The 72,089-nt window shown below is 40.5% G+C and overlaps 1 protein-coding gene and 1 pseudogene across 1 annotated transcript; both read left to right on the top strand.

Moving 5' to 3' along the window:
• The first annotated feature begins 34,255 nt into the window (after positions 1 to 34,255).
• LOC147440443 (uncharacterized) lies at positions 34,256 to 37,286 on the top strand. The gene has a single exon (XM_086530179.1). The coding sequence runs from the start codon at positions 34,842 to 34,844 to the stop codon at positions 36,939 to 36,941; it is 2,100 nt and encodes a 699-aa protein (XP_086386305.1). The 5' UTR covers positions 34,256 to 34,841; the 3' UTR covers positions 36,942 to 37,286.
• A 9,176-nt stretch (positions 37,287 to 46,462) lies between these two features.
• LOC147440442 (uncharacterized) lies at positions 46,463 to 59,705 on the top strand (annotated as a pseudogene).
• Positions 59,706 to 72,089: the final 12,384 nt, after the last annotated feature.

Genomic DNA, 72,089 nt, shown 5'->3' with positions numbered 1-72,089 from the left:
TTTTTTATTTTAAAACTTATCACCATGTCTTAATATAATATTAATTTTGGAAAAACAATGGCTTTCTTCACCTCATAATTGACCTAAGGTATGAATATAACCTATAACTCTTGTTTTTAGCTTTAACATAATTGTAACAAGCTATTGAAAAATAAGACACTTTAATGTCTAGGGACCATTGAGCATCCAATTACAAAACTAGTGTTAAAAATCTATAAACTCTCTCAATTTTGATGGGCAAGGGTATCTACTATCAGAGGAAGGAGAGAGAGTCTGTGAGAGAGAGAGAGAGAGAGAGAGAGAGGAATTTTTTTAACACCCAATGAATGTTGTGCCAAAGAGAGAGAGCGAGAGAATGTTTAAGGGTGTATATTGAACAAAAATGAGATATTTGAGTTCTACATAAAAAGTCTTCAACAATTGAATACCTATGGGAGAGAGAGAGAGAGAGAGAGAGAGAGAGAGAGAGAGAGAGAGAGAAGGAGAACAAGAAAAAGAGAATTTTATTGCCATAGGACCAATCCCAAAATATATACTTGGCAACTTGAGCGAGAATAAATGCATTCTTGTTTTATCTTCTGATTCTCTCTCTCTCTCTCTCTCTCTCTCTCTCTCTCTCTCTCTCTCTCTGTCTCTCTGTCAAGTCTTGATAAGAGGAGAATTTGAAATGTTGTAGGAACGATCCATTGAGATCTCAAAAATCTATTTGATGTTCTCAATTTCAAGACTTGATCTCATTGGATTGCTCCTACAATGTTTTAAATTCTCCTCTCATCAAGAAGAGAGAGAGAGAGAGAGACCATCTATACACCCCTTTAAAGAGTATGAGAAAAAAAGAGTGCTTACATGTCCATGTGTCGACCTAGGGCCATCCCCTTAATCGCAGTGCCAATGGGAGATTGATACGAAGCGAGCTTTTGGAGCAAGTTTTTTTTTTCATTCTCTCTCCCTCCCTCCCTCTCTCTCTCTCTCTCTCTCTCTCTCTCTCTCTCTCACACACACAACCGTTTTAAACCTAGTAGACAACATTTCTCTCTTTTGATCATAACTTCTTCATTTGAACTCCGATTTGTGCGCTCTATAGCTTCAATAAAAGAGCACAATGCTCTGTACACATTGAGGTAAAAAGAGAAAGTTTTTGAGAAGTGGATTTTTTTTTTTTTTTTGCAATAGCATTTCTACAGTGTAGAGGTTTGATAAAGCTGACTCTCATCTATTATTTTACATACAATGTCTTCCGACACTCGCAAGGGTTCTCCTCCTTCAACAAGGTCAAGAACCGTTTTAGAAAATGATCCAAAATCTTGATCTAAGGATGAAGGTAGAAACACAACCACTCCACCAATAACGTTGGATACCATGATTATGGCATACTTGGTATCATTGCAAGAGATGATAAATAAGCAAGGTGAAGACTTACATTCACTCGCAATGGAGAATGACACACTAAGAGTTCTTACTGTTGAGAATGAGCATCTCAAGAGCACACTTGAGATAAAAACAACACATTTTATTAAAACAACACGTTTTGATAAAATATTTATAAAAACTGATGTCGATATCCCGCTTTTAAGAAGAAAAAAAAAAGAGAATAATTTAACTCACATCAACTAATTATTTATTTTGGAACTCACATTTCAAAAAATCACCATCATTTTAAGTTGGCTAAATACTATCTTTGGGTTTCTCAAGATACTAACCATGTTTGAGGTTAACGTACGTTCTTTTTTAAGTTGATTCAACACTACCACTCGCAATTGTGAGCATGGAAAAAAAAGGGGGTGAAATAGGAAAATGATAGGGAAGTGATTGTTTCCATTAGTAAAAGGAAGGACTCGGATGAGTGGAATAGGGCAAATTAGCATCGTATTGACTGAAAATGTGCTAATGAGAACACGGTAGTGGTTTGTCTTTAGCTAGCGCTAGGTAGCTTATTGGTGTATCAACTTTATGCATTTCTTTTGGAAGAATTTAATACATCGCACATTTGTGAGTTTCTTTTTTTTTTTGGGGGGGGGGGGGGGGGGGACGGGCGAGGCGAGGCGATAGGGAAAACGTTGGCCTCCCAAAGAAATCACTATGTAGAGGGGGGGATTTTGGGCCTATGTCCAAAATCAATGAATTTTTAACTTGACTTCAATAAATAATAATTAGTTTGATGTGAGGTGAATATTCTATCCGGCTTCTTTATACAAATTAGTACAGTCCACAAGCTTCGCCTGCCTCTCTCTCTCTCTCTCTCTCTCTCTCTCTCTCCTCGCCATGTGCCCGAAGGTTGCAAGGGACACTGCGGTTGAAGCTCTTGTTGACACGTGTCCAAGGGGAGGGATGGAATCCCTTGTATAGATGCATGATGATATTTATTTGAAGATTCTTTCAAGAATCAATTATAAAAACATTATGGGTTTGATTTAGTTCAATATCATGCACTAATTCATTGCATAATTTCTTTGATTGATTCACTTTACTATGGAATTTAAGTCAAGTCATGCACTAATAAATTTAAGTTGTGCGCATGTCTGTTGAAAGGAGAGAGAGAGAGAGAGAGAGAGATATTTCACTAATGAAAATTTATTATTTCCATTAGTGATCGCACCGACGTTTCACTTTTTGGTGAATAGTTGAAATCTTGCTACCTCTAAATGTGAAGGTTGGTTTTTGCATCAATGTCAAGTTTAAAGGCCTCCTATGAAGGACTTTGAACTTGCTCAACGCCATCAAACAGTCTTGGCATCAATAAGTTGAATCTTGTTGAAACATCTCAATTTGATACACTCCGGGATCAGATACATGTACTAATTCTAACATGCAATAAATGCATAATGTTTTGTTGTCTAGGTGTGCAAGAGGCGCGAACCCTCGATGCGACTATGATGGGTTATGTTATTGTCATTGTCTATGTGTGTGTGTGTGTGTGTGTGTGTGCATGCATGCACACGCACGCACGCTCGTGCTTGTGCTTGTGGAGATGTCCCTTGAAAAATAAAGGACCCACAGACCAAACGGCCCATGGATGTATATCGCAACAAGGTATACTTGTGTGGCAAATGAGGATGGCAACTTGGCAAAGATGCAATATTTTTTTGAGTGACAACTCCCCTATTCTGCGGCAACTTCCAAGTTACGGACCGATGGTACGGTGTAGGCAAAAACCAAGACCCTAATGGAACCTTTCTTTATCTATATGGGGCACATGGAGCAAATCTTTGGGTTGGTCCTTTGATATGCTATGTCCATCCATACACATATACACATATACGTGTCCCTGCATCTTTTGATAATACTTGTCTAGTTTGAGGACCACAGTCTACCTTGTCAAACATCATGGATGCGTTCCTTTTTCTTGTCCTAGTTTCATGCAAGATTGTGTTATCTAGGTAGTGAACGAAAGCTACAAAAATTTGCTTTGCTTGTTCAATCACTATGTGTGAGATTCCATTACGTTCTAGACATGGCGACCTAGATGGTTTAGATAAAGACAAAGAAACTCTCCAAGGTTTCTATGGTTGTATCATGCCCGTATCATGTATTTGTGTTGCATCATTAACCTAAACAAAAAATGAACACAATGAAACATATAAAACAAGAGATTCTACCATCCTTTATCCACGGCCCCATGGTTAGAGCCAGATCCCAATGCGAAACCCCTTCGAGGGCAGGTCTGTTGCGGGTGGCAACCGGAATAGGCTTGGTGGCACCCTATGTGGGGGTTTCTTTAATAATTACATGTATTTGATGATGGCAATGGTGTCTGTATTTGGTGATTGATGCCCATGGCAGTGTCTCTGCATGGGCTTTCTATGTTAACTTTTTTGGTTAGTATTGTACATACAACCCACACCAGTTCGTCTGGATATTGCCAAAAAAAAAAAACGACATAAAAGAAGCGACTATAACTTGAAAGCTGGTAAATATATTAGGGTTTCTCCTTTATAATCTCTTGTACCATTTTGATACCCTGCCTTTCCCTGTTGCACAACATAGGGTAGTACAATCCAAGTAAAGAGACGCTCAATGCGTACAATCATAAAGCATGGATTGTTGGACCAATCCTCCTTGCTAATTTTATTTGGATATAAAGTTCTGTTGAGTTTAACGCAACTCACCCTTGGGGCATACTATGCAAATCGATCGTGTGGATAGCTCAAAAGACTTGCATGCGTGAGGGCTAGGGTTCAATTTATGGTGAGCATGATGAGGTGTTGTTCAATATTGTTATTAATTGGATCACCTTGACAATGATCCTCTTCTACAATCAATCACCTAGATCAAGGCATATCTCTCTCTCTCTCTCTCTCATGCTTTTTATGTATCTTTGTTTTTTTGTGTCTCTTAGTTGTGATTTATCATATTTGAGTACTTTAACATGCACCCACTCATGATGAGAAATGGTGAATATAACAGATTCTATGAGAAGAGAATGTGTGCATGTATTGCAAATAGGAAGTGACAAGAGCCAGGAAAAGGACATAACAACATACCTCTCGTTGCAATAGTCTTTGATTTTTATGCCTACATCTTTTTTCTACCCTTAGGCTCAATTTTTCCATGTGATTTATGCAAACACTCTCACATATTCTATCGTGCAAAAGCAATGATAAGAGGTGATAGCTTGCAATGTGATACATGGCATTGATCTCTCTTGTTTCCCTCTAGCTCAATAAACTTCCAACACACAAATACATGAACGCTCTCACTCTCTCTCTCTCTCTCTCTCTCTCTCTCTCTCCCCCCCCCCCCCCCCCCGACGATAATGGATCAACTTTTCTAACTTCTCTAACCTTTCTAAAAACTCATGACCAGACCATTACAAGCTCTTTGCTACTTGTAGGGTCTAAAAGCCCACTGATTGGATGCAAATGGGTTTAAAAGGTGAAACACAATGCAAATGGCTCAACGAGTAGATACAAGGTTAGCTTAGTATAGCAAAGGTTTATGCATAGACTTATGGTATTGATTACGAGGAAACATTCACCCCATGGCCAAGATGGATGGTTTCATACCATTATTGCAATGGTTGCAGCAAGAGGATGGATTTTGCATTAGATGGATGACAAAAATGTATTCTTGTATGGTGACTTGCAAGACGAGGTGTATCTATGGAGTAACCATAGGTATATGAGGATGTGAGACATCTCAAGTATGTATGTAAGATGGGGAAGCACTTTACGGGCTGAGGCATTGGCAATTTCTTGTTGAGGATCCTACAAAGGTGATCTACCGATGATGAGTCAACCCTTTTTTGACCACTACCATGAAATCAAACTCAATAAAAATTATTAACCTGCAAACAATGCATTCAATCTTACCTCGGGGGGTTCACCATTCAGTACCCCCTATATAAAGTGCGTTCATGGGATATTTAAAAAACCCCTCTTTTAACATGTCTGAATGAATAAATGACTCTTTATTTTAAGTTTTTTTCAAAATCAAATTTAAAAACCCTTTATTTTAATGTATCTATGTTAAATTGCATAAATTTTTTACACTTTGAAACACCTCCTTTTGAACTCACGTTATACATTAACATGATTACATAGTACACCCCTCGACAATCTTACATGGTTTTTCTAAGTATAGCAATGCTTGATGGTTTACAAAGAATGTGTACTTGTTCTCCAATAATTAGTGTATGAAATTTCATTGCATAAATCATTCATAAACCTTTTGGCTCAATGGTTGTGTATTTTTTTTTGGTACTATTTAAGAATCTGCAATAAAATCCATGTTCCCTTTATCATCAAGTTGTTCTAAAGTATAGTTTCTTGTGAAATTTGATGCATCCAATATACAAATGAAAAATTCTTGTTCAGTCTAGAGCTTTCAATGTAGGTGTAGAGCAGTGTTCGGGAAAAATGTGTCTCAGCTTAGTATCGTGCCGTTTTCAATTTCAAAAATGTTGGTTGAGGGCAAGGGGAAAAGGAGAAATTTCACCTCAAAATAAAACAATATAGGGTAAAAACACAAAAAATAAACCTAATTTTCTAAAATTTCCTCTTGGAAAATTCAAAAAAAGAAATTTTGTATCTTTGGAAAATGATTTCTCCCGAGCACTAGTGTAGAGATAAGAGCAACCTTTAACTTCTTGAAAGACTCCTCACATTCATCCTTCCAAACAAAGTTACTAATGAGATCTTATAGAGGTTTTACAACTATGAAGTACATGTAGATAAATCTATGATAATATTTATTGTCGCCCATGAATGATTGAACCTTTTTATAGTTTTTGGTTTCAAAAAGTTCCACAATATTGTTAATCTTTTCTAAATCTTCATAAATACCATTCTTTGATACATTATGATAAATTTCTCTAAATTAAAGAAGCTTTTGTAAGTCTTGCACTCCTTGAACATTGCTTTAGATTATCTATACGATCTACCCTTCAAAAATAATGAACAAAGATATTATTTGTATAAATTTTAAGAAATATCCTCAATTATTCTCGAATTCATGACATAGTATTTGTTAAAAGGTTGTTAGGGTATTGATATTTCCAAATGGCATGAATTTTGTATGCTCAATTGAAAACCATCTAAAAATTTGTAGGCTAGCTTACCGACTACTCTCTTTGATACATGTACATTTATGGTAGAGGGGATAATTGTCTTGAATGGTTGCCGCATCACTTTCTTGAGATTCAAGCATTATGTTTTCCATCTATACTATATATGACGCAGCTTAAAGTTTTCAAGGAAGGAGAGACCCTCCATGTGTCACATTCTGCTTCATTTCAAAGAAAAGTTTGCAAAATAAAACTGAAGGGTTAGATTTAAAATCTAAAGTAAAGTGTAACATTGTAAGAAGTGACAGGCTTTGCAAAATGTAAAGTCAGTAGGGTAGTACACATTTCGTTTTGAAGGGAATCTCAGTAGATCCCTCTATTTTGCTTTTCCAGCTAGACGGGAAAGGGGATAGAGAGAGAAAAGGAGACAAGGATGTAGGGGGCGATGTGGCAAAAAGCTGATCTTGTGTTTTCTTTGGCGATCTCTCTCTCTCTCTCTCTCTCTCTCTCTCTCTCTCTCTCTCTTTGTGTGTGCCGTGGAAACGTTTCTCTAGGAAGCAGGGTAATTTTTTTGCTTCGCTCGTCAAGAGCAAGTGACCTCTCTCTCTCTCTCTCTCTCTCTCTCTCTCTCTCTCTCTCTCTCTCTCTCTCTGGTTTGTAAGTACTCTCGCGCGGCTTGATGCACATGGGGTGAAGACAGGGGCAAGATCTTCGTAGGTGTGGACTATGGGCTGCATCCCAGAAGAAACGTGGACAAACCTCTATTCTAGACAATTGCAGTCGTCATTCCCAAGGTAGCAAAGTCGACTGGATAGATTGTCGATGGCAGATTTAAGTGTTGAGGGTTGGCGAGGGTGCAGGGTAGGCTAAGGCATAGCAGTACAATGAACCAAGGGGCAGCAAAGGGGATAGAGGGGCGAAAGACCGAACAAAGCCATGACAAGGTCGATAGTCTTGGGAGCGACAAAGCAAAGCACTATCTGAGCGAAGAGGGAATGAGGCGATAGCAGGGTATCACTGCATCTCGGGCGTGCAGATGAAGACGAGTACCGTAGAAACACAGTCCAGGCAAAGGGCGTTTGGCTGAAGAAAAGGAGGAGGGAATCTTACAAAGATTCGTGCTTTGGAAAGTTCGACCGAGTAGGTAGTAGGTGGGTCACAAAATTGCATGTGACTTTCTACTTTGCATAGAATAAATGTTTCAGTTTAAATATACATAACAAAAAATTGGATACTTTTAGTGGACTTTATTATTTAATAACAATTTAATTTTGGAATATATATATTTGGCTTTATCTTTTCAAGGGGTTTTTTTCAAGACCAATACTGATATTTTTAAGAGATTTCTAAAAGTTTGTCTTTTTTTAAGAGATCGAGAAAAAAAAAAGCTCGCCTCATATCGACTAGGTGATGTCTTTGTATGCATGCAAATAAAGAGGTCGATCCGCGTTATTGGCTATGTGTGTGTGTGTGTGTGTGTGTGTGTGTGAGAGAGAGAGAGAGAGAGAGAGAGAGAGAGAGAGAGAGAGATCAAAGGTGTTTATATGTGTATGCACGCATGCACATGCATGAGAGAGAGAGAGAGAGAGAGAATTTTTTTTTAATGGTTGAGCTCATAGGCACCATATCTCACCAAGGACATCCTTCAAGCCCTTCCGATTTCCAAGAGATTATGTTTTCTTCACATTATTGTGTAATTTTAAAGGGATAACTAATGTTTTTCACTGGTAGAAATGGATGGAATGCCTGATAAAAACCAACCCTCACATTGGCACCCCAAATAAGGAGAGAGATTACTCAATTGACGGACCGTTTACCACTTCTCAGATATTTTGTCCTTTTTATTTTTAAGAGTTAAAATGTGGGCCATGCTTAGAAATCTAAAAATTCTCTAAATTTTAACACGCAAGGGTGCCTATTAAAAATCAATCAACCCCAGAGAGAGAGAGAGAGAGAGAGAGAGAGAGAGAGAGAGAGAGATTATAATTTTTGAGTGCCCAACTAATGATGCGGCAAAGAGAAGTTAAGAGAGAGAAAGACAAAGAAATATGTTCAAAGGTGTAGGAACAATTTAAAAAGACACTAAAAGTTGCACGAGTCTTCAATAAAAGTGAATATCTTGGGGGGGGGGGAGGAGAGAGAGAGAGAGAGAGAGAGAGAGAGAGAGAGAGAGAGAGAGAGAGAGAGACCACCCGACCAATCATAGTCCATGCAAACTAATATCCAGCCAACACGTGTGTGTGTGTGTGTGTGTGTGTGTGTGTGTGTGAGAGAGAGAGAGAGAGAGAGAGAGAGAGAGAGAGAGGTTTTGTTATGGGAGGGGATCATAGAAATTTTGAATGTCATAACTAATGTACTAGAACAATAGCAGTAGGCCTCAAGACCTATGTGGAAAATCTTTGATTCAAGCATTATACTACACACACACACACATACACATATACATACATATATTTATTTATTTACACAGACAAATACATACATTCATACGGACACACACACATAGACACATATGTATATATGTATGTGTGCATGCGTGTGTGTGTGTGTATATATATATATATATATATATATATATATATATATATATATAATATATATATATATATATATATATATATATATATAGGGAAAACTACCAAAATACCCCTCTAATTTGTGGAAATTTCCAAAATATCCCTCAATTTTGAAAAAGCCCAAAAGTACCCCAAATATTTTGTCATAAAATCCCAAATTTTCCTTCAAATCTTTCAAAATTCCCAAAATACGCTTGTTTGTGAGATTAAATTTCTCCAACGATAATTTTTTTTTGTAGCTTTGCATAAGAATGATTATTTTTTAATACAAGAAGCTAAAACTAGAATTTGAGTTGGTTATGTAGGCTTTGGAGATGAATTGCTATATTATTTTTAGGCATACTATATATATGTATGCATATATGCATGTATACATACGTATGTATACACACACACACACACACACACACACATATATACAGAGAGGGAGAGAGAAATTTATATCTATTCATAGAGTCTTGAACTCAAGCACACATTGTGTGTGTGTGTGTGTGTGTGATAGAGAGAGAGAGAGAGAGAGAGAGAGAGAGAGAGAGAGAGGTTTTGTTGTAGGGGGATCATAGAAATCTTGAATGTCATAAATTAATGTACTAGAACAATAGCAGGAGGCCTCAAGACCTATGTGACAAATTTTTGATTCAAGCATTACACACACACACATATACATAAATATATTTATTTATTTATTCATTCATTCATTTATTTACACACACAAATACATACATTCGTACGTACACACACATATATACATATGCATGTGTCTCTGTTTGTATGTATACTTATTTATTTATCTATACAAAATCTTACCTAAAGGTTCTAGGTCTAAGGACTTTTAACACTAACCTTGGGAGGCTTTAATGAACCTTAACCTAAGGTCTTTTAAAGCTCCATTATGTGCACATTGCTCCTTGGTAGACCACTCTCCATTTGGACCCTTATTGAGATGAGCTTATCTCTCCTCTTGGTCCCCTGCTGAGAATGGGTCTATCAGCACATATATGTATCCTAACTCTTGTCTCCCCATATTAAATGATTAGTTCAATATGAGAAAATCATTTGGGAGAGGTGGATATTAGATTTTATGACATTACCTCTCTCTTGAAATCATAGTCGTCCTCGACTATGAGGTAGAGAAGGTACACCTAGTCATTAGTATGTTCCTTGTAGAAGTATGTACGGTGTTATTGTATGCATACTCTAAAGAGGTAGGTAATTTTCCCATTGTGAGCATTGGTCTACTTCCGTGACGTAGGTTTATAGTAGATCTAGAATTGTATGTTTAGCAATCTCACTTTGGCCATCCGTTTGTGCGTGATAGGCCGAAGAGAAATATAACCTTGTACCTAGGTTCTCAAAGAGATCCTTCCAAAAATTACTAGTCATTCTAGGATCTCTATCTGACACTCTAGATGTTGGCAAGCCATGGTATTTGAAAATTTGAGATATGAAGAGGGTTGCCATTTGGTGTGCCTTAATAGTCTTTTTGACAAGTATAAAATGTGCTTGTTTGCTAATTGTCGACTATTGTCCATAGGATAAAATCAAAAGATAAAATCCATGGAAATGCTCTCTCATGGTGAATTAGGAATTGGCAATGGCTGGAGAAATCCAGGTTTCTTTCCTCTATCATACTTTGTCTTTTGGCATACCATGCATTTTAAAACATACTCTTGTATGTCTACTTTCATGGTGGGCCAATATAAGTAATTCTCTACTCCTCAAAGTGTAGGTTGAATCCCTCTATGCCCTGCATAAGGAGGAGCATGAGATTCATACATTACTTTCTCATGAAGTGAGTTACTAACACACAATCTATTGCCATAGAGAAGATAACCATCCTGCAAGGTAAATGGTTCCTCTTTCTTCCCTAAGGCAAGGGCTGAAATGGTATCCTTGAAATTGGGGTCAGTAGCATACTCATCTATCATAAAAGATAGATCATTGTGAGTTGCTATAAATACCGCATTCTCTCTTGGCCACCGTGATAGTGCATCGACCACTTGATTATGCTTGCGGGCAATGTGAGAAATATGAAAATTAAATTGCAAAAGAAAAGCTGCCCACCTCATTTGTTTGTTGGAGATCTTGGTTTGCATCATGAAATACTTGAGGCTTTGGTGATCCGTGCGTAGGATGAATGGAGTCCCCAAAAGATAGTGCTTCCATGAGTCTAGAGCATGTAGAACAACTAGTAGATCCTTTTCATATATACCCAATACTCACTCATCAAAATTGAGTCTTCAACTCTTGTATGCTATGGCATGCCCTTCTTGAAGAAAAACTGCTCCAAGGCAATCTTAACAAGTATCACATTGGACCCTCAGGGGGTTCACTATGTATAGAACTACCATATCACGTGCATTCAAGACATGTTTGTAAAACCCCTTATATAATGTACCCTATTCTTTTTAAATCTGTAAGTTTTTTTCAAAATTGAAAAAATAGTATCCTTCTATATATATTTTTTTGTAAGTTTTGAGAACTTTAAATACCCTTCTATTGAACTCATGTGCTAGTTTACATTTTTCTTAGGTGACCTCCTCGAGATTGGATTTCAAATGACTTTGAGAGATCTGGCAATGCAAGCACAGGTTGAGAGATAAGTTTCTCTTTGAGCTTTTCAAAAGCATCTTGCTCTTTTGTATTCCATGTATACCTAACGTTCTTTTTTGTAGTCATGTATTGGTCCTTCTATTAACAAGAATTTCTCTATCCAGCATCTATAGTATGCACACATACCAATAAAGCTTTGTAGTTTGTGTAGATTCCTTGGATTATGCCATCCTTTTATTGCCTCTAGCTTTGTGGGATCCATTTGGATGCAATCTTGAGAGATAATGTGACCTAAGTATTGAATCTCTTGTAAGAAAAATTCACTTTTCTTTTGATTTATGAAAAGTTTGTTCTCTCTTAGAACTTGAAAGATTACATGCAGATGAATTGGAGTAGCCTAATGATATCATCAAAGAATACTCTAGTATACTTGCAGTGGGGCTTAAAGATTTTCTCCATTAAGCGATTGAATGTGGCCATAGCATTTGTCAAGCCAACAGGCATAACAAGATATTCATAAAGACCAAATGTCTTACAAAAAGCTATCTTTATGATATCTTCATTGCCCACCCTTATTTGATGATATCTACTTTAATTGTCAATCCTACTAAATTAGGTAGTCCCTTTTAGTTTATCAAATAGATCTTCTACACGTGGCACAAGAAATCTATTTTTAATAGTGATTCTATTTAGTGCTCAGTAATCGACACACATATGATATGTGTCATCTATTTTTTGGACTAATTAAAGGATTGGTAAACAAAATGGTGACGAGCTAGGCCTCACCATCCCCTTTTCTACTAGTTCATGAACTTACCTCATAATCTCCTCTTGTTGAACTTGTGGAACTTGATAAGGAGCCTTATTAGGCAGTGAGCTCCCTGGTAGAACCTCTATTGCATGATCACCATCCCCTCATTTTGGAGGTAACTCTCTAGGGATACCATCAATAAAAACATCTTGGAATTATTAGGAAATTAGACAACTCTAATTCCTCTTGATTGCCACCATTTTTATCTAGTAAAACATTAGGATCATTTACAGATTCCTTAACAAAAATCATTTATGCGGAAATTGAGCTTTTCATTGACTTATCAAAAGTAGGAGTATTTACAAGGGCTGTGGTGTTACCCCACTCATTAGCATCTCTGTACATATTCTTTTTCCTGTACTTGAAATGTATCTTCTTTCAGGGAACTTCATATTGGCAGCCATGCGATTGAACCATGGTGCCCCTAAGATAACATCTTCATGTTGGAGAGGGAGATGAAAAAGTCATCTTTCTCGACATAGATTTGGACATGAAGCCTCAATTTCCCAATCAAGGGAGTAATGAAGGCGTTTTGTCCCTTGAAAGTCCCATCAGCCATCGCGCAGTGTCTCTCGTCTCGAAAGCTTGTATGCCTAATTTAGTGGCCAACTCCATTGATATAAAGTTGTGAGTTGAGCCAAGGTTGAAAAGGATAAAGGCATCATGTTCGCTCACCTTTCCCCATGTAGGAGATTCTTTGCAATGAAGATCCCCTTTTGGAATTCAATCATAGAAGCTCTAGGTGGCTCATTGCGTGTATTTGCATTCCTTTGGGGGCAAGTATGATAGCCATGTCCTTGCTCCCCGCACTTAAAGCACTTGTTGTCTTTGTAAAAATGCTCAAGCTCTTTGGGGGAGAGTCTGTTTTTACCGTTGTAGACTCCTTTCTCCTTAACTTTCTTGTGCTACCTTTAGAAGAATTTTGGGCATTGTTCTTCTCTCTAGGCTCATTTAAGTCTTTCGTTTCCATGGGCTTAAAATTCCTCTTAGCCCCTTGTTGGAAATTAATTTATGAAGTGACCATAGTATGATGTTTGACCGCTGCAAAAATTGTCCTAGGCCTTTGAGAATTGCCATATTTGGCCATGTTTTCTGATATGCAAATCCCAAAACTTGTCCACATACTTGTGGATAGACTTGTAGGGAGAGAGCTTCAAACTTTGCCATTCGATAAGAACTTTGTCTTCAGCATTGCTTGTAAGAAACTGCTTCATTGTGAAATCTCTTAGGGCTTTCCATGTCCTTGGAGCTTTGCCATTAGCTTGTAGGCTAGCCTACCATTGTCTGAAAGAATTTTTAAAATGCATAGCTACATGTCGTAGAGTAGAAGACTCCATGAAGCCCTCATCTCTCCAAACGCTGCATCAAATTGTTGGATAAAGGACAAGACTTTGTCTGTAGCACCAAAGGTGCCATCATAGGTGAGAAAATAGATATTCTTATATCTCTCCTTGAACTTCTTGAGTTTGTTGGACCTTTTCCAAGCGGCATAAGACTTTTGATGCCCTCTCCTTTTTAGCACTTTAGAGGATAAGCCGTCGCTTTCATTGAAAGAAGAGGAAGGTGATGAGGATGAAGAAGAGGGTGACCTCTTTCTCTCCTTTTTCTTCCTTTGATTCCTCTCTTCCCTCTTGGGATTATGGGGAGAGGGACTATGTGGTGATCTTTTCCTCTTAGAAGGAGTTAGAGATCTTCGTGACCCGCCATTTTCGTGGAGCTACATCTTCCAAAGGGTTTGGAGACTCACTTATTTCTCTTTTGTAGGGTTACTCCTCTTCTCTCACCGGAGAGAGCCTTCTTTTGGCAGTCTCACCAAGGGGCTTCCTAAAATACTCTCTCTTCTTGGGGAGTTTGGAGAATCCCATGTGTGCAAAGTTGTTGGACAACTTCACATTGTAGGGCGGGGTTTCCCATGGCTTGTTGTAGCCTAGTGACAAGATAATTCACAAACATAGGGGCATCATTAGCAGCACATTCATGTGCAAAATCAAAGTCATCAAGATTCATTCTACTCTCTTTATTATTGTCAACCATGCTAGCAAACTTTAGGTGTATGCTAACTTATTCTTTGGCAAATAAAAAACCTCTTGTAATAAGATAAGGACCTCTCCTCCTAAGCAAGAAAAGAGAAACCATTAGCTCTAATACCGATGTAACAAAATTAGGCTAATAACGTTGATTGTAGTGGAATTAAAATAACAGTAGTGAGCATTTCATTAAAATAACTCCTAATGAAGGTAGAGAGGAAGTTCTTGATTAATATAGCAATATAAACATTGCACCTAGTTAGCTTGCTATGGAAATTACTTGTAAAAGAGAGAGGATTAGAGAAATTGATAACAGTTGAGGACCGGATTTACTTCGAACGGGTCCCTATTATATGTTCTTCCATAAAGAGAGACTTTGTACAATACATTCTTTGTGTTCCTTGAGACCTTGTCGATGCCATGAAGATGGAAAACTTCATGCACCAAGATTATGCCCAAAACAACAATTAAGCTTACTTGCAATAACACAAACTTGTCCCTGGCCTCAATCCGAAGACCTCAAACACCTTCAAAGGTGAAGAGAGCTAGCAGGGAGTGAAGAAATTGAAGAGGAAGAAGATGTAACATACACAAAAGAAGTATTCTACTCACTCTTAGAGCATAGCTTAGCATAGTACTGGAGATTTGAGTAGATGATGAGCATGCTTTAAAGCTTGACTCTTGCTTGGATTTGCATGCCAAGACATATTGGTGGAGGCTCTCTACTTCTCAAGCTTGGAGGAGATCACTTCTTGCTTAGCACACAATGAGAGAATGTGTGTGGGCTCATGGTTGATGATGATGATATATATATATATATATATATATATATATATATATATATATATATATATATATATAGAGAGAGAGAGAGAGAGAGAGAGAGAGAGAGAGAGAGAGAGAGAGTTTCACTAGCTCAACGCCCATTGGCCCAATCTTGGGGCTAATCAATGGAAGGCCTAGGTTAAATAAAGCAAGGGGTGTAGTATTTAAAGACAAGTGTCCTTCTTTTCCCTTTGAGAGAGAGCTTGATTTATAATTGATGCTAAATTCGTAAAGGCTCTCTAGGTCAATTGGCCAATAGGAATTAAGCTTGCATAAGGTCTACTCAATTCTCATTGGACCCTTGGGTAGATTGTCCAATAGAAATAAAGTAGGTCCTAATTCTTATTGATCCTTTTTAAGGGCTTTTCCATAAAGTTTAAGCTTAATTTAATTAAGCTTAATTCTCATTGGACCTTTCCATAAACCATCCAATAGCATTCATGCTTGATTCAGGGAACCTTAGCTAGGGGCCTTCTCTGTGTCCTTTATGTCTCTTGTGAAAGGGTGACTCTTGGGGTTTGTGTGTGTGTTCTTTCCCATGCTCCTACTTGTAGGGATCGCCCCCTCCTTTGTAGGACTAGTTGTTAACTTTTGAGCTCAAGCACCTCAATCACTTAAAGTTGGGCAAAATCTTACCTAAATGTCCTCAGTCTAAGGACTTTTAACACTAACCTTGAGAGGCCTTAATGAAGCTTAACCTAAGTTCATTTAAATCTCCATTAGGTGAACATTGCTCCTTGGTAGACCTCTCTCCATTTGGACCCTTATTGAGATGAGCTTATCTCTCCTCTTGACCCTTTGCTGAGAATGGGTCTAGCAGCACATATCTGTATCCTAACTCTTCCCATTTATCTCCCCATATTAAATGATGAGTTCAATATGAAAAAATCATTTGGGATAGGTGGATATTAGAGTTTATGACAATAATCTTGTAGATATCCTTCATTGGTTTGCTCCTAAAAATAGCTAAATGAAACTAGTACTAATTCTTGAAACCAATGAAAAAAATCCTTTAGAAGAACAACCGAAAATTTGTGATCCCCTAGCAATGGGCCAAATGAGAGTATGTTGTGAGATCCAAGGAGCAAGGCAGCATTGGGATCCTCGACCCAGAAGTACGTTCAGAAGCCCACTGTGCTAAATTTTTGGTTTTAATAGCCAAACAAGACCATGTACATGCCATTATGAGAGTGGACATGATTGATAAAGTGAAGCTCTCCTCTCAACAAGGGCCCATGGAAGGAGTTAGGGATTCATGACAAAGTGCTGGAACCTCGGCGGGCAAACCTAAGGTTGAGTGGGATCACATGCGAGTTGGTCTGCAACTGTACCAAAGTTGCACGCATCGTTGGAATGGGAGGAGATTGCAAGATATTTCCAAAACTCCATAGCACATTGGTCCCGTGGCTATCTCAAAGGGGAAGTGAATTAGTAAATCCATCTTGGAGAGAGAATGCCAAGAAGATCAATCACTGCATCATCATTTTTAAGGTACTTCTTGTCCTTAGTCTTTGACTATTATTCTACTCTTTGCCATTGTTAGAAATTCTCATGAGATGTGGAGAATCTTCTAGTCACTATCGTTGATAAAATTATCAGCATTTATTGCACTAGATAGCGTGCCTTGTCTTTTATCATAAGCATGAAGGATTCTCTCATTACTTGATTGGAGGGGTGATTTGGGAATTTCCACAAATCAGAGGGGTATTTTGGTAACAAGAGAGAGAAACTTCTAGGTGGCATTGCGTGCCTCCATGCACGTGGGAAGATGTTTTTTTTTTCTAAGCTTAGTTATGATCCAAACTTATTCTTTTTCCTTTTTCCAAAACGAGGTATCTTGTGAGATTCCCCTCAATGAGACATGGTGGCTAAATCTTGGTTTTAAAGGTCAAAGAGCATATTGTCTTTGGGCTAAATTTGATTTTCACCCTTGAATTCACTTGATTTCGCATCGTTGGCATCGTTTTGAAGTTAAGAGTTTCTACAAAGCCATAAAAGAGCTCCTCTTGGGGTGATGAGTCTTATATAGAGATTTCATCTCTTATTTGTGAATATTGTATTTGTTGATCTAGCTTAGATATCTTGTCCGCTTGTTTTTATCAAGAAGCCAGCTCTCATCATGAATAATTGCTCTCATCATGAATAATTGTAGGGAAAACTACCAAAATATCCTTGAAATCTGTGGAAATTCCCAATATACCCTTGAATTTTTCAAAATTCCAAAATTACCCCTCATTAACCTCACAAACATCTCCAAGGAACTCTTCCTGGAAAGATTGATTTTAACCTTGATAGAAGAGGATGAAGCTAGAATTTTAGATGGTATTGAGGGTTCTCGTGATGAAATCGCTCAATGTTTTTATACGTAAGGGCCTCTATTTGTGAGCTCTTTGTTGAATAGTTTTGTTTGTTAAAGACACTTAAATATATATATCTATTTTCAAAAAGATTAGACTCTAAAAAAATTGGGATATTCCATCCAAAAATGATACAAATGTATATTGAAAACTTTTAAAACTTGAGGGGTATTTTGGTAATATTCCCATAATTGTACGAGGCGATAGCATTCTTCATCACAAAATTTGGTAACATCCATCATTGCCAAGGTTTGTGACCAGTTCCAAGGTTGAAAATAATTGTTAGGAAATGGCTCTAGTCAATAGCTATGTCTCCCTTTAGGGCAAAATCTTTTATTTTTTTATTTTGCCACTCTCACAATTCTGAGTTGAGAGAATTTATATTAGCCCGAAAATAGTACAAATTCTCCCAAGCACTACATGTGTCTTGAGGGGGCTAGGGTTCCATCAGAGACTTGTACATAGAGAAAGACTACCAGACGTGTTACTCCTACCCTCTTGAGTGTTCTAAACATCTCAAAGCATGCATCCATCCTTCATCTTTGTCAACTACCCCTCTTCTCGCTCCTGCCATTTGAATGAGCTCAATGCTTAACTGCACAATATCATCAAAGAGAGCTACTTCAAGCTTGCCCTCAAAGCCTCGAAGGTTCTTGGACTTCCATACTTGGTTCAGTTAGATTAATTTGATCATTTGCGTGCATACCAAAATGACATGGATTTGGATACCACTCTCTCCCAAGATCAAGTCATTCGTAGAAAAGATTATCTTCCAAGTCCTTATAACCCACTTACACACCTTGGCGACTACTCCCCGTGAAGTAGGGCACTTATTGAATATATGAAGGGAGTCTTTCGAGACTGACTTGCAGTGTGAATAAGTGCCAGAGCCGAACCCTTTAGCTTGCACCTCAATCCCAGTGGAAAAATATCCCAAGAGTACCTTCCAGATGAATACCTTTATGTAGTCTGGTCCTTTAGTCTCCCAAATGGTAGTAGCCCTCTTTTGCCAACGTTCTTCTGATCAGCTTTTCTTCCAGATTCTGTTGAGTGGGGCAAACCAATCAGCTTTGTACATCAGCACGTTAGAAGTAGTCCGGTTCTTGAGAAGTAAGAACACTTTGTCTTTCGGCCAATAGCTATATCTCCCTTTAGGGCACAATCTTCTTATTCTAGGCATATTGCATCTTGGTATCTACGATCACATAGATTTACTTTAGTATTTGTTTCCATGTGGTGTAACTAGAGGTAATCATGAACTTAATGTTGGACCATCTTAAGGTGTCACATGAATTGTTCTTTTTCCAAAGTCTACCATGGCAAAAAAAAATAATCATACTCATTATTACAAGATAGAAAAATTAATTGGTCTAAGACAGTCTTTCAACATGTCCATTAGCTAATCACAATTTCATTCCTTTTTTGTGCAAACCAAGTACTCCTCGTTTAACCCATCTCGTATACATCTTCCATACATTAGTCCACACTAGTTTGGCCGACGGCCTTCGCCTCTCTCTCTCTCTCTCTCTCTCTCTCTCTCTCTCTCACACACACACACACACACACACACACACACACACACACATAGAGTGTGTTATCAGGAGCTGCCGGGCACACAAGTCGGATTAAGCTCATTCCATCACGTGTCGCCGGGGGTGGGGGGGGGATCCCTCCCCCTTTTATTATAGTATAGATATCCAGGTTGATCTTCAACAAACTCATAAGTGTAATGGTACATCTTATGACTGGTGTAGATAACAACTCTTGAATACTTTTGAGTCTAATATTGGAGCACTATTATTTTTTTTATGATGGACCAGTCTATTGTCTGATTAGCCTCCTATAATTACCTCCTACTCTCCATGTATGTTGATAGTGTCCTCAATGTCTTTGCGTTCCTTCCCTTAGACTTACAAAAATGTGCATCACCGCATAGTGATCTAAGCTCCAAGTCTATGGTTTCTATGTCTAAATCCACTTACTTGATAGGAGAAATTCAAACATGGTCACCAGCTTTGGCATATGGCTTCCCAAACCTCATTTGGTCAATTTTCTTCTACTTTTGGTATGGGCATGTGGTTGATTAAGTGAGAATTATTTGTACTACTTTTTTACCACTCTTGTATCTTTTGGTTCTTTCTCACTCTCTTCCTTCGTCTCATTAACCAGAGTCTTTTCAAGATCCTTTTCCCCACTTTGTGTGTACCCATCTTTGCAAAACCAAAAGTCTTCCTCACCCCGTTCCTGTGCAACCCCCCTCCCCCTATCGGATCATGGCACACCCCCACCCTCCTCCTCCGCCCCCCTTGTTGGATCATGGGGTACAACCCGACCCTCCTCCTCTTCTCCTCCTGCGAGCATGTGCAGGTGCCTGAGCAGGTCTGAGCAAGTCGTCGCACTTTGGCCTGAGCAGGTCGTGGCAAGATTTCGGTGACTTCAACAGGTCGTGGCGGTATCCTCTGCTTTGTGAACAAAGTATCGTGGCCAATTGTGCTTGGTGAAGGGTGGCCTTGCGATGGACCACTGGCACAGAGAGAGAGAGAGAGAGAGAGAGAGAGAGAGAGAGAGAGAGAGAGAGAGAGAGAAAACGATGCCTCACGTCTCGTCATCCCCTCCCCGTCCTCTGTCGACGGCCATGCCCATTGTGCCTTCCATTTTTGCCACTTACCCTGCCTATGTTGCCACACCCATCAAGCCGCAGATTTTGTGAGAATTACACCACCTGTCTAGACATGCACCTCATTCAGCTACCCCTAATATTTTGTCATAAATTCCCAAAATTCCCAAAATGCCCTTCAAAATTGTCCAAATTCCTTGAGCACCCCTAATTGTGAGATTAAATATCTCCAAAGATAAGAAAATTTGTAGCTTTCCATAAGAAGATTGATTGTCTGTCCGTAACTAGAATTTGAGTTGGTTATGTAGGCTTTGGAAATAAATTGCTTCGCTAGCACTCAAAAACGGATCTCAATTGTCAAAAAAGAATAAAGATTAGAAACGCTTGAAGAATCCAACCAAAATAGATACAAGGGAATTTTTGAAATCAAGGGGTATTTTGGAAATTTCCACAAATTAGAGGACTATTTTGGTCATTAAATAGACTCAACTCTTTCCTAGTTGTGGCTCGATACCTAGCAACCTTGGACTTGCCTTCATGGCTCAACACATCCCTCCCAAATTAGGCATTTCCATATGTGCTCACTCATCACCATTCCATCTGCCACCTTTTTGACCGCACACGGATCTACACATGGGCAAGCTTCCACTAAATGAAAAATTTATGCTCCTTCCACTTTTGCTTCATCAACGTTCTCAAGCTTCCAAATATATACCAAAATGACTATTACATACTATTGATTTGGAAGTTTGGAGGGAAAAGTTTCCCTTTCCTTTTCTCTCTCTCTCTCTCCTGAGCCCAAGGGATCTTTCAAGATTCCTATTAAAAAGACACACTACAGACTTACGGGTAGCTTTATGTATTCTCAACATCCTTGTCAAGTTGTTCAGCTTTGACTATTGATCTTGACATTACTATCTCTTGAAGTGCAATTAAGGGAGGTGGCTCTAAGAGTGCTTTTGCTATCTCTATGGGCTTCTTGCACAATTTCCAAACCTTCCCTTTTCTACTTCTAGATGAAGGCATGTTAGCCATCTTTGTTCTAAAGTTTTCTTATTTTAATTTCTTGCTTCATAATCTATCAAAAGGCCAATTAATTTCTCTTCGAGATACCCTTCAAATCTAGGAATCTAAAGGCAAAACAAAGATGAGTTATCGCTATCACCATGCTTGGGCAATGCCCCTTGCTATCGTCGCATTCGTGCTCAGACAGAGTAATTCTCCTTCTCTCTCCATATTCAGCCCTCAGTCATCCAGAACAACTCTCTGCCCATTAGAGATGGTATCTCTACAAATGGCATGCTCCCTCCCTTCCTCCCTCTCTCTCTCTCTCTCTCTCTCTCTCTCTCTCTCTCTCTCTCTAATTTTTCATGGTATATTCCCTCTCTCCTATCCCCCCTTTCCCACAAAAAAGTCCATGCGGTCCTCTGCAAGTCCGTCACACCTAGCCTCATCTGCAAGTTCGTTGCGTCCCTCTCCCCCTTCTCCAAATACATTCCATCCTGCGCTAGAGCCCAAGGCTAATAACTACCTCACAATTAGATGCTCCTACTCACATTAGCCTTGCAATATGATGTTTAGTGTCATAAAATCTAATATCTAACCAACCCAAATGATTTTCTCATATTAAAATGATTATTTAATGTGGGAGAATAAACGGGAACAAGGGTTAGAATGTAGACATGTGCTTATAGATCTATCTCAACATGGGGCCAATCGTAAGGGGTCCAAATGAGAGATGATTTGTCAAAGAGAAAGGCTAGCTAATGGAGCTTAAAGACCCTAGGGTTAGTTTCATTAAAGACCTCCAAAGGTTAGTGTTAAAATTCCTTTGACCCTAGGTAAGCTAGGGTTGTGCTTGAGGTGAGAACCTGACCCAAGCTTGAGGTGCTTGCCGTGCTTGTTGACTAAGGTGCTTGAGGTGCTTAATGACTAAGGTGCTAAGGTGCTCCATGACTAAGGTGCTTGAGGGAGTAAGGTACTCAAAATTCAATGCATATCCCTACACAAGGGGGGGGCGAGTCCTCATTATAGGGGCTAGAGAGAGGACACATACACCCTCACACAAGGCATCCTTGGTACAAAAAAAGCAACATGGATACTTGTCAACATCCTCTTCATGTTGAACTCATGGTGTGCCTAAAGCCTATTGGTTGTCCTCCCAAGGGGTCCAACAATAATTTAGTTAATTTAATGAATCTTCTATGCATTTATCAAGTCCTCTCTCTCAAAGGAGAAAGGGGGACACTTCTCCCCAGGCTACCCTTGTTGGTTGATATGCACTAAGCATGTGATTGGCCATGCTTGAGGAGGTCCAATCAAGTGCCAGATAGTGCTAGAAGAGGGGGTTGACCAGAGCAAAGAGGGAGCTAGCTTGGGAGGTATACTCTCCCACACACACACACACACTCATTGTGTGAAATGCAAAGTGCAAGAGATCCATCTCTTCTCCAAACTAGTAGAGAAGTTGAGAGCCTACACCAACACTCTTGGTTATGGAATGCAAATCCAACCAAGAACCATGCTTCAATGCTCAAGCTTGCCATCTTCTCCATCTTCATTACTATGCTATTATGTATGCTAGCAAGAAGAGTGATGATAAGTGAGGAACTATTTCTTTTTCCTATGAATGTTTCTTCTTCCTCTTCCCTACCCTCATTTCCCGCTAGCTCTCTCTACCTTTGAAGGTGTTTGAGGCCTTGGGATTGAGGCTAGGGATGGTTAATGCTTTTTACAAAGTCTATGTTATGCTCTTGATGCATGAAGCTTTCCATCTTCATTGCATCACCTAGGTCACAAGGAACACAAAGATTGTAATATACCAAGTCTCTCTTGATGAGAGAATCTATAATACAAAAGCCTATTGGAGGGGGGACCGGCGCCACATAAATCCGGTCCTCAACCATTATCAAGTTCTCTAAACTCTCTCCTGCAAAAGTATTATTCATGCCAAGTAAATTAAGTATTATGGTTAAATTGCTAATGCTAAATAAGTTCACCCTTTATGTTCTCAAAGTAGTCTCACAAAAATTTTCTCTTTAATTCTCCTAATTTTGCTATTCTCAAAGTTCATAGGCCATTTCCATTACATTTAGTAGCCTTGCTATCCACTACTCGTTGAGCGAACTCCCCATCTGATGCTCCTACTCACAACATTCTTGTAGGGTGATGCTTTGTAGCCCTATGCTTGCTGGTCACCGAGCAACCCTCCCCATCTCTCTCCTTGTCTGATGCTCCTACACACACAAACAACATCTCGGGTTTGTAGCTTAGATCACGATATTTGAGAGAGAGATGATGGTCCTTATTAAGAACAGGCAAGTATTTCTTGTAGGCAAGATCTTTCCCACGTGCCTCACCCACCTGTTATATATATATATATAATATATATAATATATATATATATATATATAATATATATATATATATAATATATATATAGAGAGAGAGAGAGAGAGAGAGAGAGAGAGAGAGAGTTTTGGCTTTGAAAAATGCAAACTTCTTGTCGAGGAAACAAAATCAAGTTTTCTTTGGAATAAAAAAGCTCTGTTAACTTCTCTTTACTGATAGTAAAGAGTAGAAGGCATCACTTTTGTTTCTCTCAAGCCAAAGGTATCTCCCTAGATTCTGCCGTAAAGAAATGCTTCCAAAATCGTGCGCACTATTTAGCTCAAGGAGTCAAGGAATTTATCAACCAGTAGGGAGCCAAAACAACTTTTTCAGAAGTCATTAATTAATTAGTTTGGGGGGAGGGAAGAAAAGGAAAAGGGAAGGGTGGGAGAAAAAAAGCGAAAGGAGAAGAGGGGGGGGGGGGGGGGGGGGGGGGGGGGGGGGGGGGGGGGGGGGGGGGGGGGGGGGGGGGGGGGGGGGGGGGGGAGGGGGTGGTTATCCTTTTTTTTATGGCCCAAAGGGAACTCAAGGACGAGCGGAGGCATATAGCCTAGTGGTTTAAGTTGAATTTGATAGTATGTAGTGGTGAGTTCAAATGCTACTCACTAACATTGGTTTTAAATGGTGACGTGCATGGACATGCTCATTGGAGATGCTAAAAGATCTTGGAGAGATTCTATGTAATGAAAAAAAAAGTAGTAGAGCCAAATAGTAGTGACCCTCCTCTTTGTTTCTTTGTTAGGGAGATAAGCTTTCCTTTGCTTACTTAATTGCTCTTGAGCTCCTGCAAACTCAACTACATCAAATCGCTGGCTCTTGTTCTCTTATGCTTTCATCCTTCCTTTCCTAGCCTTCCAATAGTTTTCTTACCCCATTTATTCTAGCTAGTTACTTTTTTAATTTTCTTTCCTTCATTCCTATATTTATGCTTCATAAGCTCTCAAAAGAGCATTTAACGGATCAAAAACTTTATCAATTAGTAGTTCGTAGTGATCCTCTAGAACTTGCACTTATAAGGTTGACAATGTCTTTCTTAGGGAGAAAAACTTCCCTCTATCACTCTTAATTGTTCATGAGCTTCTACAAGCCACCAACATTGGTTGCGTTTTTTCCAGTCTAGGGACATCTTGAATGTGTCTTGCTAGGTATATTAGGGAAGGCGGTTGAAAAAAGGTGGAACATGACTATCAAGTTGAGGCACTTGCATACACTAAGGTGTAGGATGATCTCCACCATCTGCCTCCTTGTCTGATGCTTCTACAAACACAAACAACGTCTCGCGTTTGTAGCTTAGATCAGGATATCTGAGAGAGAGATGATGGTCCTTATTAAAAACACGCAAGCATCTCGTATAGGCAAGATCTTTCCCAATTGCCTCACCCACCTGTCTCATATATATATATATATATAGAGAGAGAGAGAGAGAGAGAGAGAGAGAGAGAGAGAGAGACTTTTGGCTTTGAAAAATCCACCATATATTCCAGACATTCAGATCTATTTAGGTCTAGAAGGAGGTGGTTTGAACATTTCTTTTATTAACCTCGTTATTTCTTTTATCATCCTCATTTTCAACCCTACTAAAATCTCTTTATTCAATCAAGGTTTAGTGGTGACCACACGCATGGTGCTTATTGTGGACTTCATATCGTGATATGTTTTCTACTCACTATGTGCTTCATAGACTTTATAGTTGCCATCCAAGTCTAGCCTTTAAGGGTTAATCACTTGTTCACGTGAACATCCTTCTTTAGGTGTTTCTTTGCTAGCCCTCTGCGAACTACAATAGAATTCTCTCTTATTGTTTCTAAGCCAAGACCTCTCGTACAAATTACAATAGAAGTCTCTCTTCCATAGGCAACTCTGCTCCCAGACACCTTTCAACATAACAGGTGCATTCCTCACAATTTCACTTGGAGGTTGTTTGAAATCATGAATCACTAAGATGGTGTTATGTTTATGCTTCATCTAGAGAATTTCTTGACAAATTCCTTCATCAAAGCATCAATGTCACTAAAGCCAAATCCTTCACATCCAAGATGGAAATCCATGGCATTCCACCCTCAACACTTGTTTGAAAGTAGCCACAAGTTCATTAGAATCTTTGATCCCATTGTAACTTTTTTGATCCACTTTTAAACTTGAGATAGTGTAATCCTTATATGGATTTTAAGCACATTTCTAATGACATTGGGAGGGTTTTAATTCATGAACACCCTATTTGGCTCTGTATTTTGAGTTACACCAGGGTTTGGTTGTGTATTGCCAAGTACAATAGCATGTGACAAATCAAGTGCAAATGATAATGTCATTCTATCCTATCATAGTGGTGAGTTGTGTAGTATTGAGAGGTTAATTTTTTGTTATTACTCTTTTGGATGGGTCATTGGCACTAAGCTAGGCTAGAGGTCCACTATGTAGACACCTAAATAGGTATACTTTCATGATTCCTCCTTAATGATACTCTCAAGCTCATTTCCATTTTGTCCAACATGGAGATGTCTGTTCTATTCTGGCTGATGAGTTGACATAAGCAAAGATGTACCAAATCTTATACTCAACTGATTTTTGATTCTTAGGGTATTTCTATTGGAGATATAGCCTCTGGTCCCGCAGTTGATCCATGTGTACAACCCTACATTTGTGCCATCAGTCAAGACTCTTGACACCCTAAGAGATCTCAAGGGGGGATTTTGTACTATTTCGAAGACATATTTGTGTTTTGTCTCGTTCATTCCCATTTTTTCAAGCTTAGGGGGGTTATGTATCACAAGATACATGGCTCCATTGTTTTCAAACTATTCCCATCAAGCTTTTGATCTACACGACGATCTTCAACACAGACAACATTGTGGTTCATTTCATCGATATAAATTTTCACTCCATGTGAACTTTCCAAGGGAACTTGAGCATCATAAGGGAATCACAAGAGTGGTTGAATATGGAAGATTGAGTATAGTGTCTCCTTCCTGATCCCATGTCCTACCTACTACTTTCATTACCGACCATTAAAGATGACGATTTGATGAAGTGTCTGAGATTTCTCCTCTAGAACAGTGGGAGAATAGTCTATCTCAAATTGATTGACACCCTCTTTACTAGAAACTTGACTAATGTAATCCCTTGTGAATATATGCTATGATTGGTAGATGTTTCCTAACCTCAAATTCATAAACGGTTCCACACACAAGTGAAAACTTGACTATAACTCCCAAGCTCTTACTTGACATAATTGATGATTTTTTAGGATGGTATACCTACTCTTAGTTGAATGTTGTATACCAAAGTTTATAGGGTCTTTGGCTACAATAGGGATGTCCTTCCTATCTTGTTTAGGCACTCACTCTTCCAAAAATGGTGCCAATGTTAGGTGATATGCCACGAGGGACAATGCAGCAGAACTTGCATCAACCTAACATAAATATGTTAATTTGTAGAGGATAGTGGCATTATTAGTGCTTGGTGTCTCTGATAGTCATATATGACTACAAAGAAGTACATGGAGAATCCTCAACGAGGATGCAATGCAATTCATAGGCAAAATACACAAACTCAACAACCTTATTGATTAACTGAAGGAGACTCGAACGTTAACCACAGGAAATCAAAGTGCAATCGAACTCAAGTTTCACTAAGAGCAGACCATAAACTTACCAATGAGCCAAATCACACTCAAAAATAAGAGTGGCGTAATCACACTCAAAAATAAGAGTGGCGTAAATTGTGATAGAGGATAGCCCAAAATGCACGAGTCAGATTTTGATTTTTAACACATGCATTAGAGTCTAATGGAGCCCACAACACCAAATATGCAAAATGCTTTTCAAATTACAACATTTAACTTAGGAGCTCTGCAAGGTGGAGGAAAAGAGAGTCAATAACAACTTAATCACATTTTAATCTTGACAAAATTTAATAGAAACATAGTAGCAATGGAAAGAGAAGAATTTGTATCACCAATGAGAAGGTTAAAAGTAAAAGGATGAAGCTGCCATAGCTACATTCTCAAGGCTGTAGTAGCTCCATACTTTGTTCTTCTTCCAAACCTCATAATTACAAAAACGATCCGTATTCGATTCTAAAAATGGTTATTTATATCTAAGGCTGATTCCACTAAAGTGACCTAAGCTCAAAATTTACATCACAAAAGCACAAACTATGTTGCTCTTAAGCTCATAATTACAACTCACTAATACAATTGGGGATTTTACATTATGACAAGGCCAAAATATTTCCAAATTGAGGATAATTTCCACCAAGAATGACGTGCCACTTCAATAGCCTTTCTTCGGTGATTTCCACACTTCTTGATATGTCGAGCTAGCTCGCAAAGAAGCCTCTGCCGCCGCCCGAGCTCGCAGAGAAGCCTTTGCCCATAGCTCGCAGAGAAGCCTCTACTGCCGCCCGAGCTTCGCCACCTCTGAACCCAAAAGAGAAACGCCTCATTGCCCTCGTCTCCTCTGCAAACTGAAATGGAGAGACAAGCCTCAAGGCCCTCGTTTCGTGTGCGTACTGAAACGACAACAGAGAAAGAGAGAGCCCTCATCGTCCCCCTCTCCTCTGCGGACTAGAAACGGTAGGCCTGGCTTCGCATCAAAACTGACGCCATGCGCAGGCCTTGCCACCCATCCTCAGACCGTGAACGAGCTTCTCACCTTGCTTTGCCCGCAATGGCTGAATAGTGCCCCGACCTCACAACTGAAGCAGAGAGAGAGAGAGAGAGAGAGAGAGAGAGAGAGAGAGAGAGCCCCTGTCATCTGTGCACGGCATTGATGCCTCTTAATCGCCCCCACGAGTCATATCCATGCCCTAGTGCGAGAGAGAGAGAGAGAGAGAGAGAGAGAGAGAGAGAGAGAGAGAGAAGGATTGATGGGCCATCACTTCGCCCTCAACACAGTGAGACAAGAAGAAGAAGCGAATTTTAACGTCGTAGGAAACTATCCCAAGACACCTTAAATTATCTCTCTCTCTCTCTCTTTTACTCTCCCCTCTCCACGTGCCAATCCTCCTCCTTTGCCCCCTTTTTCCTTTTTGTTTTCAAAAGGATCTCTTATAGATTCCTCAGAAAGAAGTAATGTAAAATGAATTAGGGATATACTACATACTAGCTTCTTTCTATGCAAATGTTATACTACTCTACTTTCATTTTCAATACACAGTATCTTCCCAAGATGCTTCAACATCTCGAACTAGCTTCAAAAGCACTCCTAATGCTTAGGATTTGACCTCAGCACGTAGACACTAAAAAGAGAAGCTTAACCACTAGGTTATTCGCCTTGGCTGCCCTTAGGGAATCCCTTAAGCACTAAAAAAAAGAAATCCCCCCCCCCCCCGCCTCGCCCTCTCCTTCTCCTTTCCCTTTTTCTTCTCCACCCTTCCCTTTTCCTTTCTCCCCCCCCCCCCCCCCCCCCCCCCCCCCCCCCTCGCCCTCTCCTTCTCCTTTCCCTTTTCTTCTCCACCCTTCCCTTTTCCTTTCTCCCTCCCCCCGCCTCGCCCTCTCCTTCTCCTTTCCCTTTTCTTCTCCACCCTTCCCTTTTCCTTTCTCCCTCCCCCCCCCCCCCCCCCCCAAAAACTAATTAATCGTTTCTGAGAAAAAGTCGTTTTGGCTACCTACTAGCTTCTTTCCATGCAAACATTACCCCTTTTTTCAAATAATGAGCCCCTAGACCTAGGTGCCTTCTAGTGAAAGGCTCCCTCTCATATAGAGATTCCTGTTTCCATCCCTCCATTCAAGGCTAGAAAAGAAGCTTCTAAGTCTCCAAGATTTGGTGCCCAATAATCACTTTCATGAAATCCTCCTCCCCTCCCTCCCTCTGCTTTCCCTTTTTTTCTCCACCCTTCCCTTTTCCTTTCTCCCCCCCCCAAAACTAATTAATCGTTTATGAGAAAAAGTCGTTTTGGCTACCTACTAGCTTCTTTCCATGCAAAAATTATCCCTTTTTTCAAATAATGAGCCCCTAGACCTAGGTGCCTTTTACTCAAAGGCTCCCTCTCATATAGAGACTCGTGTTTCCCATCCCTCCATTCAAGGCTAGAAAAGAAGCTTCTAAGTCTCCAAGATTTGGTGCCCAATAATCACTTTCATTGCCTAAAAAAGAAGCTTCTAAGTCTCTAAGATTTGGTGCTCTAGTGGCTCTGCTTTCATTTTCAATACACAGTATCTTCCCAAGATGCTTCAGTATCTCGAATTAGCTTCAAAAGCACTCCTAATGCCTAGGATTTGATCTCCACATTTAGACATTAAAAAAAAAAGCTTAACCACTAGGCTATTTGCCTTGGCTGCCCGTAGGGATCCCTTAAGCACTTTAAAAAAAAAGGGGGAACCCCCCCCCCCCCCCCCCCCCCCCCCCTCTCTCAAAAAAAAAAAAAAAAACCCCACAAAAACTAATTAATCGTTTCTGAAAAAGTTGTTTTGGCTACTACTCAAGCCAAAGTTGTTAAAAGGCCTTTTAATTGGAAGCAATTCTTGTGGGCTAGTAAGTTATTAAAGCACCTAGCAAAACCCACACTCTTCAAATAATAAAGGAATGAGAGAATAAAGGAGGTTGGTAGTTTGGACAGTTTGAAAATGTTTTTTTTGTTTTTTTCTGCCATACCCACAATTGTGAGTGGAGATGTTAAGACTCAGAAAAGAATTGGGTATTGTTTCCAAAAGGGGGTGTGTACAAATATGCCCTAGTATATAGACAAAGAGCCACTAAGTGTCACCATCCAAGAAGCCGATGCAACTAAGCACATGTTTCCATTCTTTGACATTAGCGGTTTCCCTACTCTTTGAGCCCACAACATATATGAGCTCAATGCTCTCACTCACAATATTGTCAAATTGAGCCACACCATGTTTTTCCTCAAACATTGGCTCTCCATATCTATTTCAATTTACAGTATCTAGTGATTTGGGTGTAGTCCAAAATGGCTTTTCTTTGAAATCTACACCCTCCCAAGATTAGGTAATTGTGTAGAAGATAATCTTCCAGGTCTTTCACACCCATTTGCAAATGCTTGCGACCAAGCCCCGCATGGCAAGGAAGTGTTTGAATAGATGTAGGGGATCCTCTAAAGTTGTTCCACAGCCAAACTAGGGATCATTGCCAAATTGCCAATCCCTCCATCAAAAATCTTGTTCCCAATTGGGATGGCTCCCCACAACATCTTCCATGTAAACATCTTCATGCGATTGAGCCATTTTAGCTCCTAGATGACACTAGCACTCTTGTGCCATCACTCTTCTAACCAATTTTCCTTCTAGATCTTGATGAGTGGAGCAAAATAGTTTGCTTTGTATGTCAACTTGCTATAGGTATCTTGAGTCTTGGGGAGCGCAAACACTTTGTCATTTGGTCGATCCTAGGCTTTCCAATCCGGCTTTGATCCGATCACAAGCATAGGATTGTAGAACAAAACTTCCAAGACTCAACTGATCAGAAGCCTTTTGTAGATACTCAAATTATGACGAGTGACTAATTGCTCCACTTCTTTCTAGTAGAGCTTTCTGTCATCCTAGAGATGTGAATGTTTGGAGATCCCTTTATTACTCACCTTTCATGCAACTTTCCTCCAAAAAGGGTCAAGGATCCCCTTCAAAGTTTGGAAATCCAGAGGGACCAGTGTAAAACGGAGCACCTGAAGTATCTGGCGGTCTCCTTCCATTCGAGCGCCGATGTTGCTTTGTTTCACTTTCATGCTATTTCTCACATGCAATCCCCAGCCTAAGGAAATTCTAGCTATGTGCAAGAATTTTATCGGGAACTTTAGCCTCCTTCCATGTGCCTCCTTGAGAGATAAGATCTAATTTGTTTATCATGTCTTAAGCCATGACCGCCCATTCTTGCCTTTGATTAGTCAACAAAATAACCAGTTTGGTACACATTGCTTCTGCATACAACATAGGGTCTAGAATCCCAATGCTGCCTTGGTTTTTGGGCTGTGCCACCCATTCCCCCATTGCCAAGGAGTCATGTCTTCAGTGTTGTTCTTTCACAAGAACCTTTGATAAGTTGCACAAATTCTTTTCAATTGCATTTTTTGTTTTTTAGAATGGGAGACACAAATGAGATGTATGGGATCATGAAGGTGTTAACCACCGTGACTCTACTGCTATGGAAAGGAAGGAGCATGTACTCCCACCTTTGCATTTTACTATTGATCTTGCTCAAGACCCAATTAAATCATTGCTTGTCCAAGATGTTCACTCCAAGTGGAGCACCAAGGTGTCTGAAGACAATGTCCTTGCCAATAACTTCCCCTGACCATTTGGTTGGGTCAAATAAATCACTTTCCAAGAGTGAAATCAATCTTGATTTCTCAATATTGCTCTTCGAGCCAAATGCAGTAGCAAATAATTGGACGAGTGTGAGATCTCTTTTTAGCATTGGTGAGTTGGCTTTTATAAAGAGCAACGAATCCTCGACAAAGAGTTTTGCAACTAATTGTATTTCCCTTGGTAGAGAAAGACCTTGAATTTCCCCTTTTGCCGCACTCTCATCAAGCGAGGTTATCAAATGTGAAGTGGAGCTCAAAGAAGCTTTCCTCCCCAAAGCATGTGAGCTATTGTGAACATTTTGGGTCCAACGCCCTCATGACATCATAATGTATGACCACGAGATTCGGTCATAAGCCTTGTCTAAGTAGTTTAGCATATTCAATGCCAAAATTCGCTTCCAAAATGTTGTCATGAATAGATCGTCCTTTGATGAATCCATGTTGATGAAGGGTAATTACTTTGTCCAAGATTGGAGCCAGCTGTAATGTGATAACGTTAGCAATGATCTTGTAAGCTATTGTCATCAGAGAGAGATCGTTCGCCAATGTTTTAAGAGAGAGCAACAAACTAATTTGGGAATAGGTTTGATCAACCCTTTTTTCAAATTGACATCCAACTGACCCTCTAAGAAAACCCTATTTGCTAACTACATTAGCATCATTTTCATATCCTCCCAAAACTCTTTGAAGAATTCAATTGTTAGTCGGGGACTTTTCCTTCCCGGTTGTTAGAAAGCTTGTTAGAAAGCTTCCACATTGTGAGTTCAAAAACTCACCAAGAAAAAGTTATATATTTTTTTCATATGCACTAAAAATAGAAAAAAAAACTTAGCAAACATTTTCCTTCACCCGATGAAACTATGCAACACTTAGTGAAACACATCCTCTCTTCCCTTATTCTCTCATTCAATACTTAGGCTCCTTTCTCACCGTTTGGGTGCACAAACGTGGAAACCAACCGCCAAAAAGCCATTTGCGACGTGATATGGGCAGCATGGAAAACTTTGGGCAACCAAGATTCCCTACCCAAGCTCGGGCGGGGCTTGAGCTCTTGCCAACACTACCCAACAAAGGCTACTAACCAATAAGCTACAGACATCCGTTGTCAAAAATGTCTCTTTTAAAAAATAGAAAACATTGGTGTATAACGCTTGCCCTCCCATCCCCAAAAATGATGGGTAGGCAAGATCTCGGTGTGTAAGCAACCTTAGTAATACTACGTACATATTGGTAAAGTTTATCTAATTACCCAAGAGATATCACGTGGGTTTGTGCCTTTCTTCCCTCAGCTATATCTAACATGGGCATGGGAGATGCGATCAAAGGCTCCCATCAATTTTGGGCCCCAGACATTAGGCACCAGCCGTAGATTTTGTCGCGAAAGTAAACTCGGGTATTTTTGTAAACTCGGGTACCTGAGTTTACAAAAATACCCGAGTTTACTTTTTCGCGCCCCGATACATTTACACGTCAAAACTCCATGGAAACGTCTACATTCCACAAGTGACGTGCGCGGGCGATGTGGTTAGGCCAAATGGCTCTCATACCCAAGGTTGTGGGTTCAAGCCTCCCGGGGGAGGGGGAGGGGGGGAAGTAAACTCGTGTACCCGAATTTACATTGTACCCGTGTTTACATAGTCCACAAAAGCCCGAGATCTACGGTGCTCAATCATCCCACCGTAGATTCCATCTCCTCTCATGCCCGTGTGAGATATTGGCGAGGCCTCTCTTCCCCCTCACCTTCTTCCCTATATGTGCCTACAATCTCCCCCTACCCCCTTCCCATCCTCCTCCTCCATTGTGAACACATCCATCATGAATACTGCAGATCTCCTCACCCAAATGTTGCAACAACAATCCCCACCAAAGTCTTCTCTCTCACGCAATGAGAGCCTTCTCCATGTCATATTTGCAAATTGACCATTCATAATAGTCTCCGCCATTCAAGAGACAAAAAAATGCCGCCACTCTCTTGGGGCGGGGAGAGAGAGAGAGAGAGAGAGAGAGAGAGAGAGAGAGAGTTGGTTCGCATTCTTTGTACTTTCCCTGCATATCGACCACATCACGGTCCCTTTCTGCACCTTCTATTTGTAACAGTGCCAATCGAAATCCATGATTCGATCAGCATCTCTACAGATTCCAGAGGGACATATTCTACCCTCATTCAACCCTTTTTTGGAGAGTGTGGGTATAAAAATCCACCTTTCTGGAAGCCCTCTTATACTTTGTAAAAATGATAATTTACTTCATCTTTGTTAGTGGTATTGTTTTGAAATTTGAAGAGAGCTTACAATTAGATCCACACGTATTCATTGGGATGTAAAAGAAACCGCCCCTTTGAACTTTGAAGCGCTTTTACTTTTGAAGGGGGGTGAATTATAAATAGCCAACTTTCCATGGAGATTTCTTCAAATCCCAAAACGGTTGTGGAGCTTGAGAGCTCAAGTTTTGCGAGCCTTCATTGCCACTTTCAGCCCCCTTCTTCAGTTAGAAAATGTAGCTGGTGTTGGGCATAAAACAATGTCGATGAGAGGCTAGCGCACTCACCATACTCGCAGAGCGGCAGAAGCTAAGCGTCTCTCCCTCTCTTTCTCTCTCTCTCTCTCTCTCTCTCACACACACACACACACTCACACACACACACACACACACTCTCTCTCTCTCTCTCTCTCATACATTTGTATATGTTATTTGCTTGCTTTTGAGCTGTAATAAATAGTCCTTGCTTTGACTTGTGCTTCATCAACATCTCTGTGTTAACAGCTACTTTGCTTCGTATTAGCTTTTCTTGTGCCCTAACCGCCATCATCCACAGCTTCCATGTCTTGTAAATTCACACATTGCGATCCTTCTGATACCATTCATTCCTGCTTCTTTGCCATTCAATTCAATTCAATTACACACCCATTCTTTTGATTGTAGTTATGGAGCCCCCTGAAGCTCATCCTTGTAGCGCAGATTGGAGCCCCAGAATATCCTTCTCCTATGGCTTTGTAACCAAACAAAGGATCTCCTCCCCTGCTAAGCACAGCCCAATTCATGACTCTGACTTCGAGTTCTCAAGCTTCGACATTGGCCCAGATCTGACCCCCAAATGGTGTATGTTGAGTGCCGACGAGCTCTTCTCTGATGGCAAACTTCGCCTTGTCGAAGGAAGCTCTGGATTTGGCATGACAGAGAGTGAATGGAGAGAGGAGGGGGGCATTTCCATATGCCGAGATAATGTGGATGATATTTGCTATGGAGAGGCAGAGAATTTCGATGCATTTGAAAGAAAGCTGCCCACAATCAGAGCAAGAAAGGTGGGGAAGGAAGTAGCTGACGATGGAAGCGTAAGCAGAAGATCTGAGGACGGTCCCAATCCAGCAGACGCATTGAGATCGTTCACAAACAGAGGAGACCTAATTTCTGCATTTCGGAAGCAAGAGAAGGAGAGATTGCCTGCAAGCAGAGAAGATACGTATTCTGCGCAAATGCTGGGAACGTGCGAAAATGCAGGCGAATGCACATTGCCAACAAGCAGAGAAGATGCAGTTCCTCTTCAGAGATGCAAAGATGCTGCAAATAGAGAAGCGGTGCAGAAAATAGAAATGGGCACCAAAGGAAGCAAAAGAAGATCGCCCACAAGCAGAGAAGATCTAATGCCTGCTTACAAGCCAGAAAATGGCTCTAAAGCTAGCAAATTAAGAGCACCCACAAGCAGAGAAGAGCTTTTGCTTGCCTGCGGAAGGTCTCACAACAAAGCAACAATGGAGGCGTCAATAGGAAAAGCAAGAGAGTCCACAAACAGAGAATGCTTGAAGTCTCCAGGCATGGTTGCAGTCAAGTGCGACGAAACACGCACCCCTGTAAGGTGGAGAGGAGAGGCATTATCCTCATCAAAGAGAAACAAGGAAGATGAACATGCCTCACAATTGAGGCGGCTCAGCAGAAATCCTCGGTCAGCTTCGATGACAATGGGCAGCTTTTCTCAGCTCGCAAATCGGACTTGCGTCAGTCTTGACAATTCGCGATGCCCATCTCCCTCTCGATCCTTCTCTCTCCCTGCGACTACCCCGACCTCGCCCACTGCATCGCGCCCCTTTTCTGTCGTTTCGGCCAGCTCGTCATCTTCATCAGGATACAGAAACAGAATCAAGGACTTTTTCCAGCTCAAATCAAAGCAAGCACCCAAATTAGAGACTGAGATCTCCCCCACTTCCTGTTCTAGAATGCCACTAAGTCCAAGCTCCTTTCTCCCCTTCTTCAGGCGTAAGGCGGAGAGCGGGACCGCGTCGGATTCTACACGGAGCTTACCTCAACAAGCTCAAGAGAAACCCTGTGCTAGCAAGCAAAATCTTTCTTACAGTGGAGAAAGCAAGGAGCAAAAGATCATTGCCACCACCAGCCAAGGCCAGGTTAGTTCTCTACATAAAGACCTTGACAATGCTAGTGTAAAACTTGCCCACATTGCCATAACTGATCCAGAGCAAAATGCCTTTATAAACTTGAGCTCATCTGATCCTTTGACACCATCAGTAGTGGACAAAAGTGGCCATAATGCGAACGCGAAACCTGCGACAGGTTCGGGGCAGAGAATTAGGCATTCCTACTCTCTACCTCATGAGAAACTAGTGTTGGGCAAGGATGGACAGATAGTATTAGGAATAAATGAGAATCTTTGGAAAGAGGCAAGCATCAATGTCAAGAGCAATATGATTCTCAGGGACATCCATGCAAAACAAAGCAACCACAAGGGTAGTACAAGGGGTAATATGGTAAGCTCTGGAGGAAGGAGCCTTGGAAGGCATCATAATAAAGGCTTGGAGAGGCCTCTTCCATATACATCAAGTGTGAGAGTTACACCAGTTCTCAATGTCCCAAGTTGCATCACTCCTTCTCTGAGGAAAGCAAAGTCCTCCTCATCAAAGCACAATTCTTTTAGCTTCTCGAGGATCTTTCTGAGAGGGAAAGCGCTTGCGGGTTCGGGTTCGGGTTCGGGCTCGGGCTCGACTCCCATAGCACCCACATGTGAAGGAAGATAGGCATCATCACCTTTAGCTCCTCTCAACACTTTTTAGCTTATCATTAACCCAATATATTCATTACATCCATCATGTGGGTGCCCTCTTTAACATCAATTATATCAATTTTCCATTGTATTGTGCATGTGTAGCACTCTCTTTTATAGAGCTTCCCATCTCTTCTTTCATCACAACAGAGGAGTCCACCATCATCTCTCACTTGCAAGAGATAGTTCTCACAAATGCACTATTTCTTATTCGAGAGGTTTGTAAAGAAGTCTTGGACTCATAAGGAGCACTTTTAAGCTCCTACCCTACTTTCTTAAAGAGGAGCCAATATATTAAGGAAGTTGTGTGTTTGCTTAATGAGCTTGTTGTTCCTCAAAAGGCTGTCTTTTTGTTTGTAGATATATATTTATGGTGATTTATTGCCTTTTCATGTTTGTGTGTGTGTGTGTGTGTGTGTGTGTGTGTGTGTGAGAGAGAGAGAGAGAGAGAGAGAGAGAGAGAGAGAGATCCATTCTATCCCCTCTCTATTTGATATGGTCAAATTTGGATGATATCAACGCCAAGGAGCATGAGGGCGGTCATATGCTCTTTTGTAAAATTGGGTAGAATTTGTAAAGTTGGACAGAAATGTGACTAGTGGTTGGGACAAGCGTCCCATAATCTATGGCTCCGATTATGCCCACCCTACCCAACCATGTCAAGTACATCCGAGGGGGGGATATTTTTTGGCGAGCCCTTTTTTGGAATTCGGCGAGCAGATTTCAAAAAGATTCTTTTCTCTCTTCTCAACTTTATTCTCTCTCTTGATCCTGCGTCTCTCTCTCTCTCTCTCTCTCTCTCTCTCTCTCCTCTGATTTTTTTCCTTGGCAAACACACTTCGATCCCACATCGTCGTCACCTTTGCTTTTGCTCATTTTTTCTCTCCCTTGATCCTCTGTCGGCATCGGCCTCTCTCTCTCTCTCTCTCTCTCTCTCTCTCTCTCTCTCTCAGATTTCTTTCCTTGGCAAACACACCTCGATCCCACATTGTCGTCACCATCGCTTTTGCTCTTTTTTTCTCTCCCTTGATTAAAGGTTTTATAACCCAAGATGATCCAAAACATCTTTGTCAAAGGTCCAATTCCTACCCAATCTATATTAACTTCGTTAGCTACAATACATGGCGTAAAATGTGTCACAAAATTGTACAATCTTGGGCTTCACTCTAAGTTTGGATATGTGTGTTCACGGTTAAAAGCATTGTAGACACGTACTTTGCTTAGCACGGGTTGATGTATGAACATGTTTTCATTTTGGCTCTTTCCAAGAACTCTCAAGAAAATGAAGTACAAGTGCTTGCAAGCCAAATAAAATTCTTTCTTGGTCTCCCTATCGGTGACATCAGGGCATGTGCAATAGGGCTCATCCTTGATGTGCACCTCATACACCCCTACATGTCCATTTATTGAGTGATGCTCAACCTTGAAAACTTCACGTGCTTTGTCTACAATGCATTTCTCTTCAATCACCTTAGTCTTTAAACAAAAAGTGAGACCAATTTTCTTAGCTACCTCCTCTGAAATGGAAGTCCCAAATTTGACTCTTATTCCATTTCTTAATATTGAACCACTGCTACTTGCTTTTACCTTCACCCCTAGGAGGAGTTCGCATTGTTGTTGCACTCTCTTGATCTCTTCCAACTGTCTCCACTTGAAATCCTCCTTCAAGTAGTACCTCAACTTCTTCATCTGTGAGATTTGTTCCTAAATCAACCGGCCAAGTTTTTGGAGGAGCTAGCCTTGGTTCTATATTATGATCCACCACATAGCAATGAATAATATGTCTCGGATAGAACCAAAACCATTGTCTGAGTAGCCTATTTGGATGTTTTCTATACCCCTCAAAGGATGGTGCATGAGTCCCTTTACTACATGCCACAATATTTTGTCCACATCTTTTTTCACCGCTGGGGGTGTCACTGCATGTCACACGACTATCGAGAGGGGTTCTTTTGATTGCCACGTAGCTTCATTAACCTTTTGTTCCAAAACACAAAACTTCACCTTCTCTTTGGAATTCTCACTCCCATCTACTACCCTGGAATCTTCTGTGAAAATGATCTTCCTTGGCCTTCCGTGTGTTGTGCGGTCTCGTGTTTTTGCATTGTATGTTGGCCTATGTGTCGATTCATTCTCAACATCAATCACAATCGATGGCCCTCGCTTTTCACGAATGGTTTCTTTGTCTCCTTCAAGCGGGGTGCAAGCCTTATACATGGGTGTTCCAGATGTAGCCTCATCTACTACTCTTATTACTTGTGCTGGACTAGAGGAAACTCTTTCCTTGAGCCTCTCTAGTGAGAAACCCTGTCCAATATGTTTACCTTGAGAGTAAGAAACTATCTTCGTGCTTTGTAGTATTGCATTTGCCATATTTGAAGTACATGTGTCATACAATGAGATTTCTTTATAAACCCTTCGCCTGCAAGGCAGCTACCATGCTTGCCCTCGTCCAAGTTGGTTCTTGGAGTATTTGCCCCATCATCACTTCCCTCTACTGCTGACATGATGCTCCCCCAATGTGAAATACTCACCTCCCACCAACTCAACCAACAGTCCATTGCAGTGATGTTTTTATCCATGCAATTTTCATTTCTCCACCATTGTCGAAGTAGACGAGACTCCGCTGGAGGTGCCTCTTTAGAGGGAGCTAGACACCACTTTTCGCAAGCTTGCAAGGCAACTACCATGCTTGCTCTCGTCCAAGTTGGTTCTTAGATTATTTGCCCCATCATCACCTCCCTGTATTACTGACATGATGCTCCCTCAATGTGAAATACGCACCTTCCACCAACTCAACCAAAAGTCCATTGCAGGGATGTTTTTATCCATGCAATTTTCATTTCTCCATCATTGTCGAAGTAGACGAGACTTCATTGGAGCTGCCTCTTTAGAGGGGGCTAGGCGTCACTTTTTGCACATGTTTTTGTGACTTTGTTGAGATGAAGAGACAATTTACTTTGTGGTGTGTGTCACCATGCTTTGTTTCTAATGAAAAAGGCAAGATCGCTTTTGATGTTATAGAACATTGTCTTTGCCACCATTGAATATTGTGCAAACTGCATTTCAGTTGTCTTGAGCTTCGTCCGCCATGAATCCATGAAAACCCGCTCTCTCACATCCATGGCCCTCCATAACTTCATTTATGCACTGTCACAAAAGAATTTGTGCTTCCATGTCTTCCTCTTTCATCTCACAAGTTGCAATAGTGAGGCGATCCTACATGCTGCAACATAAGACAAGCACATTAGTAAACACATTGTTGGTTGTTTCTTAAGATATGTCAAACTTTTGAAATATGTTCCAAAGACAACAAACCTTGGTTCGTAAATGTGGCATGCCATGGTCACCTAATCCGCCACTCGGTGAGTGTGATCAAACAGCACCCAAGTGTGCCGAAGATCTCTAGGTCCACTTCGTCGCATTCGATTAACCAAATCCAATCCAGATGCAGGACCAACTGTAGACATTTTGAACACAAAGCATTGCTCCCCTTCCGCTCCTTGCCTAGGAAACCTGCTTTTGTGAGAAAATCATATGTGCAATCTCTTTTTAGCCGGAACAAGGTGTCCACACCAAAGCTCTCCTTTGTTGGCCCGTTCCTAGTTGTAGGCACAGACCTTCGAAACTTGTATTTCAGAGTTAGATTACTTTGAAATATTATGCACACTAACTTTTGCGACACTCTCCAGGAAATGCAATATTTGAGGTTTGTGGTTTGGTCCAATGGTGTGGATCATACTTATGTTCCATAACACCCATTAGATGAACCTTTCCTAGGGTTGGTGGAAACTACACCTTTGGTATTTCCGACACTTGTTTGATTTTCACTATTTTTGAAAGAAGCTTCGTCAAAGTGTTGGGTTTCGTCATTGCATTACAAAATGACAAAATATCATTTGTACTCCTTACCTCGATAGAGTTTTGCAATGCTTGCTCTCCAAAGAGTTGTTACTTTCTTGGACTAGTAAGGTCTATGTAGGGAACATCCACTAATGGACCAGTCATGCCACTAGAATTTGAGAATGTGTCATCTTCGACTAGCACTACAAACTTTGTAGAAAGAGATTCGTCCACAACATAAAACTCCTTTCCCAAGTGATTTCTTGTTCTCTCCATTAGCACTATGAACTCTTCACTCCCAACCATGACAATTGCATGCAAAGCAGAAAAAGTTTATGGTGCTCTTGTAGATATTTAACCCCAAAGATAATCTTCCCATTGGTAGAGGGAAAAGCCTTTCGAGAGAAGGGAAGAGTATAGTGCATGACATAAAGCTTGATTAAGTTTTAAATATTTTCTTAAATTGCCAAATAAAGAGGCCCTCTTGTACCTCCTTCCCTTCCTAATGCAAGTATGATTTGGAGGCAACACGTTTTCTCACGCCACAGGAGTATGCATCCTTCGAACGACATGTGGAGGCTTGGGTAGAAGTGTGGATGGCATACATTGTTGTGCAAGGAATAGCCAATGGAGCCAACAACAACAACAACAACAACTAGATCTCACCTTTCCTTGCTGATGTTGGAGAAATAAGACCTTGACACCATATTAGCACATTGTACTGTTTTTTTCTCCATATCTATCTTATTGTCGTTGTTGTTTTAAGTTGTGTACTTTAAACCCTTTTAAATATTCTGTGGTGTTTTTATTGTAGTTTTTTAATGTTGTTCAAAATTGAATTTCATTATTATGGAGTGTGAACCATTGAAATTGATTTATTGCATGTATACGAGTGCTCACAAGTGTGACAAAATAGAAGGACACTTATCACGTTGGTGGTTAATCTTGTTGTCCAACATATATCACAACATTTGAGAAGAGAAGTTGCATGTATGAGTGAGAGGATAGTGAGAGAAAGAGATTTATAAATTATGATTGTTTGATCGAGAGATAGAGAGAGAGAGAGAGAGAGAGAGAGAGAGAGAGAGAGAGAGAGAAGCAGATGATGATGGAGAAGAAGAAGCTTGGGTGATATAGTGATAGAATCATTTATCACTTTTTTTAAACACACATACAACCATCAACAAAGCACACACATACCTGAGAGAGAGAGAGAGAGAGAGAGAGAGAGAGAGAGAGAGAGAGACCAACGGAAGATCAAGAGAGAATAAGCATGAGAAGGGAGAAAGAATATTCTTGAAATCTGCTCGCTAGATTCCAAAAAAGCACTTGCCAGAAGATGCTCGCTAAAAAATTACGTCCGATCCTAGGGTTGGAAAAAATAAGATTGCTTTGAAAAAAGTTTTATTAGGGTAAAACCCTCCTATTAAGAACAATGACATTTCTTTGGAGCACCATCTGAGAAGCAAATTTGTGTCTTGGGTTTTATGAGGCGAGATATCTTTGCACCAACCTCCTCTCCCTACCGTCGTTGGTGGTTTCTCCTCTGGTGGCGTACACAACATTTGTATTGCCGATTCACAATTCTCCATGCAAAAAAACTATTCACAATATTAGTTCAATTGATACTATTGTGGCATGAGGTACTTTTCTCGTGACCTATACAAGCTCAATTCTTAAAACAAATGTGTAGAAAGTTGATATGGTTGCCTCATTGTACCCTTTGGAGGCACCAATTAAGAATGTTTGTAAAGGTTGTATTCTGGAAAAAATGCAATGTTCTAGGTCCCCAAAAGATGGTTCAATGTGGACCACACGCAAGTTGTAGCTTGTTCACAATAATGTTTGTGGCGTATGAGGAATTGTATGTAATGCAACCTTGTGGTTTTTTCAAGAAAGGATAAGAAAAGAAAGTGTACAGATGTTATAAAATACCACATGGTTTAAAGAAGTATTTTCGTGCCCGGTATGAGAAGATGGATAATCATTTGAATACACTTGGCTTTTGAGATAGTCCAGCTCAGAGCATTTTGTCTGTAAATTATGCGGATGATGTATATTTTATTGTTATTGTGTATGTGGATGATTTATTGCTCACTGGTCCAAATGAGACAATTATTGGTGAATTTAAAAGGATGATTTGAATGCCACATTTGAGACAACACATTTGGGGCTTTTGCATCATTATTTGGGAATTGTGTTTAAGTAGTGTGATAAAGGTATTTCATTATGTCATACAAAGTATGTGTAAACTCTCCTAAGCAGCTTTAGACTTGATGATTCCAAGCCAATTACCACTCCTATGGAGACATGTTTGAAATTAAGTCGACATGATGCTAGAGATCTTATAGATGTTTGCCTCATTTACGTATCCATTACAAGACTAGACATTCAGTTTTCAATCTCACAAGTGAGTAGATTTATGCATAGCTTAGGGTCCAAGCATTGGAAGGCAGTTAAGAGGATCTTTTCCACTTGAATGATGCTAGATATCTTGGGTTATTTTATCCTAAGAAGGGAGTGGGAGGGGTCATTGCCACCATATTTACATGAATTATTTGGCTTAGATTGTGTTGGTTACTATGGCACACGAGTGTCTACACGATTGGATTTTGTTTCATGCTTGGGAGTTCATGCATATCTTGGTTGAGCAAGAAGCAACCTACTGTGACCACATCATAGCTACAATTGAGTGTGTGCGGCTCGAACGCCTTATGGATGATTTGAGAGTTGGTGACATTATCATCTACACTGATAGTGAAAGCACATTAGCAATTGTGAGGAACCTAGTCTTTGATGCTCACACAAAGCAGATTGCGGTCTATTATCACTATGTCAAGGAGAGATTTTCAACTGGAGAGATCATGTTGGCATATGTGCCAACACAGGATAACCTTGCAGATCTGTTCTCAAAGGCATTGCCTTGTGAGAAGCTCGAAGCTTTTCGCAAAGCTTTGGGCTTGCTTCCCTTTATGGATCGATCATGTCCATAGGGCATGGCACTTCCCTATACTCTATGTGCCAGCTCTCGTTAACCGCATCACTCCAACATGAGATTTATTACAATATAAATTGTAGTGATTTGTGTGCACATACGTCCTAGAATCTCACAAGTCTTACGTGCCCACATACCTTGGCTTGGCCAAGAAACTTGGTGTATGTGGTCCGTTGCTTTGCACTCCTCTCTCCTCTTGGGACTCCATGACGTGCCAATTACAATTGAAAACATAAAATGTGGCTAAGGGTATGAGGGCACCGAAAATCCTAGAATCTCACAAGTCTCCCATGCCCACATACCTTGGCTAAGCCAAAAAACTTGGTGTATGCAGTCCGTTGCTTTGCATAACTCTCTCCTCTTGGGCCTCCATGATGTGCCAATTTTTCGCTAGAATGCTCAAGGCTTTCTTTATATGGTTTCTTACCATGGTGAGTTGTAGTCCTATGTGGCATCGTTCATCGTCTAGCCTTATATTTGACCAAATACCTTAGACCATTTGACACATAGCTTAAGAGGTGGGCTAAGTTGTTCTTGTCAACCTAAGTGGTGTGTTGAGTGAAGTCAGCCTCCAAGTTTTCCTGAGCACCCTCAAAGGTGGACATAATGATTGACACCTACTAGGGCCATGAAGCCGCATCCATGGCGAGCAAAGAGGATTGTAGGTATAAAGAGAGAGGGATATTTAGAAAGGAATAGATTTTTGCAAGGATATGATGAAAATGGAACAAAATCTATGGAGGATAATGACCACAAATTCCAAAATTTTCAATTTATTGTAAATTTGATAGCAACTACACAATTTTATCTCTCTCTCTCTCTCTCTCTACCCCTCTCTAGATACAGTTGTACACAACAATGTTGAGCTATACTTTAAAACTCAATGTATTAAGAAAACCAACCACAAAGACCAACATATTGAAAAGCCCCCAACAATGGCTTAATAACCATAAATAGAATAAATCACAATAAATATTTTCAACCCAAAAAGGTCTACATCATAAATCATGAAATGATACGAGTCGTCCAAAATACATCATGGCTTAGGTTGTGATTGTTGACATTGTGGTGGGCCCAAAACATGCTATTGTGTATGCTAGTTAGCATACTCAGTTATGCTAGTTGTTCGCATACCAAATTATGTTGGTTATCATACACAAATGTGCTAGTAAGCTTACATGATAATGTGTATGCTATTTAGCATACCTAGTTATGCCACTTAGTAAGCATACATGGTATTGTGTATACTAGTTAGCATACCTAGTTATGCTAGTTAGTATACATGCTACTGTGTATGCTAGTTACATGCTAGTAAGCATGTAACTGTGTATGCTAGTTAGCATACTCAATTTTAATAGTAAGCATACATGATACTGTGTATGCTAGTTAGCATACCCAATTATGCTAGTTAACATACCTAGTTATGCTTGTTATCAAGTACTAGTGTTGAGACCTGGAAAAGAACAAACTACAGATTGTGGGTACATAATGAAAGGAACATTTTCGAGAACACAACTATAGTGTTACATTTATCAGATCACTAAAATCATCGTCAATTGCGTATGAGCAGGCTGACATGCATAGAAAAATTGTGCAGGATTGATAACCTCTTTCGGAGATGGAAGTCATCAACCGTACTTAAGAACTCTCTCTCTCTCTCTCTCAAGCATGTAAGTGTGAGTACGGTTTCCCCTTTGAGTGAAGAACATGGTGTTGTAGTTGGGGGCAATATGGGTGGTGTAATATATGAAGCGTGACCCATCAGATTCCACCCAAGCCATAATACATTGGCGTTGTATAAAAACTTCATTTACTTGTTGCGAGTCAATCGAGGCATCATGTAGCAAGTGTAATGCATCCCATCTCCCAAACCACTTCTTTATGTCTTGCATCCATCCCGTGCTCAAGATCTTATTTTTATGTGTCTTTTGAACTTTTTTGCTTGCTTCCCATGCAATTGTAGGAAGGCAAGGTGAGGGGTTTTGACGCATCTTTATCATGTACTCCACAACCCTTTCCATGCCCATAACCTCAATTGGAAGAGATCCCAACTCAAGAAATAGGCGCATATATGGTGTTTGTGTCTTAACTTGGAGAAATTTTGTAAGAAAACACTTTTGGACATTCTCAAACTCTTTCCAAGTAGACTTTGAGATGCTCCCACCCCACACTTCCACTCCATATAGAAGAAAAAGTGTCACCAATGTGTCAAAAAGGTACTCAGTTGAGAACCCAACACTTGATGTTTCCCACATTATACATGTTCTCAAATGCAAATTGCAGAACTCGAACCCAAGCACATGTTCTATATTGGCTGAGCTATCTTGTTGTCTGGACTCTGAACGTCGTGCCTGGCTTAGGCTTGGCTCTGTTCCTAGCCCTAGGGGCCCTCCTCCACCCCTGTCCGTGCATGCATCCCTCTCCCCTTGTTCGCACACACATCCATCTTGTTGTCACCTGCATAGCCCTTGCACATCCACGCCTTGTGCTGCTGCTGGTGTCAATGGGGAAGCGGCAGTAGGTTCCACCAACAAGCAGCATAATGTGATGCATATGTGGCCTACGCTACAAGCAGTAGGCGCAGGTGCTAAAGATGCATCCTAGATAGTCCCTTAAGTGATCCTTCAAAGAACTACTCTGGCAAGAAATTAGTGGAAATGTCAAGTGAAGTTGAAGAAAAGACTGACTCAGATCCGAACATTGAGTATCACATGAAATCTTCATTGTCAAGGTCTCCAGATGGCTCAAGCAGTAGCAACGAGTCTGTTTTTACAAGAAAACGGTCCCTCCTTTGGGGGTTGGAATTCTCATTTTGCCAATACTGAGTTGTAAGCTATTTAATGGATCACCTACACAACACAACACTTACAGCTTTGTTAGTGTTAGTACGCACATGGGGGCATTACTGTTCTCTATTGTCATCTTTTCCAAACAACGATGCAATCTATTTGAAGAGTACAATTTATGGTTAGTTGTATTGAATATGGCTAATGACTCTTTAGAAGTGTGAACCTCTTACTAAGTTCTTTAAGATGGCAACATAGTTTCCACTGAATAATTTTCTCTCTCCCTCTCTTGTTTGATATAGGATTTTGGCATCCGTACAAAAATATTTTTGCATTGGTAGATGAATTGGGAATACAGCCTTTCACAAACTGGACCTAGTTTTCTCAATACTCGCCCAAAGGTTTAGAGGTATTTCAAGTCCTAAAGGAAAAGAGGAGCTTGAGGATAAGTTCAAGCATCATGCCAATCTCGTAGCATGTTGTGGATGTTGACAGGTTGAGTCACCAATTTTCCAGGCACAGCCACATTTGCCCACACCTTTGGGAACTTTCATCTACACGCAGGTTCTTCTCTCTCACAATGTTTGCTCTGCCTACCTGCTTTTACCGTATTGATATTTGCTACCGTGAAGAGTTTTTCGAGTGTAATATAGTTTGCATTGGAATGTAGTTCAAGCAGTTGTCATTGCTTGATCGTCTTACAGCCTTACCTCTCATGTATGCAGGTAAAATTCGTGTTTCCCTGAGCATGCATATGTTAATGCAAAACATTTTGAGGTGCTGCTGCATCTTTATGGTTTTCATAGTACTGATCGATTTTGACAACAGTGATGCTTCATGGAGAAACTATGACAAAGTGAGAAAAACGGAAAAACAAGAAGTTGAAATGCTTGTATATAGCATGACACATTCATGTCTTTTCTGCTCATCCATGTAGAAACTGCAAGGAACCGTTTAAAGAGTTTGGATGCTCGGAGCATCTTTATCTAGATGCTTTCAATCCTATGTTATTGGTGGGCCTTTTTGCCCCCAGGAGAGCAATGTAGTGCAGCAACAACACTTGGCATGCTTTGCTATTTCATTCTTGCTCATCAGGTGCCAATTCATTCAGAAATTTTTGGGCTACATTGCTCATGGAGCGCGCACATATTTTGTAGATGTTCACTTGAGGAGGTCACTTCTTGGCCATGTTTTCGTTGAGATTTTGGTTGATCCTCTAGTGCTTTGTAACAAGACTTCGATGTGGTGTGGTGCAGAGGAACTATTGGAGAGAAGATTTTTAAGTCTTGGGTACATTTTATAGAGCAAGAGGGGTGCCACTTTCTAACAGAAACAAGAGTCACTGATTTACATGTGGATGAGATGAGTGGAATCGTCAAGGGTGTGGTTTGTGAAGATGAGACAATACCTGCACAGATGCTGTTGTCTTTTCAGTGGGCATTACAGGGATGCAACAAATTGTTTGCTAATAGATACACATCTCATCTCATCTATATAAATCCCCTTAAGTGTTATTTTGTTCAAGTAAATAACTGGCTCCAAATGTTGCTGTAACCTTTTTTATTTGCATCTCCTCTCTCCAAGCTAGGGAAGAATTTTTGAATGTTGCAAACCTTGGTGCCATCGATATCCTTGCAGTAAGACTATGGATCGATCGCAAGGTGTGTAAATAATAGGCTACTACAAAAGGAGAACTTAGGTGGCATACAATAGCTGACGTATTTCCTTGAATTAGGATGCTCCATCAGTTCTGATTGTCTGTGAAAAATTGCACCCATCTTCTCAAGCTCATTAATTGCCAACATCAAGATCTGTTCTCTCACAACTGTTGTTAACAAAGATAGAGGTGAGAATGAAGGAGTGTGCAGAAAGGTGATGATCTTGGAGGCGAGCCATTTCAACTTGAGCCTTTAAAACAAGTTGGGCCTTTGGAACCTGCACTTTTAGCCCTCCCATAATACTGATGGATGCATCATATCAATGTGATCCAAGTGCCGAGCGATCCTTGCCAGCTCCTGTTGTCTTGGCCTTGACGAATTATGGACAGCCAAGCTCTCTTGGTATTTCTTGACACTATTGCTTTAAATATGCAAACCCTAAATTTTAGTGTTGGGCACTCTGCTAATCATGTATTGGAACTGGGCACAGGGGGGTTTTCGATTGGCTTGTACCTTGTAGATAGATGTAACACTATTTTTGTAATTTTGCAGATCTTAAGTTGTTACATGGTCTGCCTGTTGAATAAACCTATTGTTATTATGTTTGCCACCACCTTTGCCAGGTGTATTTTTAATGGAGGATAGCTTCTCTCATAGTTTCTATTCTGTTAAAGTCTTTTGGCATCCTCAGGCATTGCTTCATTCTTTAGTCTGGTGGTACATCATTTCAAAAAGTTATGTGGCTTGAGGCTTGCTAGCTTCTTTAGTCAGATGCTTGTGACTATTGTTTGCGGCAAGAGACAGAAGGAAATATTATATGTTATAGGAAAACGCCAACTCTTTGTATTTGTATTGCTTTTAAGAGATGTAACTTTTGATTGCCTCCGCCCCCCCCCCCCCCCCCCCCCCCCCCCCCTCCCCCCACAGTGTGAAGGCCTGCAACATGCACAAACTCTGCCTAGTGGATCTCTCAAAGTCATTTAATGAGGCAAGAAAGTGGTTTAGGAAGGCTGATCATACCTATACAATGGGTGGAAAACTATCCAAGAAAAAGCAGGTAATCTTCATTTGGTGCTTGAAGTTGTTTCTTGATACGATCACAAAGAGTTGATGTGCAATTTTTGTCTTTTGCACTTGGCTTTCTTACACCCATGTAAGTGCCTGCTGATCAATACATTATAGATTAGCTGCATGGTTTGGCTCTACTTAGTTTTTATTAGAGAAAATTGTCCTTTATAATAGTAGAATATATCGAAAGCTTTGAAAGGGACTCATTCCTCTCAGGGAACCTAGAGTATCTGGGCGTATGCTGTAGATTCATTTGTGGAGCAAGAATGCATCTTGATTTTGCGTGTAGAATAGTCAAAAGTAGCATAAAGTGAAGAAAAAAGTTTGAAACCTTTTTTGTATTGGGATGGACATTAGGACACTAAAAAACAATGATGCCTTGTGTTAAACTGCTACGTATGCTGTTGTACATTTTAGTCATGGGTAGATGCCCTATTTTTTAGAAGTATTTAGAAGGAAGATGTGAGTTTTACGCAAGTAAGCATGCCGACATATGTGAGATACCGTACATAGGGGGTTTCTCTAATTTTGATGCACGTAGGTGACATCCCCCCATTACTAATAGTGAATCCCCCGAGTCTTGAATAGTATAGTTATTGTAGTGGGAAGGTGCATCAAATTTATCATCATTTGATTCCTCATCAGTTTACAACTCTGTTGTCCAAACTTCCTTCAAAGCTCGTTTCAATTCATTGTACTTGTTTTTGTGCTCGATTTTGGACAACTTCGTTGCTTTTTTGGAAATGCTCTCCATTAGTAGTTTTGTTTGTTCTTCTTTTTAATTTTGTTTTGTTTGAGTCGGGTTTCATGTACCTCTTCGATATCCCATCTTTAAGGAAATTGGTTGCTTCAACCAACCTTAAGTACTGCGTTTTGTCGGTTAACAGAGGTACTGAGTATTCTTTCATCTTGTTTTGTTTGTTCATGTGTTTATTCCGATATCTACACTGTATTTGAGGATTTTGGTTCGAAAAACCATAGTAGATCACTTGTCGATCCTTCCGTTTGATGTTCTGATCTGAGCTACTAGAAAGCTCGCTGTCAGCGTTGTCCTCTAACAACTTATCCATGGAGTCCTGGAATGCTTCTTCATTCGTTTGGTCAAGGTCCCTTACTGAGATCTCATCCACTATGCGTCGACAATCTGCAACTTCTTCCTTGCCAGGGACTTCCAATTTTGATTTTGGATTTAGGTTGACACTCATCATCTGGAATGGAATGATATCATATCCTTTCCCATCACAGAATTTGGTCAGGGTCACCTCATTCACGCATACATCAAGAGTGGCAAGTATCTGCTACCATCCAAAAGGTTCGAACATCTCTTTTGGAAAAGGCTCTGGTACATATTCCTCGTCTTGTGTTGACCTATCATGAATGCAATCCTCTTTTTTTAAACTACCACCTTCAGAAGCTTCACCTATCCAATTGTGAGCTTTATTTTGTAGCCAAGCCGGTATTTCTCTTTCTTGGTCAGTTGTGGAGTTTAGTTCCTCTCCTAGGGTTTGTTCCACATCTCTATAGCTATGGTCCGTGACAGTGATCTTCGTAGTGAAATCCTTGTTTCTTAGATAGATGTAGTCGTAACCCCAATCTTGTACCATTTTGAGCTGATGCATAAATGGTCTGTCCAATATAATATCGAAATTGCTGCTCTCATCGAAATTCATAATGACAAACGTGTGTTTATATGCAATTCTGCAAGAGGTTACGATGATTTGCTCCAAAATTCCAATAGGTCTCTCCAGATACCCATCTGCTAATTGAAGTTTCATTCTAGTTTTTCGGAGAGCAGTTTTTTCCCATTTTTCCCACATTGCTTTGGTGGCTATGGCTATTCCGGCTCTACTATCCAAAATTGCTATCGACTTTATGTCTTTGTACTCCACGAGTAGGGTAGTATTTCCTTCTTCTCCTTCACAATAATCTCCTACCTTGTTCACTGGCACTGGCTCATGTTTAGCTTGTTTTGAGGTTTGGGTATTCAGTGTTTTGGAGAAACATTTGGTGGTGGAATTACCAGCCCTATTTTCTCCAAATTTTTTCCCACCTCTGTCCAAAGGTGAGGTCTTATATGCAGTAACTCTGATAGGGTTAGCGTACAATGGATAGGGGATGACATCAGCTCATGAAGAGTTTTGGTATCCATCATCTTAGGATTAGCCTTCCATTGAGATGGTACTTTCTTTACCTCTGATCTGGTTTCATGGTTGCCAATAAATGAACATAAAGTCTTCAATGACGGAGGTTTTTTGTCTTCCAATATCTCCGTACCTGCATCACCATACAATGATGATCCAATATCATTTGGGTAGAGCTTATGTTCGAGGTGGACCTCTGTGATAGGGGCTGACTGAAGTGTTGCACTTCCATCTTCCATTTTTGATATGCTCCCATAAATCCTGTGGCCATTGTTATTCCACCTCATGAATTGGCAGAGGTGCTTGCGAATACATTCCATTTGTCAGAGGTGCTTGCGAATACATTCCATTTGTCGTATTGGCTGCTATCGTCATATCCAAGTGCGTTTCCTTTATAGAATCTATTTGGTCTCCATCCCCGATCCCTCTCTCCTTTAACTCTTGAATTTTTTCGTGGATTAACACCTTGATTTTTGGAGCAGCCGGAACTGGTGGTTCCAAAAGCGCTTGAGCAACTTGGATGAGCTCATTGCACATCTTTAACCTCTCTTTTTCATACCATGGGTGAGGGTACGTTTGCCACCTATCCTCTTGGGTTTGGTTAGGCTTTAACCTAGCATCGTAAGATTTTAAGATCCCATCCAAGGGTTCAAAGATCTTGTCCACCAAGATAGATCCTCCCAACGGTATTGCTAATGGCTTTGCTACATCGCCTTTTTCCTTAAGGTCTCTTTCCATCCTCAATTGTTCCTCTATTTGCAGTAATTTGGTTTCCAAAGCCGTTTTTTCTTTCTCTCTTTTGGCTTTTCTCTTGTCTCGTTTTGCCTTCTAGGATTTCCTAGGGGTTTTGATAGACAAATTTTTTATCTCTGTTTGGCTGGTTGGGGCGCTCCTGGCAACCTCATGTGCTTGGGCTCTCGTTATAGCATTTATCAGAATGGTTGGTTGTGTCTCTGATCCACTTGAGCTTGACACGATTCTGATTTTGTTCATGGTTGCTTTCCCTTTGTTATCAAGGTTTTTTGGACAATGTGGAATGAGATGATCATTCGTCCCCTCACAGAAACTTTGATTTGTTCCCCTTTGTGTGGACAACTCCTTGCCCAATGATCACCATCGCATTCATAGCATGGTCCTACAGGTGGTGGAGAAGCTTGTGGAGCCCACATCAGTTGTCATGTTTTAGGAGGATATCCCCTAGGTTTCTAGTTCTAGTGTGCCATGAACATAAGCATATTTTCATCGACCAAGTAATGGTTTTTTGTTGGTTGAGCTATGTATGAGGGCTCTGGCATCTCTTCCGGGACCATCCATGGAATTTGTCCCTCCAAAGCATATGCATTTTCATCAAACCCTCTCTCATAGGTGTTGTCTAAATCTTTTGCATACAAAACTACCTAGACTATACTATGATCAGAAGGTGTTTCTATGGGTTGAGACGTCCTTACCATGGCCCTGTTTTCCTGGGGTAAAGGAGGTTGATGCTCCAACATAGGTTGAAGTTTTTCTTGCCTTTGGATTGCATTATTTGGACCTACTTGGTATCGTGGAGGGGATGGAAACTGTTGCTCTCCATGTGGCCCGTATTGTCTCTCTCTAACATAGTTTCTATTATAGAAACATTTGTGGGTTTCATGGTTTGTCCATTTTTGTTTAGTAGCAGATCACTTCAGTCCACGCGATACGTTTACTCTTGGCCTCTGTTGAAGGTTGTACCATTGAGCTGGATGATCTCCTCCACAAGTGTCACATTTTTGAGTGGGCAGTTGTCGTGTGCTTGGGCTCGTCCTGTTCCTTGGTTCATCCTTCTGATCACTTCCTCGGCCATTTGATCAACGTCTGACATAGTTGGGTTTTGCCCACCTAGTTGCATTGTGAGCTTACTAGTGGTTAAGAGGTGCTACTTATCCCTTGTTCTGTGTCTTCTGTCACCTCTCCATATGCCTTGCAATTGTCTACCAGATACAATGCCTCTTTCGTGACTTGCTCAAAAGTAACACATGCCTTCAACTGCAACTCTTTTTTGAGAGTGTCATTTCGCAACCCTTCTATGAAAAGGACTGACAGTCTCTCATCCTGAGGTGATTCTCTAGAAGGGCACCTTTCTATGTATTGCTTGGAATGAAGCGAGGCTTCCTTCATCTTTTACTTCTTCTTTTGTCTAAATGCATAGATCTTGGAGACAGTATTATGCTTAATTCCTCTCTTTGAGAATTCCTCATTGAATTCTTGAAGAAGTTGCTCAATACTTGGGAATTCCAGGCTGTTTAAAGGTTGAAACCAAGTCAAACCAGGTCCTTCTACATACAACCCAAAACCTTCATATTGAGTATGCAAATCAGTTACTTGTTCTGTCCTCAACACTTGTTTGAAGATCGAAACATGGGCATACGGATCTCCCATTCCACTATACTTTTTGGGTACACATTTTGCCACTTGAGATGGTCGCATGCGATTGGACTCTGCAACCATCCTCACCACCCCTGGTCCTCCTAGTGTTGTCTCTCTAGGTTGATAATCTCCCCTTGGCACTATAATTGGTACCCTATCCGCTATATGTTCATCAAGTCGATTTCGTTTAATAATTGGAGGACACTGCATTATGGGCTTACAGAGTAGCTTTTAAAACTTCCATCGACTCCTTTTAACTTTGTGTTCGGGATTAATGCAATTCTACCATGGAATTCTTAATTAAAACACTACAAGTCACAACACAATTAGGATGGATGAGACACATGCTGTCAGAGAGACTAGACACCCTGGAGCAATTGGATGAGACCAGAGTAAGAGCGGTCGATGGGATATATGCTCAGAAAATACAAATGAAAGCTTTCCATGATCAACATGTGATTAGCAAGGAGTTCCAAAAAGGGGACTACGTTTTGGTGTATACCCTCAAACAACACTCCAAAAAACTCAAAAAAAAATGGATGGGGCCTTTTGTAATACATGATATATCACAAAGCGATGCCATCAAGCTTGCAACATGTTAGGAGAGGAGATGCCTAATTGGATGAGTGGTTGTAGATTAAATAAATATCTTCTTTCGCTAACACTGGAGGAACTCCAAACAATACATGTGGCAGCTCAGCACAGAAGTCAAGCCCATGACATTTGGGAACAAGCACAACAATAAGCCTAACTCAGAATATTAAAGCGAAAGGAGCGGGCAAACCTTCAAAGAAATGACCAACAGAACAATTGTATTAACTACCCTTCAATATCATCCATACAAACAGAGGCTTCATGGTTAGGTGTCATAGATTTATGCATTACATTGCAGCTTGCCGATGGCACCACCGAGCGTGCATTAGTGGACACTGGGGAAGAGCAAATGTTGTCAACTACTCCACTATCAGGAAATTAACAAAGGAACCTGTAACACCAAATACTATGGGGTTCAAAGTGGCAAACAAGGGCACAATGGACAGTCTGGGACATGTAAATTTACCAATAACTATTGATGGAACAATTTATCCTCATCAGTTTCATGTGGTCGAGGATAAGGATCTTAATGAAGCAGTTATTATGGGAGTACCATGGATGCGCACTTATCAAGCCACACCAAACTGGCATGATAATGCTTTGCAGCTTAGGCAAGATGACCAATCTTTCTCCACACCCTTTGTACACTCAGACCACGTATGGGAACCTATCCAATCACCACCAGATCCAATCCAACGATGTTCTCCAACGGTGGTCTGGAGAATCTGGGTAGAAATGTCCATTATGCAAACCAATCTGAAGCAATTATGGATACCCAAACGACATGGCAATGCAAACCCACCCAAGATGCATCAACAGAAACCCAACCTCGACAAACAGCCCAAGGCTTTTGTCAAGCAACCTAGGCCAATCCATTCTCAACATCGATAACCAAAAGAAGTCAAGTGGGTATGGAAACCAAACAGACTCACTGGCGGGCTGCCTCGATAATGAAGACCACATCCAAGCAATTTCAATGGCGAACAAAACAGAGCCCTCAATCCCAAGACAAGGCACGATCACAACTTCTAGAGGCCACTATCAAACAAAGGGCGCGTCTTCTACAAATACTTATGTTCGGACCACACAGCTTCAACATAACCTCACCATCAAAAAGCACTGAACTTATTGTTCATAACCCATATCTTGCACAACATTTTGTTACCATATGCATATCCTTGATTTTATCATAGAGCCACAATATACGGCTATGCATAGACACATACTTCGTTCCCATGCACTTTGACACATGTTCGTCTGGGGCAACTCACTCTAGGAAGGGGGAAAATGCAGCAAGGTCATCATTTTGTATATATTAGCATCATTTATTTTTCTTTTCTTTTCCTTTAACAGTTTTAGAGTTTTTTAACTCTTAGCAGGCAAAACCATGAGCCATATTGATACCATCTAAATGCCGGGTTAAGAATATGTATGTATGAGAGATTACACTAATTTTGGTAAAATTTTGGCAAACTAATAATAATTGTAACTATTTTTCCTTTATGAAAAAGCAAAAAACGACAAATAATCAACAAAAATTAATAAGTTGAGCCAAGAAAGTCGGGATTGACTTTTGAAAGATAACACCGAAACTTCAAAGCAAGGGCTTCAAACATGGAAAATATGGAAAGATTCGGCACACGATGGTTTCTAAGCCAACTTCTAAACAATCAAAAGAGCAGATTGAAGACCATTTGTCAACTGAATATCAGAATGAAGAACGGTTTGAACTATAGGTGATATGAATAGCAAAATATAATCAATGGAGGTAAGTATTAATGGGACAGTCCGAGTAGATTGGGAACATATAGCCAAATGGGGCAACATAAGCTCATTTACATTCAGAGAGAGAGAGAGAGAGAGAGAGAGAGAGAGAGAGAGAGAGAGAGAGAGAGAGAGAGAGAGAGAGAGAGAGAGAGAGAGAGAGAGCCAGCCGTAGAAGCATAGGGTTTTTCGGTTTGTTTCTGCGCATTGCAACCACCTCGATAGCTCTTACAACACCGGATTTGACAGGTATGATCATTAACACTACAAGAATATTTGAGTATGCCCCATACTGCACAAACAATACTAAAACAATAGATCATAGTAGATCAAAGTCACAAAATCTGCAAATTGTCAAGGTAATGGGCACTTCAAAACTCACCCAAAACCAAAAAAATTTCATCAGCAGACCCCTTGTAACTGGTAGAATCAATGGGTGCAAAAACAGTTGCAAAAGGTGGTGGAACATGGATCCCGATCCATGTTCCCGAGACCCTAAAATTAGAAAAAATTGTACAGTAGCATCCCCATGTGGCCAGGAACAACCTCCACTAACTAGAATTTCAAAATGCTTCCCAACATGGATCGCAATCCATGTAACTTGATGATAAAATCAGGGCAGGAGTTGTTCATTAGCTGGAAGGATGCAAAAGTATGTTTGACCATGCAGAAATAGTCACAAAAAGGGCTTTTAAAATCATCAAACCCTCATGGTTTGTTACCTTCAGTCTCGAAATGGTCATTTGACAGTAATCAAAGGAGAAATGGGCTGTTTCCAACAAAAAACTTATGGAGTAGGGTAAAGAGAAGAATATGAAGCTACCCCACTGACTAGAGCAGCAATTGGAACTTCTTAGGGCTCTATTCCAAAGCCAGCTGAAATAGAAGGGAGTCCGAAAGAAAGTGAAAACCAAGCATCAAGGAGATGTAACATTAAAGGTGTATTTGTGGTCAAAACAAAGTAAAAGAGTACCTACAAAGTAAAGAGTACCTACAAAGTTGGGCAAATTTCCTGGACCGATTTCCCCTTTCAGATAGATTCAAAAATTGATGAAAATTGGTGGAGAGCTAGGCAAAGTTGTGCTTTTCATACACAAATAATCCAGAATCAAGGCAACAACAGATGTCAATCAAAGGAAGTTCCCACAAGGGGTTTCAAAAAACCAATATGGTCAAGATGGGAAAAACATGGCCATAAACCTAAAAAATTGAGTAAACATAAGAGAAACATGTCCAAATGAAAATATTTCACTAGTGTGCCAGGAAGACCTATAGGAACATGTGTGCAAGAGAGGCTATATCAAAATCCTTCCCAACATGGATCGCGATCCATGTACCTTTTTGCCCAACCAAAGAAAAATTCATACCATCTGGCCTAGTATATTCAACAAAGCCTAGCCATGAAGTTTCAAGTCATTTGGATTCCAAAATCCGCATCAAAATGGCAAATTTCTCTAAGTCTGAGGTTGATTTCCAAAAATTGACCTAAGTACAAACCAATGATCCAAATCCCAAAAAATTTGGACCAAGGCACCATCTTGATGATCCCTACAAGCTGGTATCATCAGATCTTCAATATGTTACCAAACATGGATCGCGATCCATGTTCCTCAAACCCTAAAACCAGAGAAGTTTTCACAGTAGCATGCCCATGTGGCTAGGAACAACCTCCACTAGTTGAAATTGCAAGATGTTTCCCAACATGGATCGCAATCCATGTACCTTTTTTCCAGAATTCATATGTTACCTTATGCCCTTGTGCCTATAGTAATCCTAGATGCACTGGTGAAATTTGGTCAAATTTGGGGTAGTTCGGACAAAGTTATGCTCATTTTTCATTTTATGGTCAAAGTTTGCATTTTCTTCAGCTTTGTGACAATTTTGATCAATTGCCAAATCTAGTTATTGGTCAAAGTTTTTGTTTTCTTCAACTTTTTGACAGCTTTGATCACCTGCTTAATCTTGTTTCCAATCTGAAACTGACCTCAGGATGCCTTAAAGGAAAGCACAAAGCGAGTGGGGAGCACCACCATATGAGATCACATATGTATCCTCGAATGAGAAGGCCCATATCATCGAACAGGTGCTCAAAGCAATACCGGCCAATATATTCATCGGAAGATTTCAAGCAGCGAACGGAGAGATAGTAAAGACCACCATCTTTCCAAGGGAATTGTGGACACTACACCAGAAGTCCAAAGTGCAAGCAAGGGCCAGGTGCCTACAATTGAATAGCTTTCTACGACTACCGCCATGGGGAATGGATTTCAGAAGGGCTTATGAACCCATAAGCTCAATTCAGTACAATGGGGACCCTGACTGACAAAGATGGAGCGAAAATCAGAGTTAAAATCATTGCAGAAATAATCAATGAAGCTCTCCATCTGTAGCAAGGAACACACAACCTATTGAAAAAAACAAAAGCAATAGATAATGACAAAGCCTTTCTGAAGCAAAGAGGACACAAACTAACATATCAAGATTTGATCTACTCGGAAACAGAATTGCCGTTGCGCCTCATATTGCAACCCTTCAAAGTACATAAGCCACCAAGATACACTAAACCACTGTTGCACATGGTAGCGGTAATGGAAATGGGATTAGCATAACGAAAAGTGGTCAATTGTGACTTTGGCAACTACCTCCTCGACAACATAGTAGAAATAAATCTTAAGGGTAGCCACAAGAGCAAGACCTATATGAATGTTGGACCAGTGCTGACTCGAATCGCCTACCAAGCATTGGGAATGATTGCTGATCTACCACCTACAAAAGCACAGATAGACTTGATCCACAAATCCAAAAGAGTAGTAAAATCGATAGTAAGACCATCCACAAGTCCAAAACCAAAGGTCAAACAAACAAGGCAGAGCGCAACAAGAACGGACACTGACAGTGAGAAGACGGAGTCGGATGCACCGAACAACGAGGAAGCTGGGTCTAAAGAAGAGGTACCCCTTCTGAATACTAGTCTTCAAATGAGGAGCATGGGAGTGAGTTTTCCATGAGATATACAAGATTGAAGAAGAGAACAGCCGGGCGGCAGAGGCCATCCCAGTTACCCAAGCCAAAAGAACAATGGAAGAAGCACAGGTGCAAAGAGAAAGAATCCGCCAACAAAAGCACGAGGAGAAAATAAGTAAGGGAACAGAAGCAGACAATGAAAAAGAAGAAGAAGACATCCCTTTACTACTCAAGCAAACCACAGCTCTTGAACGGATCAAACAATGCAAAAGAGAGGAAGCAGAGGAGAATCTGAATATTGCAAGTGACATGCGGCTACAGATTCAGAATGAACTCAAACAAAAGATGGATCAAAGAGAAAGAGAGATTGCAAAGAGACCACGTGTCGATGATCTCAAATCATCTGACGAATCTACCAGGGCCAGGGAAAAAGATGAAAGCCAAGAAGAGAAGGGTGAGCAAGCACTCATGACCAACAAAAATATGATTTTGAATCACCGAAAGACAAAGAGTTACCTTCAGAGGCTGGAATAGAAAAAAGAGAAGAATCTCTAGATCTTCCAGAACAAGTGGCGAATAAAGTGCTATCACAAAAGACAACACCACTAGAAAATACTACGGCTCCAACTTCTCTTGAAGTACTAAAAACAAAGGGAAGAATGACGGATGAGGTTGGAACCTTGGATAAAGGCCAAACAAGTTAGAAAAAACCAAAATCTCCTCGTCCGCAAGTGGTGATAGAGGAGGGAGCCAAAATGATCAGGTTGTTTGATATGGATGCACATTTAGACTAGATCAAGCTCCAATTTCAATGCCAAAAATATCTCTACAACTTGCAGGAGCTAGAGCTGGAAGACACCAAGAAAGAGGCAACTAGAGCAACTGAAAACACACTGCAGCTACAAAACAAAATAGAGGAGTTGCAAAAGGTCCAGCTGCAACTCCACTCAGAGGTGCAAAGGGAACATGAGAATGTGGCCTATTTACTTCAAGGAGGTCCAATAGTTTAATGATGCCAACACTACTTTGCAAGTCGAGCAACAATGACTAGAGGAAGATCTGGTCAGAGAAAGAGAGCAGAGTGAAAAGCTGCAAGAGTCATACGTGGTGGTCAGCAAGACTCTGACCCAACTTTTAGCCTTGCAGGAGATTCTAATCTCCTCAAGCTTGATAGCTAGATCAACCTTGTTGAATAAAGAGGTCCAAGATCTAAAGGAGTCCCTTCCTCAAGAAAAATACGACAGACAAATCATGATAGCAGGCCATAGAGCACTCCAGAAAGCCAAAGACAAAGAGATTTAAAATTTGAGAAAGCAATTGGCAGAGGCACAAGGGAATTTGAAGGCTCTAAGGGCAACACAAGCAAAGCTCAAACAAACAGCCCCAATGGAATTTGAGCAGACAGGAGGAATTGAGCATTTCACCTTTAAGCTCACAAAACAGATGTACCAAGTACAAGCACAAGAAAATCCATTAAAAAATTTGAAGATCCAGCCATGACATCCATCTTGGATTCGGCAAAAGAAGAAATTCAGTGTTGGATGTCAGAAGTCAAAGACCCCTCACACAAGGAGTACTTGCAATATGAGGTGAAAGTGTTGGAATCAGCTGCTCTGCTCATGATCACTCCAGATGAAGTAGTGAAAAAGCTTGGGCATGAGATGATCGCCCTGCCACTGATGCAACAGGAGGATAGATTATGGAAACAAAGAATGCTACCTACCCTTGAGCCAAACAATAGAGGGGATTGCAAAGATGCTCCTGTCACCGTGCTACAAATTCAGACTATCATTGACAATCAACCCCTTTGGTGAAAGAAATGGTTTGAGCATTGACCAATAGATGAAACATACTATAGGAATGCTTAGCAACATCTCAGGATCGACCCAACTTACTATCCCAATAACAGACAACGATCCTGGGACAGCTTTTACTCTTGGTAAAGCAAAAGACCGGCAATGTTGAACTACCTCATCATAACAAAGCCAAGCATTAACAACCCCTCGTCAGGGAAGTATATGGTTCAAACGCTCAGAGGAGTCATCAACATGATGAAGGAGATCCCATCTCGCATGCCAAATGCTCATGAAAATTTCCAAGATGCTAATCACCTGCATAATGGCATTCAATGATATAGAGGCAGCAGAGCATCCCTGGCAGGTTTTTGTGGAAGGCACAAGAGGGATATGCTAGAATATGGAGATAGAAACCCCAAGAAAAAATGTCATCATGGGATTATATGCAAGAGTCATGTTCTTGCCCTCCCACTACATGTAGACCTTTCAGGAGGCATTCATGACAGGATTCTTTCAGGTAGACCTCTCCATATTTAATCCCATGAGCAAAGATCTGCCAGCCTAACACATAGCCTATCAGAGCACTCTTAGCAATAATCCCTTCAAAGAGATGGCGACAAAAGTGGACATCGAGACAAGGGCACAAAAGTTCAAACACCTCACTGGGATGCTAGAAAAGAGACAATTAGTAGAAGATGGTCAAAGACAAATTGCACGAGGACGTGCAATGAATAGGAATGGGGGAATGTTTGGTGGACACAGTGGACTGACACGTAAAAGGCGGATGTACACCAAACCTTGTTGTACTTGCTCATTTTTTCAAAAGAAGAGGTGTAATTCTGCTAATAAGGATTCCCAATTGTAATATATTTTGTCATACCCTATTAGCCTCTCTAAGTCTACACTCCTTGTAAGTGGCCGAATGGCCGTGGGAAAGTTCCCTTAGCTCTTAAGTCAAAACCCCTAGTTTTGGGAAACACATAATCATTAGTTTGAAGAAGTATTGAACATCAATTGTGAGAGCTTCTTGTTGCTACAATTTGTAATCCGCTTTTCTTCTTGTCTGGTAATCAGAATTCCATTCTGAATAGCACATTGTGTTCCTTGTCTCTTGCTCTACTATCTAAGTGTAGGCATTCTCGATTCTGCTGTAGTTTGAGATGTATTGTTTGTGAGCTAAATGCATTGATTTGACGTCTTAAATGGTTGTTTTGACCTTGGATAATTGTTTCTATGCTTAAGGGGGACCTTTTCGTGTAGTTCTATTTCAGTTTTTTGCACATTTTTTGTGATGGATCATGATTTATGTACCTTCTTAGATGGCTGCAGAACTTGGTAGGATTGTACCCTTAGGTGTTGTAACACCTCTCCTTAAGTTTTGTTGCAATCGGAATTCGTTTGGATGCCGAAAAGACGTGATAACCTAGAGCGGTGAGATCGGACATAGACTGCTTTTCTGACTAGGAAGTGGTTGATTTGATTTTGTCGTGGTATGAGAGTTCACTTTGGTGAGATTGACACTTTCATTAAGTATCCGTGCCCCATCTCGAGTCGCTTCCTTGCATATTGACATTATGTTAGTACAAAAAGCTATGCTGCAGATGTCCATCGCGGTGACCCGCTAACAACTGAGATGCTCGAAGTGTTTGATGATTGAGATGCTTGATGTGTTTATCATGCTTGAGATGCTAGGGTTGTACTTGAGGTGGGAACCCAGGCCAAGATTAAGGGGCTTAAGGGCCGAGGTTGTGGTGAGAACTTGGCCCAAGGTTGAGGGGCTTGAGGTGTCACAAAAGTCAAATCATATCCCTACAAGGAGGGGGCGATCCATGCAAGTAGGGGGGGTGGTTGCTTGAACACTCTCTCTCCCAAAGGGCACCCCTTGCTCAAGAGGCAAGTAGGACACATGTCAAGCCCCTAGCTAGGTTACCCTCAAGGAGTGTCCAAAGCCTATTGGTTGGCCTCCCAAGGGGTCCAATGATAATTAATTATTTGTTTTTTCATTTATCAAGTCCTCTCTCTCAAAGATTCCCCAATACCCCGCCTATACTTAGTTTATGATTTTGAAGCTTAAACTCCTACTTATGATGGCGGCCTTTTGAGGCTTGGAGAAAATGTGTTTGCAGGTAAAGGGAGACACTTGTCCCAAGGCTAGCATGCCTACTCGATATGCATCCTGCATGTGATTGGCTAGTCTTGCAAAGGTCCAATGAGCTTCAAGCTTGTGCTAGAAGAGGGGGTCGACCAAAGCAAGTAGGGGGCATGCTTGAGGGGTATACTCTCCCACATACACTCACACACACTCTCATTGTGTGAAGTGCAAGGTGCAAGAGTTCCATCTCCTTCTCCAAGCTAGTAGAGAAGTTGAGAGCCTACACCAACACTCTTGGCTATGGAATGCAAACCCAACCAAGAGACATGTTTCAATGCTTAAGCTTTCCATATTCTCCATCTTCATTACTATGCTATTATGCATGCTATCAAGAAGAGTGATGATAAGTGAGTAACTAATTCTTTCTTTTATGGAATGTTCCTTCTTCCTCTTCCCTACCCTCATTCCCCGCTAGCTCTCTCCACCTTCGAAGGTGTTTGAGGCCTTGGGACTGAGGCTTGGGATAGTTAATGCTTTCCACAAAGTTTATGTTATGCTCGTGATGCATGAAGCTAGGTCACAAGGAGCACAGAGATTGTATCGTACCAAGTCTCTCTTAATGGGAGAAACTATTATACAAATGCCTATTGGACGGGGGACTGTTAGCTCCACATAAATCCAGTCCTCAACTATTGTCATGTTCTATAAAATCTCTCTCTTGCAAAAGTATTGTTCATGCCAAGTTAACTAGATGCTATTTTTATGTTGCTACCATCAGTTAAGTCCACCGTCTATGCTCACAAAGTAATTTCACAAAAGTACTTTCTCTAATTTCTGCTACTCTCAAAGTTAATAGGCCATTTCCATTACATACAAGAGATGCCTAATGATATAATAGATATAGTACAAGTCACAAGTCTCTCAACTTGATGACATATAGTGGATATCTTTTGGCACAATACCCTTGTATCGGATCATTAAATGTTTGCCATAATCTAAGAGTTCATTTGGGTTTTGTTTCCCCAAAGTGAGTTCCATTGCTCTATATACGTAATAATAAGCTGCACGACCACCAATGTACCCCAGACATTATCCAAAACATTCCGTAGCAAAAACTTTGTCGATGAGGATAACTTTGTCTGCATTTTTTGGTAGCATTGGTCCACCTAGGCATCATGAGAGCATCTTGATGGCGAATGTTGCAGTACTTTCCTCTTGGGACACTCCATTGTGAAGGACTAGTATGGGTGCCTCGCAGAGTCTGGTAAGGTATTTTCCTAATGCGGCATCCCTTCCACGATACTCTCTTGTCTGACACAAAGGAAGTCATCCTTTTCAGTAATGCATAATTGTACACAAAAGGATGATTTAGAGAAAGACAATGACATCTAGAATTTTTGGGTGTAAGGGGGGGGGGGGGGGGGGGGGGGGGGGGGGGGTCCATTGACCTCATGGACCCTTGTGCGAGATGCGTAAACCAGTCCTCTACTTCTTGAGTACAGGTTGATGGCTTGAGGTTGTTTCTAATAGCTTGGAAGGTAGCCTCATCAGGGAGTGTCTCTTTATACTTTTATGCCTTGTCAAAGCAGAGTTTGAGGCACTCAATTGGGTTACTAGAGGTTCCATCACCTTGTTGTCACTACTATCATCATATACAAATCCACTCATCCCCTTTTGAAATTTGGAGATGGTGGCAAGTGCAAAGTCCTCCCTCAAAAAATATACTTTGAATGTCATGGAGGACAATGTATGATCTCTCACCAAATTTGAACTCTCGCTGTCAAGGAAGCATCAATGTGGCTTGCTTCTCATTAAAGCTAGACATCTAAAGGTAGCTTGATGTCAGATGTTTTAACTGTAAGTATTTTGATTCCTTGCACCTCTTTAGCCTCTACCTCTAGATCAATATCCTCCTCAATCTTGAGAACCTCATTGGACTCCATGTACTCATCATCTTGTTCATCGGCTGGTAGATCCTCCTCATCCATGACCTCTGAAGGATCTTTCAGGGGACTAGCAAATAAAGAATTTCATAATAGAAGGAACCCAAAGAATTTTTTGATTAGCTTGCAATATCGTTTGTGCATAGGACACCATGAGGGTCTATAGATGATAGGCAACTGATGGTACTTTGTATGACTATCTTGTGGAATCATAATATTTTACGTGCACACCACCATTTCAGCAAGAACCACCCTGCCCCTTTGGATCTCAAGCTCAAACCTGTCTCTTTCAAACTTGAGGAAATCGTTGTGCTGAGCTATAAGGTCATCTAGAGTGAATGGGGCATTGAAGATAAAAGAGATCTTGTCGAACATTTTAGTAGCTCCTGCATATACTGCAAAATCAAACAGTTTTTCATCCACACATGCAGGATTTTCAACACCATCCACCCCTTCCTTACATTTTGGAGCTGGCTCACAGGTAGAAGAAAGATCAATGTTTCTCTTTTTGGTGCTAGTCACTTAAAGCTTTAGGCGTACATGCACTTCTTCTTGCTCTAATGCTTCTAAGTCATTGGGGGTTCCTCTATCCCTATAACATCATCTCCAAGAAATATATCTTTGCCCTGAGCAAAGTCCACATCTCTCTTTAAAGAGCCTCTCAGCAACTGAGGTGGTCTCCCTTCTGCTTCCTGTTCACCTAAGACAATTTCTGGGTCAACCCTTTGCCTCTTCATTCTGTGAGATCTTAATTCTAAGAAAAGTATCATACATGTAATAATAGGTAAGTATTGGGAAACACCAGCATTTTATTTTTTTATTAAATATTATAGCATATTTCTCCTAAATTATAAGCTGTTGGTATGTGTGTGTGTGTGTGTGTGTGTAGCTGTTTTAACTTATATAATAAGACATAAATGAACTTTTACATTCAAAAGACAGTTGGCTTCATAGAAAAGGCAAAAATTAGTACAAAAACAACTTAGTCTTAGAATTATCTTTGTACATGGCATATGAGGATGAAGCCTCATTCTAGTATACAATGATAGTGATCCAATAAAGAATTACTTTCCAAGTGGTAAGATCAAGTGTACTGTCTGATAGACAACAGCTCTAAGCAAAAAAAAAATCCAAGAAAGGATAGAGTCCTCACCTGCATTCATCCAAACAAGAAAACAGATTCGTTAGCCTACAGGTGTCAATGGACTATATGAGTTATTGTTCATTTCCAACTTACAACTCTTTTTAACTTAAAACCACTATCCAAAATGTTCATGTATTTTAGTTATTTTAGTGAAAAAAATTTTATTTATCTTCTTTATTGTCAATAATTGTATGTATGGTTTCTATATAGCCCAATGTTTTATAAGACCTTTAAATAGATATTTAACATATATATCATTTTGATCAAAAGGCCATTACCCCTTTTGATTTAAGTGTCCTATTTTAACCTAGAGGTTAGTTTTTCAAATATTGTTTTGCCAATTTGTGAGGCCCAAATTCCTAAGTACCATAAAGCATAAAGTAACCTAATTAACAGCTTGACATATGTACCAATACCAGAATAACTTTACCAATTTTGTCAGGCATCGATTTCACTAGCTTTACCAAGTACCATGAAGCCATAAAGTGTCCTTCTCTCTCTCTCTCTCTCTCTCTCTCTCTCTCTCTCTCTCTCTCTCTCACTCTCTCTCTCTCTCTCTCTCGCTCTCTCTCTCTCTCTCTCTCTCTCTCTCTTCCTTACTTATCATAGAGAGAGCAGGTGTGTGTGTTTGTGTCCCTGTGTGTAATAAAGAAGAATTATGATGTTATGGCATAATGACTTGGACTAGTGTGCACAATGGCGCGTGGATATCAATTTATCTTTTGCAAAATTGCACCCACGCACCATAATGCCACTTTAGGGGGGGAGAGAGAGAGAGAGAGAGAGAGAGAGAGAGAGAGAGAGAGAGAGAGAGAGAGAGAGAGAGAGAGAGAGAGAGAGAGAGAGAGAGATTGAGATTTTACTATCATCTTCAAAGGTCAAATATGACCTATGGGACCAAAGTTATATGTGATGTATTATGTGTATGGCAGATGAGTGACTCTCGATGCTCCAAAATTATGGTGATAAGAGTCGGAATGGAGAGCCCACACCGTGGCTGAGAGAGTAAATTGTATAGGTCTAAGTCATAGCTAAAAATGTGAGAGAAGCAAGTTCGGATGTGACCAAAAGTTGAGCACTCTAGTAGTGTGTGGTACTCAAACTCTCGAACTTGCACTCAGCATAATGTGCATAGTCAATTTAACTCTTCTCCATTGCCTCAAAACCCTCTCTCGCATCAAAGAAAATGGGAGCTAAGCCAAATGGTTGTGATAGTGTGTATCGCCGACAAGGGGATAGGCTCAAGCATGTAAGTATGAGTACGGTTTTCTCTTTCAACAAAGAACGAGTTTTGTAGTTGGGGGCAATATGGGTGGTGTAATCTATGAAGCGTGACCCACCGTCTTTCTCCCAAGCTGTAATACATTGGTGTTGTAGATAAGCTTCATTCACTTGGGAGTCAATTGACGCATCATGTAGCAAGTGCAATGCATCCCATCTCCCAAACCACTTCTTTATGTCTTGCATCCATCATGTGCTCATGTTCTTGATTTTAAACGTCTTTTGAACTTTATTTCTTGCTTCCCATGCAATTGTAGAAAGTCGATGTGAGGGGTTTTGATGCATCTTTATCATGTAATCCACAACCCTTTCCATGCCCATAACCTCAATTGGAAGAGATCCTGACACAAGAAGTAGGAGCATATATGGTGTTTGTGTCTTAACTCGGAGAAAGTTTGTAAGAAAACGCTTTTGGACATTCTCAAACACTTTCCAAGTAGACTTTGAGATACTCCCGCTCCACACTTCAACTCTACAAAGAAGAACCGTTGTCACCAATGCATCAAAAGGTACTTCTTGAGAACCCAACACTTGATGTTTCCCGCATTACACATGTTCTCAAATGCATAATATGCTCTCTTTCCCGATTTTGAATGATGCATAGCACATTCATGCCCCTTGTGAGGATTGGATGGAACTTCGAGGCCAAGGTACTTAAAGCTCTCAACAACTTCAAGTGTCTCATTGCTGTACACAATGCATGGCTTGTCCTGATGGTTGGTTTTCACAAGCATAACCTTTGTTTGGATTCATTCACAATCAACCCACTATGCAAGAAAAAGTTCTCAAGGACAACCATAAACTTTTTTGCATCTTCTAAAGTGTGTGCTAGAAGCACTACATCATCCACATACAACAAAAGCATGATTACTGCATTGTAAATAATGACCTCTACAATGCCTTCTTCTTGCATAAAGTCAAGTACCATTTGTTCCAATTGACTGATGCATAGACCAAAGAGAGTTGGTAACAATGGACATCCTTGTTTAACCCCAATAGTGCTTACAAAAATTTCTGAAATTTATCTTCCCATGTGCAATTGACAAACCAGCTTCTCATAGATTCGAGAAACCGCAAGCATAAACTCACTTGGCACTTGTAGTTCTTCCATCCTTCTCTACAAATTGTTACTTGGAATCATGTCAAAGGCTTTCTTAAATTACACAAAACAACAATACAATCGCTTGCCTTTCAACCGACTTTCATCCATGAGAACACAAAGAGTGACAAGATGATCAATGGTGCTATGGCATTGACGAAAATCCACAACAAAAATCTACTTGTCCTTTTGTATGCTTGTCATTCTCTTCAACCCAATTATTCAATTTTTATCTCCATTATGCACCCAAAAAACTTTTCCATAAGATACCCAATCATTATAGTCCGGTAGTTATTTACATTCTTTACATCCCCTCCTTTATGCAAAGGCTTAACCCAATTAGTACTTCAATCATAAGGCATACCATGTTGAAGTGCAAGGTTGGACATATCACATATCCACTCATGGGTAAAATCTCCCGTCCATTTCATCATCTGTGGCTTGATACCTTGAAGATCTCTCGCTTTGCGAGTGCCTAACTTTTCAAGCCCGCTGCATACATACTCAATAGTATAAAAAGAGGACATACATGGGAGTGAACCATAAAATGGATTTTTTTTCAGCATTTGCTCGCTCATATAATTGCCTACATTGTGTGTACATATCCATAAGATTCAAGTTACAAAAATTCTCAACCTACTTGCCCCTCAAGTTTCTCCAAAATCTTCCACATGCATGTGCCTTTTCTTGGACTTGAAAAAGTTGCTACTTTACTATCCATCTTCTTCTCTTCTTTTGAATTAATGCCTTGTATGTGTGCAAATGACTTTGATAATTGTCTTTGTCCATAGTTGCATCAAGCTTTATCAAGACTTTAGAGCATCTTGATATTCTTTATCAATTAACCTTTTGCATGATCTATCTTTGTTGATATGGAGATTCTTTATGGCAAAGAATTCTTCGGCACAAGAACAAAGAACTTTCTTGAAAGCTTCCCATTTAGTTTCCAATGGTGCATCATATTGAAGCTTTGTCATCCATAACTTTTGCTCAACCATTTCAATGTACATTGGTTCCCGTTTGAAATCCATACATAGTGATAATTTCTCTTCCCTTTGGCTGAGATTATCATGCCTAGTTGTTTCTCCACATGAAAGGTCAATACATAAGGTCCGATGTTCACACACACACACACACACACACACACACACACACACACACACACACACACACACACACACACACACACACACACACACACACAGAGAGAGAGAGAGAGAGAGAGAGAGAGAGAGAGAGAGAGAGAGAGAGAGAGACTCCAGATAGATAAATTTTATGATCGTCCGGTCAAATATGACCTATGGGACCAAAGTTACATGTGATGTAGTATGTGTATGGTTGATGAGTGACTCTCGATGCTCCAAAATTGTGGTGATGAGAGTCGCAATGGAGAGCCCACACTTTGGTTGGAAGAGAAAAGTGTGTAGTTCTAGGTCATGGCTAAATATGTGAGAGAAGCAAGTTCGGATGTGACCAAAATCTGAGTACTCTAGTAGTGTGTGGTACTCAGACAATCGATTTGACTCTTCTCCATTGCCCCAACACCCTGTCTCACATCAAAGGAAATGGGAGCTAAGACGAATGGCTACGATAGTATGTATCGTCAACAAGGGAATAGGCTCAAGCATGTAAGTGTGAGTGCAGTTTCCTTTTTAGCAAAGAACTGGTTTTCTAGTTCAGGGCAATATGGGTGGTGTAATCTATGAAGTGTGACCCATTGGATTTCTCCCAAGCCGTAATACATTGACGTTGTAGAAAAGATTCATTCACTTGGGAGTCAATTGAAAGCATCATGTAGCAAGTGTAATGCATCCCATCTCCCAAACCACTTCTTTATTTCTTGCATTCATCCAGTGCTCCTGATCTTGATTTTAAACGTCTTTTGAACTTTTTTTCTTGCTGCCCATGCAATTGTAGAAAGTTGTTGTGAGGGGTTTTGATGCATCTTTATCATGTAACCCTTTCCATGCCCATAACCTCAATTAGAAGAGATCTTGACTCAAGAAGTAGGAGCATATATAGTTTTTGTGTCTTAACTTGGAGAAAGTTTGTTAGAAAATGCTTTTAGACATTCTCAAACTTTTTCCAAGTAGACTTTGAGATGCTCCCGCCCCACACTTCAACTCCATAAAGAAGAACCGGTGTCACCAATGCATCAAAAAGGTATTTCTTGAGAACCCAACACTTGATGTTTCCCGCATTACAAATTTTCTCAAATGCATCATATGCTCTCTTTCCCGCTTTTGAACGATGCATATCACATTCATGCCACTTGTGATTGCACGGAACTTCAAGGCTAAGGTACTTAAAGCTCTCAGCAACTTCAAGTGTCTCATTGTTGTACAAAATTCATGCCTTCTCCTTCATTCACAATCATCCCACTATGCAAGAAAAAGTTCTCAAGGACAACCATAAGCTTTTGTGCATCTTCTAAAGTGTGTGCTAGAAGCACTACATCATCCGCATATAGCACAAGCATGATTACCGCATTGCAAATAGTGACCTCTTCAATGCCTTCTTCTTGCATAAAGTCAAGTACCATTTGTTCCAATTTATCAATTCATAAACCAAAGAGAGTTGGTGACAACGGTGTTAGGTAAAGGCGGTATGCCTCGTCGCGCTCTGCCCGTGTCTGTCAGCCAGTGCCTGGCCGCTCATATTTATCTCCTTATTCTTCATACATACAAAAAATAAGGAGCTCTCACTCATTCTCACATGGTGTTCATACAGTGAGATTTGGGAGCTCCACCCGCATCCTCTGTACTCTGTCTCTCTCTCTCTCTCTCTCTCTCTCTCTCTCTCTCTCTCTCTATGTACACCCACCACATTTGTGCACGCACAATTGGTGTCAGATCTCAGGGATTGGGAGCACCATTGGAGGTCAGCGAGGAAGCTGACGGAGAAGCAACAAAATCTACAACATGTTTTTGTAGATATGTTTTCATCGTGTACCCCAATTGTTTTTGTGTGTCTACAACTTTGCAGAATAAAGTTTTTGCAAATTCTGATTGGTTTGGGAGATATAGGCTGATAGGCTACAGGGTGTTCGGAAAGTTGAGGATACAATGTATGCCTTATATGGTTTGATGCTCATGGAGACTCATGTGATTGTAGTTTGCTCGGCAATATATGCCTCAAGCATGTTTTTTGGAAGTCACAAGTAGAGCAGGTATCTGTGTACTAGATTTGCAGGTGTTTGTAATGATGTATGCAAAGTTTGGAGATTGGTGCATGCATTTGTAGTGCGGTTTGAAGTGATTTGGTTGCTCATGGTTTTGAGCGTGCAGTCACTTTGGTTACTGGTTTTTTAGCCGTTTTGCTGACGAAGCTCTGGTGATATTTCCCCGGTAGTTTTATAGCATCCTTGGTGCGATCAAGATTGCGATTGCTTGTAGCACTCAGGGTATGTGTGCAATGTTTTCCCCTTTGGGTGTTGCATCGTGAGCGTGTTTTGCTCTGCATTTTTGGTCGTGAGTTGTGAGTGCTCAGCCATTTGGAGCTTCCAGTTTTGACTCCTAGCTACAGGATGAGTCTAGTACTCCCATAGGTGTTGTTACGTGCAG

The sequence above is a fragment of the Adiantum capillus-veneris genome, chromosome 15 (genome assembly GCF_014529385.1).
Source record: "Adiantum capillus-veneris isolate H3 chromosome 15, ASM1452938v2, whole genome shotgun sequence".
NCBI classification, from domain to species: Eukaryota; Viridiplantae; Streptophyta; class Polypodiopsida; order Polypodiales; family Pteridaceae; genus Adiantum; species Adiantum capillus-veneris.
This window is presented reverse-complemented; position numbering and strand designations above follow the sequence as displayed.

Coding starts and splice junctions, on each gene's coding strand:
- LOC147440443 (XM_086530179.1), top strand. CDS start 34,842: ATGGAGCCCCCTGAAGCTCATCCTTGTAGCGCAGATTGGAGCCCCAGA.